The sequence below is a fragment of the Pongo abelii genome, chromosome 3 (genome assembly GCF_028885655.2).
Source record: "Pongo abelii isolate AG06213 chromosome 3, NHGRI_mPonAbe1-v2.0_pri, whole genome shotgun sequence".
Classification (NCBI taxonomy): Eukaryota; Metazoa; Chordata; class Mammalia; order Primates; family Hominidae; genus Pongo; species Pongo abelii.
The window spans coordinates 196,471,759-196,543,769 of record NC_071988.2 but is presented as its reverse complement, the minus strand read 5'-3'; the positions used below and the strand labels follow the sequence as shown (position 1 = coordinate 196,543,769).

At 35.4% G+C, this 72,011-nt stretch overlaps 1 protein-coding gene across 1 annotated transcript; it reads left to right on the top strand.

The window, feature by feature from the left end:
- Positions 1 to 11,459: 11,459 nt before the first annotated feature.
- On the top strand, positions 11,460 to 38,842 carry FBXO8 (F-box protein 8). The gene is made up of 5 exons (XM_009240468.4): positions 11,460 to 11,796; positions 15,068 to 15,194; positions 33,697 to 33,815; positions 35,729 to 35,925; positions 37,902 to 38,842. The coding sequence occupies exons 1-5, from the start codon at positions 11,468 to 11,470 to the stop codon at positions 38,087 to 38,089; spliced, it is 960 nt and encodes a 319-aa protein (XP_009238743.1). The 5' UTR covers positions 11,460 to 11,467; the 3' UTR covers positions 38,090 to 38,842.
- The last annotated feature ends 33,169 nt before the right edge of the window (positions 38,843 to 72,011 follow it).

Sequence of the window (72,011 nt, the reverse complement as noted above, 5' to 3'; positions counted from 1 at the left end):
TATTGCTTAATATTTATATTATTAAACATTATATAAATAAATGTATATGCATAATATTATGTACCAAAGGAGGGGACAGAGCCAAGAATTCATTCTAAGGCTTAAATCTCCACACACAAGAAATAATTAAAGGGATTTTTTATTCTACTTTGTTAGAATAAAAAATGTCTCTGCCCTTTAAAATAGGAAATTCTTATCAAAAATGGCAAAAATAATTCCTACTAAATATTTTGATGTTTTCTTTGATAGTAGGTTTCCTGCTACTCTTATACTATGATGCTGAGTATTTATCTCTTTAGTAATGGTCTTCAGTCTGTATTACACTGAGCCCTAAGGTAATAATTCTTAAACTGAGTACATAAACTCTAACACACATCTTTTTCAAATTTACATGCCTGGATTCCACAACTAGGAGATTTGTAGTTACAAAAAAGGTTGTTAGAGGAATAAAAATAACCCTTGAATACATTTTAGCCAGGTTTACAAATTTTTAATGTTTTGCCACTTCACCTTATTGTTCCGTCTGTGTAGACATAGACGTCACTGTTTTGCTGAACCATTTTGGAGTAGGTTGCATACATCACACCATCACACTTCAGTGTGTGTTCCCTAAGAACGAGAATATACTTCTGTATAGCTATTTCACAGCTATCAAGTTTAGGAAATTTAACATTGATACTATGATACCATATTTTTATCCAATCTTCAGCCCATATATCTAGTTTCTTATTTATCTCAATAATGTGCGACATAGCAATTTTTTTCCAATCCTGTTGACATACTGCATTTCGGTGGTATTGTTTTTAGCCTCCTTTGATCCAAAACTGTTCTTCCACCATTTTCCTTTTCTTTTTTTTTTTTTTACTTTTGTGACGTTGGTATTATTGATTTATTTTTTAGGAACAGAGTTTTGCTCCATCACTCTGGTTGAAGTGCAGTAGTATAATCTTAGTTCACTGGAACCTCCAATTCCTGGCTTCAAGTGATCATCCTGCCTCAGCCGCCTAACTAGCTAGGGCTACAGGCACATGCCATCACACTCATCTAATTTTTAATTTTTTATAGAGACAGGGTCTCGCTATGTTGCCCGGGCTGTCCTCAAGCAATCCTCTCGGCCTTGCTCTCGCAAAGCACTGAGATTAGAGGCATGAGCCACCATTCCCAGCCTGGCATTGGTGTTTTTGAAGGAAAATATTCTGTTATTTTACAGACTGCCTTTTGAGTTTCTCTGATATTCCCTATTAAATTCAGATTATGGATTTTTGGCTGGAATACTATATAATGATGTTGTGTCCTCAGGGCATCACATCTAGAGGCACGTGATGTGCATTTGCCTCTTATTTGTAAATGTTAATTTTCATCATTTGGTTAAGGTTTTGTCTTATTTCTTAATTTTTTCTTGCAATTAATGACTGATATGTGGGAAGATAATTTGGGATTCTGTAAGTATTCCATTCTTTGTCAAACTCCAGATTCAGCAACATCCATTGATAATTCTTGGCTAAATTATTTTTTCTCTGATGGTAAAATGATAATTTTTCTAACTACATTATTCTTTCTATCTTCTTTAATTAGAATTCTACTCTAAAAAAGAGCTTTTCTTCTCCTTTATATTTTTATTGATCATCATCAGTGTAGACTCACAGATTCTTTTTTTATGTAATGGATTATACAGTTGGTCTTCAGTATTTGTGGATCTGCATCCAGTGTCATCCAACCACAATTGAAACTATTTGGAAAAAAATAGAAAGTAACAATACAACAATAAATAATAATACAAATTTTAGAATACAGTATAAAAACTATTTACATAGCATTTACATCTTATCGGATGTTATAAGTAATCTAGAGATGATTTAAAGTATACAGGAGGATGTATACTATGCCATTTTATACAAGGGACTTGAGCATTCATGGATTTTTTTTTTTAATTTTTTTAATTATTATTATTATTATTATTATACTTTAGGTTTTATGTTACATGTGAGCAATGTGCAGGTAAGTTACATATGTATACATGTGCCATGCTGGTGCGCTGCACCCATTAACTCGTCATCTAGCATTAGGTATATCTCCCAATGCTATCCCTCCCCCGTCCCCCCACCCCACAACAGTCCCCGAAGTGTGATGTTCCCCTTCCTGTGTCCATGTGTTCTCATTGTTCAGTTCCCACCTATGAGTGAGAATATACGGTGTTTGGCTTTTTGTTCTTGCGATAGTTTACTGAGAATGATGATTTCCAGTTGCATTCATGTCCCTACAAAGGACATGAACTCATCATTTTTTATGGCTGCATAGTATTCCATGGTGTATATGTGCCACATTTTCTTAATCCAGTCTATCATTGTTGGACATTTGGGTTGGTTCCAAGTCTTTGCTATTGCATTCATGGATTTTGGTATCTGGGGGAGGTGACATGAGGGGGTGATCCTGGAACCAGTCTACTGCAAATACTAAGGAACAATTAATTCATTACTGTCATTTTTATTTTGATGTTCCAGGTTTGGCCAATAGGAGCCTCCTTCAAATTAGCTCCTAATGTCCTTTTGACATTATCCCATTGCTTTTGTTTTGCTATTAGTTCACTGAACACTCATAATCCAAGTTTAAGAAACACTGCCTTAGGAGTTTCTTGGTAGCCCCTAAGGGGGTCCCAAGTAAACTGGAAAGGTATAAGTTGAGAAGAAGATGCACCTTTTCACCATATTCGTGTATAGTAGAACTTTGATGAGTACCTCCTATAGGTAAATCCCCCAAATATGTAATGTATATAAGATTTTATAATTATATCTATTTAAATTAAGATTAAAATTAACTTTTATTGACCAGTTACCAGATGAAATCAGGAAAAATAAATCAAGTAATTGCTATGCAAGTGTTTCAGCCACATTTTAATGCTTGAACATTGGATCTTTGAGGCAATAAGAAGTGACTTATAGATTTGTGCACCATATTTCTTCCGTTGAGGTGATTGGTTTGACAGCCATTGTGCTGGGCCAATTGTAAATATAAGGAGGGTGGTGGCAGGGAGTTTTTCTCTAATGTCATTCAATTTCTTTAGCAAAAATGCTTCTTCATTTTGCCTGAGTGAGGGAAAGGGGTTGGGGTACATACCTAAGCATTCTAGATATGTGATGTATGTGTGTTGAGGGGAGAGGTTGTGGTCCATTGTTACATATACATATGCACATTATTTCATTTAATTCTCATAAAAATCATACAAGGGGGATATTTTTATTGTTATTGTGTAGGGAAGGAAACAGTGACCCAGAGATGTTAATATCCTGATTCTTTTGCTCATTTGACTCTGAATTTCTCTCTTCCTTATCCTATGTTTTGGACTCCCAAGCCTCTTGAGGCTTCTGCAAGGTACATAAGCTTCTGCTTCCCTCTCCATACAATTGCAGGCTATCCTCTGTCTTTCTCTACATGGCTTCGTTAGTAGCCACTCCTCCTTCTACTTTTCATGTTGCAGAAATATGTTGAAATCTCATGTTCATGAATGTCCTGTTTTCATTTTCTTTTAGTTGTAGTTTCTGCCTTTTTTTTCTCTGTCATTTTATGGGAGAGAGAGGTGATAAATATATGTGCTCCATCTTACAAGAATACAACCAAGGTTGAGGTTTTTTCCAAAAAAGTTCCTTAAAAGATTGTTTCAAAAGTGAGTTCAAAAATTGTTTCTTCTGTTTCCTGTCCAATTGATATCTTACAATTGCAAATCATGGTCATGAGATGATACCCTACCATTTATACTTATCCCAATATTAGTTTAAATCCTATTCCTGGGAGGCCGAGGCGGGCGGATCACCTGAGGTCAGGAGTTCGTAGACCATCTTGGCCAACATGGTGAAACTCCGTCTCTACTAAAAATACAAAAATTAGCCAGGCGTGGTAGCAGGCACCTGTAATCCCAGCTACTCGGGAGGCTGAGACAGGAGAATCGCTTGAACCTGGGAGGTGGAGGTTGCAGTGAGCTGAGATCACGCCATTGCACTCCAGCTGGGGAACAAGACGAGACTAAATCTCAAAAAAAAAAAAAAAAAAACTATTCCTAAGACATGAGCATGAATAAAAATGAACTTGAAGTTTAGCATATTAAATTTAAGCTATGTAATACCAAAAGAGCTTTTGTAGAAAGAAAAACACCATATATGTTTAGTAATCCTAGATATAACTTTACTGAAATGTAATCAGGTGGGAGGACAACAGATCATATAGGGGTGATAGTGGCTGTTTGCACTATAAAAGGACCTTTAGCTAAGTAGGAAACTTTATGCAGTCTTCTAGATAAATACCTCTCAAAGGCATTATTTTTAAATAATGCTGGACTCTTCCTAAAATCATGTTACTTTCCATTTATGTCTTCCCAGTTACTGTGCCACAGCAGCATAGGACTTTAGGAACAGAAAGTTAAGTTTGAAATGTGAGCTATGATAATAAACCAAAATATGAAATTCTTATACATGAGATTAATAAAATAGCTCTGTCTCGGCTAATGTGACATGTTTATACACAATACCACTGAGTGTTCAAGGTCGCACAGTTTGGTTGCCAGTCCACATTCAGTAGCCATTCAGTAGCCATTCGTGTCAGTCTTCTAAGTTTCCTGTTTACTACCATGCTCCCTGAGTATATTTGCAGGTGGTACAGAATTGAACATGAATATTTTATCCTTAAACCAAAACAGTATATAATAGCTCTGAGACACAAGGAGCATTAGTTGACTGCTGTATTAAAATAGTTATAATTAATTGATAGTCATATTTACATAATTTCAGGGAGTAGAAATTCTGGGATCATATTCATTTGCCTATTTGGCTGTTGCTTCATTTGATGCTTCATCCAATTTATAAAGGAGTTCTGATTTATTTTATTTTGTGCTAATCATTCTCTGGAAATTATCAATTTAAGTTTACTAAATAGTATCTAAATCTTCAGTTGTAAGTATTCATTTTATCACCATTCTTTTTTTTTTTTTGAGACAAGAGTCTCACTCTGTTGCCCAGGCTGGAGTGCCACATTCTCGGCTCACTGCAACCTCTGCCTCCCGGGTTCAAGTGATTCTCCTGCCTCAGCCTTCCCAGTAGCTGGGATTACGGGCATGCCACAATGCCAGGCTAATTTGTATATTTTTAGTGGAGACGAGGTTCGCCATGTTGGACAGGCCAGTCTGGAACTCCTGACCTCAAGTGATCTGCCTGCCTCGGCCTCCCAAAGTGCTGAGATTACAGGCATGAGCCACCACTCCTGGCCGCATTTTATTACCATTCTGAAAAATAAGGAGAAAATGTACAGTTGTGATTGCTTTGGGGTTTTCTTCCCCCATTTTTTTTTGTTTTTGTTTCCTTGGAAAGGAAGAGTTTCAACTTTGAGATCTTACGGAGAATTTTTTTGTAGCATAATTTCTCTCTGTGACCTAAGTAATTATGAAATTTTTGTTTACTTCTGTCAGATGATAAATAATGAAGTTATGTTTCTGTGTTTGTAGACCAAGAAAAAAATATGTTTGGTTTCATTTTGAAGCTCCTTAGAAAGAATTCTATAGATCCTCTCAACATGATAAAGAAGCTTTGAACAAAATAAATTCAAATTTGGAAGAAAAGGCATGGGACACCTTGAATTGTATTAATTACAGTTGATCTTCATTATTTATAATTTTGTATTTGTGAATTTACCTACTCACTAACATTTATTTGTATCTCCCAAAGGAGTACGCCTGGTGCTTCTGCCGCCTTTAGCAAACATGCACAAGAGCTGAAAAAAATGTGTTGTTCAAGGTGCACATTCGCAGCTGAAGTTGAAGGCAAGGCTCTGCCTTCTTATCTTAGCTGTCATTATAAACAAGTGTCCTTTTTGTGGCTTATTTAATGCCACATTTCCCACATGCTTTTTCTTGGTGATTTTAGTGTTTAAAACGGCCCCCGGCCGGGCGCGGTGGCTCACGCCTGTAATCCCAGCACTTAGAGAGGCCAAGGTGGGCGGATCACGAGGTCAGGAGATGGAGACCATCCTGGCTAACACGGTGAAACCCCGTCTCTACTAAAAATACAAAAAACTAGCCGGGCGTGGTGGTGGGCGCCTATAGTCCCAGCTACTCGGGAGGCTGAGTCAGGAGAATGGCGGGAAACTGGGAGGCGGAGCTTGCAGTGAGCCGAGATCGCGCCACTGCACTCCAGCTTGGGCGACACAGCGAGACTCCATCTCAAAAAAAAAAAAAAAAAAAGTGGCCCCCAAGCCTAGCGCAGAAGTGTTATCTAGTTTTCCTAAGTGTTGTGCCTTATGGAGAAAATACATGTTAGATAAGCCTCATTCAAGCCTGAGTTATAGTGCTGTTGGCCATGAGTTCACAGTTAATGAATTAGCAATATATATTAAATGTCTTTCAGCAGAAACACACATAAAATAAGGTTATATATTGATCAGTTAATGAAAATATTGTGAATAGAGGCTTACAGTAACCTAACTTTGTAATTCCCTAGGAACAATGGTTCAGTATTGCTAATTCAGTGTTTGCGGAAACTTTAAAGAACATAATTGCCATGAATAACAAGAAGCAACCGTGTTTCTTTTATTTCTATATGGGATAGACTAACATAGACTAATTATGCTCTTAGAAGAGTAAATATTTTTTCAAAGAAATAAGTATCTATTTTCTCCACCGATTTTGAGTGAACAAATAAAGCTGTAGTTTCATCACAAAATCCATATTCACACTAAAACTAGTGATTTCAAATACAAAAACTTCTTTTGTGTTGCATTTTTTTCAATTTGAAACTTTTTGCATATTCAGTTATTCCACATTGCAGCTGAATTTTATTTTACCTAACAATTGCTGCAAGTGACAGGACAGTAATATATCTTTTATAATATTATGTTTCAGTTTTAAAATCTTTATACCAAGATATTATTAAAACTTTTAAGACAAATCTGAAAACCTTATACTTTGAAATTAAGTTTTAATTGGTTCAGTCTAAACAACACTATTTTCAAGAGTTTGAAATCATGGAAGAACCCAGCATGAAACTGCATCATATTCTACATCTCTTTTAGAGCTAGTGTTGACAGTTTATTTTCTTTTAATTTTTAATTTTAATTTTTTTTAGAGGCAAGGTCTCACTCTGTCACTCAGGCTGGAGTGCAGTGGTGTGATCATAGCTCACTATAACCTCAAACTCCTGAGCTGAAGTGATCTTCCTGCCTCAGACTCCTGAGTGGATAGGACTACAGGTATGCACCATCGCACCTAGCTAACTTTTTTTGTATTTTGTAGAAACGGGGTCTATGTTGCCCAGTCTGGTCTTCAACTCTTGGTCTCAAGCAGTCCTTCTTCCTCAGCTTCTCGAAAAGTGCTGGGATTACAGACATGAGTCACCATACCTAGCCACATCTTGACAGATTATTAACAATAACACAAAGACCTATTTCATGACACTGCTATTGGCACTATCCTCAGGCATGCTGAGTTTTAAAATTTTCTGGGAAAGACAACACAGCCTTTTTTGTTTTCTAGAGTTTTTTGTTGTTGCTGGGTCATTGATATAAAAGAACTACATTTACAAGAAGAAAAAACATAAAAACATGGTCAAAATATGAAATAACTAAAGGAGGCAAATTGTGTGTAGAGGCCCTACAAAGCTGTGCAAGTAGCAACATGAACAAATAAGCTTATTCAACAGGCAGGACATCAGAACAGTTGAAGTATCATTAAATGAGCTTTATGAAAGTGCTTATTTTCACTTGATAAAAATATGCTTGTCAAAGTAATATCTAAGGTATTGACTGTTAGTTAACTGTTAGCCATGAAATTAACTTTATGTACATTATCTTACTTAACACAATAGCTTTTTGAGCTATAGATATTTTTATCATTATTATTTTTTGCATGGTACATGAAGAAACTAAAGCTCAGAGTAGTCAAGTAACTTTCCTAGGGTCCTGCAAGTAAGAACTAATAAAGTCAGGATTTAAACCCAGGTCTGTCTGACTTCAAAACCCATACCACTATACTCTCTCCGTGACTTGCTTTACAACTCATACAATGGATGTCATGTCATTTTGAGAGTTTTAAAGCTTTTCTGACAGATACACCCATGTTTCACATCCCTATTATGCTAAGGAAGATAGGGAATGGGGGCAGAATGCTACAGATTCCCTTTTCTTTCTCCAAATGCTAAACTCATGATGTTACTCTTTCTCAGAGTGCTTTATCATTACTGTGTTTTTACCCAGGATCAAGAACTGCTTTAAAGGGAAACGAAAGTCCCAAGGGGACAATTTTCAGTGTTGTTTAGCAGTAGGAATACAGAAAATAAGGTATAATTTTGCAGTTTTCTTTGTCTGAGCTATGTATACACGAGCCTCAACCCTCCAACCTCCCCATTATGATTATGATTATTTTTTAAAGAACCAGCTGCTGGCTTTACCTCTTTCTACCTGCCGGATGCTTTCTGAATCATATTATCCAGTGTGTTCAATTTAAGTGATCCCCATTGAAGTCCAGAGCCTAGGGAAATCACCCTGGTTCTTTGTTCCCTAGCAACAGGCCTAAGAGTAGCAACAGCTGCTTAACCATATGCCACTAGAAAGATTCTGTAAGAAAATAGACTGAAATTGTTAATAAATGTTTTAAATATTGAGACTTCAGATACTGCAGTTACCATGTTTGATAATTTACCTTTAGTGGTACAAAAACAAAAGAGAAGAATAAATTTAATTATTTAAAATAACAGCTGTGCTAGGTGAGCTCAGCAATTAATGTGATTTCTAGATATTTTCTTGCTAAGTTAAATAGAGGAATAACAATGGTGAAAATAAAATACTTTTCTTTATGATTAGTAGACTTAAAATGTTCAATTTGTGTCAAAATTAAGTTGTACTTAATGTTGTAATGTGACATGGTACATTTAAACAAATATAAAACTTGTACTTATAATTTTTTGTTGACATTCTCTATTTTTTGTACATTAATCATTTCTAGTGTCTCCATAGTTTTGCCTTTTCCAGAATGTCTTAGAATCATACAGTAAAGAACTTTTTTAGATTTGCTTCTTTTACTTAACATTAATAATAGGCACTTAAGGTTCCTCCATGTCTTTTCATTGCTTGATAGCTCATTTCTTTTTAGTGCTAAATAATTTCCCATTGTATAGATATACTGTACCACAGCTTATTTATACATTTGCATAATGAAGTACATCGTAGTTGCTTACAGGATTTGAAAATTAATTACCAAAACTGCTTTAAACATTCATGTGTAGGTTTCGGTGTGGACATAAGCTTTTAATTAGGTAAATACCTAAATAAAAAGCTTTTATTTAGGTGAATGATTCAGCTAATGCTGAATCATACAAAGTATGTTTAATTTTTAAAGAAACTACCTATCTTCCAAAGTGGTTGTATCATTTTGCATTCCTACATCCTTGCCAGCATTTGGTATTGTCACTGTTTCAGATATACTCTTTTAATGGGTGTGTAGTAGTATCTCATAGTTATGTTATTTTCACTTCCCATCATCATATCACGACATATGATGTTGAGCATCTTTTCATGTGCTTATTTGCCATTTGTATATTTTCTTTGGTGAGGTGTCTATTCAGATCTTTTGCTCATTTTTTAAAGTGGATTATTTTCTTACTGCTGAGGTTTAAGAGTTCTTCACATATTTTGGATGCACAGTCTTTTTATCATATATGTGTTTTGCAAAGATTTTCTCCTGGTCTGTGGCTTGTCTTTTTATTTTCCTGATTTTCTGTATTTTTTAAAGAATTTTATTTGTATAGCTTAACCACTGATTTAGGAAAAAATACCATGGTGTTGTGTGTAGTAGGGAGAGAAGGGTTATCTTTTGTGCCTTCTTTTCAAAAACAAATATGCCTACATTTTAAAATTATTAATATGTTTCTTCTCTTTGTACCTCCCCACCATACCTTTATAGCTTAAGCTGCTGGGATTCCAAGCAGTGCAATATAAGGTGGGGGAAGAATTAAAAATTATCCTGGGCTATTTTTTCTGTTTTAATCAACAAATGGCTGAATTTAGTGTCCATTACCCAAATAATAGCCAATGGCTTAGTAAATAAATGCGTGGATCATACCTTTTTAAATACTAAAATAAAATCCCTATGGATTCTTCAGAAGTACCTGGGAAAAGACACCAGAAGAAGGCATGCTCTAGTCTCCCCACTATTTTTTCTGTTTTAATCAACAACAATCTTTGACATTCTTTGAAGTTCCACTCAATTTTCAAATTATTTCTAATTAAAAGATTATCTAGTCACTGTTGTTGGTTTTTTTTTTTTTGTCTTTTGGGGTTTTTGCTTTTGTTTTTGTTAGTACTTATTGTAAACAGTTAATTAAAGCAACATATTTTAAGTTCAGGTCATGCTATAAAAGTTATTTGACTATTTTAATGATTTTATGGGAAAGTCAGTATTTTTTCCAAGTTTTTGAAACACACAGGTATTAGTAGTCAACTTGAGTTGATGAAACAAAAGTATTTTGTTTGAAAAAGAGATCATGAAAGTAATTATTTGTATTCATTAAGAACTCCGATTTAGTTGTTCTGAATGACTTTATTTGCTCCAGAAAAGCTATTTAAAGGCAATGCCAAATCTAGATCTAGGAATTTTCTAATACATTTGTACATGAGGAAGTCAATATATGTGACAGACAAATGTAGAATGCTCTGGTGGGAGGTCAGATGGTAGTGGGGAGACTAGAACACACCTTCTTCTGGTGTCTTTTCCCAGGTACTTCTGAAGAATCCATAGGGATTTGTGGAGAAGAATTAGAAAATTTCTCTAAATTACAATTTTTAGTTTAAGGCAACAACAAAACTAAATAGTCTACTGTTACTGAGCTATTTGTCATGGAGTTCTAGGTGTCTAATTTATAAGGTTTCTGAATTAGACTTCAGGGCCTATGTTACATTTTATTACAGTCTACAATGTAAGTGTAGACTGGCAAGAATTAAACTAAAAGCCTGTTTCCCAGCTGTTACGCATCTGGGAGTTTGGTTAAAAGGAGCTAGCTTAGCTTAGACTGAATTGTGATAAAAAGCAGGGTCTGGAGGCCTTTAACTGAAGTCTGTGCTCTGATCAGAGCTGTATTTAATACTGGCCCATAAGTCCACATAATTATAATTTGTAAGAGTATTAAGGACATCGGTAACTTTTAAATCTTACCACGTGAAAAATGATTATGTCACATATGGACTTTAAAAGTAGTTAGCAAACTGGGATAAAGGTGATGATTGAACCAAGTAATTCTGAAACTTTGTCTATCAAAATTTGCACTTATAATTTTCCAGCTATTCTTAGTAATATACTTCTGGTTTTAGTAGGTTTTAATGAGAAGTTTTAATTCTGATAAATGAATGCTTCATGTCAGATTTGTTATACCACTGGGAAAAATGGGTTACTTTTAAAATGTCACCCTTATTACATTCTGGTTTTTTCCCAGGCTTGCAGATGGGTCAAGGGTTGTGGAGAGTGGTCAGAAACCAGCAGCTACAACAAGAAGGCTACAGTGAGCAGGGCTACCTCACCAGAGAGCAGAGCAGGAGAATGGCTGCGAGCAACATTTCTAACACCAATCATCGTAAACAAGTCCAAGGAGGCATTGACATATATCATCTTTTGAAGGCAAGGAAATCAAAAGAACAGGAAGGATTCATTAATTTGGAAATGTTGCCTCCTGAGCTAAGTTTTACCATCTTGTCCTACCTGAATGCAACTGACCTTTGCTTGGCTTCATGTGTTTGGCAGGACCTTGCGAATGATGAACTTCTCTGGCAAGGGTAAGTTAAACCCACCAATGTTGAATTCAGGTATCTCTAAACATAATCATACTTAAATGTTCTTTTTATAATGTATATTACAAAATATTTTCTTTAAACTTGGGCTTGTACTTTGAGATGCTTTTTATTAAAACCTGGAAAAATAGACAGTTAGCATCACAGTCAAATTTGATCTTGTGAAAAGGAGGACAATAGAAAACAGAATAATAACTTTACAGTTAGAAGAGAGGTTACCCATCAGGCTGTCAGTTGATTATAAATCAGAAACTCTCACTTTATTCTAAAAATACTGCAAAGTTGTGGAGTGAGAATTTCTTTTCTTTTTTTTTTTTTCAAGGCATTAATTTTATTAAATTAGTAACTTAATTTACTAAAATTATTTATTAAATTAATAACTTAATTTAATAATATTAATGGTTCCTGCTTCATCAAGGATATTCTTAGGTAAAATTGACTTTTTTGTTTGGTTATCTGAGAGTTCACAATGGTAAAAATACAATAACTGTTGGTATAATTTGGTGCCACCACATGATTTAGGATAAGGTTTCAGCAGTATCTCTCATCATCAGTACTTTTGAATCTTCTTCTTTTTTTTCTTATTATTATTATACTTTAGGTTTTATGGTACATGTGAGATTTCTAATTTAAAAGTTGGAGTGTTCACATGCTGTGTAGTTTCTGCTTCCCATAGGTATCCCATCTGAAGAACAGGCAGACTTCGAAATCAATGAATAGTCCTCAAATGTTACTGTTTTTAATTTTCTTCATATAGAGCCTTACATTTTTACTCAATTCTATATTTTTTCAAAGGTGCTTGTTAGAATAAAATTTAACTGGTGAAAATTTTATCTGTTTTTTTTTTTCTAACCAGCATGTCAATGAAGTAGGCAAATATTAGAAAGCAAGGGGACAAATAGTTGTTTTTATTTACTTGCTGAACTTAAAGTAGATTATATAAATTTCCACATTGTACTAGTTTGAATTAAACCACAAATCTAAGAACATTTGCTGGAATAGAATCTGTTTTATTGAACCTAAGTTACTCCTTAAATAGCATCATATACTTTAACAAAAAGTATAGGTACATGATTTTTTGGCCTAAAAATATTACCAAACATGGAATCATTGGATCTCAGACCTTCTAGCATCCTTTACCAAAGTTTATTTGTCTTATTATCTTGAAATAGGTCTTTATAAAAATATAGAATATAACTAGAAACAAATATCTTTTTAAGACTTCATATAATTTCAAACTAGAAATCTAATTGAGAGACTTAATAAATTACAAACTTTAGTCAAAATATATTTTCAGTAATGACATTCCTAAGTTAGGCTTTCTGATGTCACACAGTTCTAGTACAAGTTATATAGGTCATTTCTCAACCTCTAAATAGATAAAAATCATCAATATCATATCTTGTTATTCTTTTATTCATTTGACATAGTGAAAGTACTATGTGAGAGGAAATTCTATTAATGAGGAGTCTTTAAAATAAATAAGTTATTAATTTTTTAATCACGTGAATAGAAGAGGAAATGAAAGTACTTTTAAACTGGCTCATTCTTTATAATCTCTTTTCTACATTTTAGTATTCCTTACTAACTTAATTTCTGTTTATTTATTTGAACTTTTTTTAAAAGTTTAATTTCTAGTCTTACCTGAAGTCAACCAGAATGTACTCTTCATTTGGGGTTTAAATCTGAATTTTTCATTTGTGAAAGAAATATTTGCCATAATTATGCCTATTTTTATAATACTTGGATTTTTTCCTTAATAATAAATTACTTCTATTTGAAATTAAAGGCTGGCTTAGTTTTAATTTCAACTTTGGATGTATTGAATACTCATTGATGTTGTGAAGTTCTCTGGTTTTCACAAAGCTTAGTAATACAACTCTAGTTTTGAGTTTTATTGGGAGTAGATTAATAAGACTGAAAAAATATTGATAATATTCTAAACAATTTTTTATACTTACAGTTTTGAGTCAGTGATTTCATTTGGTGGGTAAAAATAATGCAGCAGTATAAATCAACTACTAAGAGGGTAGTCTCATGTTAAATTAGATATTTTACCCCCTTGTCCTCACAATTTTTGATGTTATATGCTCAGACAGTAACTTTTTCTTGTTGCTCTGCACTTTGTGTGTTTATTAAAAGAAGGAAATCTGAGGCAGAAATTAATAATGAATAAAATAAAGTAAACAGTTTCGTTTGTCTCAACAAGTAGCAGGTGTTTTTGAATACACAACAAATCAGACAATTTTGAGACAAAGACTCATCACAATTGTATCAGAATATAATTTCAGTATTCTCTGTTTCTCTAGAATAATGCATTTATATTTAAGGCTTTTTGGTAGATATCCAGAATTTCCAGGCACTATAATAAGATAAAACGTTAACTTTCAAATAACCAGTAGCTATTGCCTCTGTGAAGAGTTAGAAACTATCCCAATCTGCAGTGTGTTTTGAGATATGAACTGTTAGTATTTTAGGTTTTATAGAATTTCTAAACAATCATATATCGCTCTGATAGTAAAGAACCAGTGTTTTTGAAGCAGTATCTTAAAAACAGCTATGTTTAACATCACAGCTTGATGAATGTATTCAAGTTGTGGCATTACAAACAATTTCTATATTTAATTTGTCTGTTGTAACATGTATTATTTGAAAAACAAAAGTTGTTTCCCTGCCCAGCATTCTTTTCCTCTCATTTAGTTTTATTTCACAATAGAGCACATAGGTTAGTTAATAAACCCTATTTAGATTCTTGGTTAATAATTGCAAGCTGTGGATTACTCATTGGGTTGAAATCCTGCATTTGTACATATTAGCCATATGATCTTGGGCAACTGTTTTGTCTCTGTGTTTCTTATCTGTATCACCAACGTCATAGGATTGTTGTGAAGATTAGGCAGGCTAATCCAATTAAAATACTTAAAATAGAGTCTGACATCTAGTAAGTACTCAGTAAATGTTAGCTATTATTACTATTATTATGAATAGTTTATGTTTAACTTCAGATAGTACTCATGAATATTAATCTTTATAACTCACATTTATTAGATGCTGTCAAAATTGCTAAATTTAAAGCATCTGTCATACTCTAGTAAACAAATAGAAAACAATTACAAACCTAAAAATTTTAAACTTTAGAACTATAAAATTCAATCTTATATCATTTCGTGTTACTATTTTTGCATGTATATGCATATTTAACTTACGAAATTAAATGTAGTAATGTTTTCTTGTCTCATTTTCTCTGATTTTACAGGTTGTGCAAATCCACTTGGGGTCACTGTTCCATATACAATAAGAACCCACCTTTAGGATTTTCTTTTAGAAAATTGTATATGCAGCTGGATGAAGGCAGCCTCACCTTTAATGCCAACCCAGATGAGGTTAGTGAAGAACTTGAATATTTGTATCCAGTGACCTTTATTACTATCTTGCTGCAGCTTTCCAATATCATAAGCTAGCAGGGAAAATAAAGTCATTGAACAAGCTTTTTTAATCACTGAGAAAACCAATATTTTAAACTATTGCTATGTGACATAGTCATTTTTCTTCGCCTTACCATGTCACGTTCTAACCTTTCTACCTGTTCACTTTATGTAGCAGCATCCATGATATATATTCAGTCCTCTACTGACCTGATTACAATATTAGTACATTATAAGTAGAGAGCACAAAAATTTGATAATAAGAACACAGAGTGTGTTCATCAGATTTTATCTGTAGCAGTTTCTTTCTGTTTATTGTTTTTCCTTAGTAGTGATGTTACTTTTATCAAAGATAATCATTGAGGACATTGTTCTATTTTCTGACAAATCAAAACGTTGTCTTCAAATAATGCCTTTAACAATATAATTCCATGTTGACATAGGAACTATTTATAGATTGTTATAATATTGAAGAATTTTGTATTAATTATTTAATTCTTTCTTAACATAACATGTAAGCATGATCAACATGTGAAAACAACTTTTTCACTGATTTTTTTTTCTCTATTCTTATTTTACTATGTCATGGAAAAGTTCAGATTTTCAGAAATGTTTAAATACTTACAGATTTATTCTTAGAAATCTAAGTGAAAATTATACAGCACTCAGAACTACTACTTTTGGGTCCATTATTTTTTGTGGAAAAATTTAATCTGCAGCATTATTTTAATTTACCTAATTTTCAAAACCAACTTTTTTTCATTTGTTGTCGAGGTATTAATGACAGTTCAAATCATGCAGCCAAGTATTTTCTAAAGTTATCTTAACTTTTGTTATAATTAGGGAAATGTTTCTCCTATGTAAATAAAATATTTGAGTCTTAAACAAAAATACCAATTTTATACGTATGCATATAATAATACCAATAATATCTTTTTCTAGTCAATTGATTTTTACTTATATATGGTTTATTTTTTGTTAAATTTTTATGGTACATAAATTTAAAATAAAATAAAATGCCATTGCAAAGGTTTACTGATACACTTCTTACCAGTTAAGTCATATCTCCAGAAATATAACAAGGTATATATATTGTAAAGCCAGGTATAATATTTAAATTCAGATATTTCTTTTCTTTCATCACTATTTAAAGAGGTATTACTGTCAATGAATAGCAAACTGATACCTTAATGAAATTAGAATGATTTATAAGAAGTTCAAATTACACATTTACCAATATAATATTGCTTTTTAGAATCAAATGATCATTCTTCAGAAAGGCAAATAAATGGATAAACTATTTATCATAAATTTAAATGTTGTTATTGTCCCTTTATTGCACATTTTTTCTAATGCCTTTTATTATAAAATATACTTGTTTTCACCTTGTTTTTGGTCAAATCCCAGTTATCGTCCATGTAAACATATGGCAACATAAGTATGTCACTTTTTTTATCCTGTACTGTGGCATACCTGCTCTTACAAGAGATTCTGCTGCACTTACATATTCAAATAATGGCACAGTTATAGAGACTTTATTATTCTCTATATTCTTTATTTAGACTTAAACATTATTTGTTGCTAATTAAAACAGTTCATATGATGAACTTTATAATAAAATATATATTTTTCAGGCCAGGCATAGTGGCTCACGCCTGTAATCCCAGCACTCCAGGAGTCTGAGGCAGGCGGATCACTTGAGCCCGAGAATTTGAGACCAGCCTGGACAACATAGGGAGGTCCTGTCTCCACAAAAAATTAAAAAAAAATTAGCTACGCATTGTGGTGCATTCTTGTGGTCCCAGCTACTCCGGAGGCTGAGGTAGGAGGATCACTTGAGCCCCAGAGGTCAAGGGTGCAGTAAGTTGTGAGAGTGAGACCCTGTTTCAATGATAATAATCATAATCATAATAAAGATATGTAGCCCCAGAGGTCAAGAGTGCAATAAGCTGTGAGAGTGAGACCCTGTCTCAGTGATCTGAATAATAGTCATAATAAAGATATGTATTTTGCATCAGTCTGTTGAGGTAATTGAATGATGATTGCTGGAGTAAAACTGAGGCAGAATGGTACAGTGCTGTACTGTACAGTACGTAAGAATCAGGAGAGGCAGCTGTTTTAAGCCCCAGTCTTATTATGCCCATTGAATCAAGGCATGCTGGCTCCTATCATGAATTATTCTGATGTTGAATAAAACTGTCATCTTCAATTCATATCACTTTCAAAAGTTACATTATAAGAGAAATGTAACCTGGTAAGTACTAAGTTGTAGATTGTTACAGTCAGAAAAGTTGGATGTAATTGCTGATATTGATTATGGTAAGTAGTCTTTCCTTGCTAAAGGAATGCCAATTTTTAAACAAATTATAAAGCAATCATTTTTACACAAAGATGAAAATACACATGGGTCCTCATATACTAAAATATTATATGTATAGGTTTAAATATCTAATTTGGAAAAGCTAGACATATAAATAGATTTTCATCTTTGCAGCTACCAATATCAAACTATACAGTTCTTGTTAGTACCTCCTCTAGGGTGTTTGGAGAGGGGGCAGAGAAAAGAGCTCAAATTCAAGTTCTTTTTATATCTGACATAATTTTTTAAAATTATAAGTCAAATGTTTGTTAAGAGAGGGGATTCAAGTTATTAATTAAAATAAGATTTTTAGATCTTCAGATTTTACTTATCTATCCTACCTTCCATTGTTATTGAGAGTTGGCTGTATTTTCTTTTTTTTTTTTTAACTCCCTGGCCTGATTTAAAGATACTCTGGCACATTGCAGAAGCACTGAATTTATCATTCTAAAAGGGCCATATAGTACTCCCAAGAGGCATAGAGCTGAGCCACTCAATGTGTCTTGAGGTTCCAAAATTCTGATTCTATGCTTTTATGAACATGTGATTTAGCAGATGTTACCTAATAGCCAAAGAAAATGCTATCTTTACCAGAATGCACTTAGGAAATATATAGGAAGAAAAAGACATTGCAATACACTTAATAAGGTCAGAGAAATGAGGGGAAGTAGTTTAGTGACTATATTCTGTACTTTCTTTCATTGACTAACATAAATAATGTTAACTTGGCTAATTGTTTACCAAGTCAAGTATTCAAAATTGAAATCATGTTAGTGAAAGATCTATCCTAATAAATGTTCTTATATAGCACTTATCTGTATGAGTCATACTTTAGCCAGACTTTAGAATGACTCTTGCCAAGTTTTTTGAGTGCTCAAAATTAGGCAGTACTTTTTGGAGACTGTATTTTGTTTTCTTTTTCCCCACTCACTGGAGCACTGTCATCAGATATATTATTTTGGGTTCATTTAACTCTGAGCAGTAAATTAGTTTTGATAATATGTTTAAATATGTGATGCTTTTTGCAAATACCTGAGATAAGATGTATATAATTGCTTAGTATTGTAAAAAGTCTACTTTTTCATAATTTCCAGTATTGTACTTAACATTTTGATAGCAAGCATCATTAAAATATTATAAAAATAAGAATACTTACAGCCACAGGGAACAAGATTCTCCAAAGGACACCGTTCATGTCACGGATATGGGTAACCAAGCTCCACAGCAGCTGCTGGCAGTGGCTCATGGGGTGGGGGAGAACATCTGCACAGTTTGTGGTACGATAATCTGGCACGCTGTTGTACTATGCATGACATTGTGATCTCAGCTGTATGTAACGTCTTGATCTTGTGCATGAGCTTGTGTACTTTGTGGCAGGTGGCCACATTCTAGTAAAGGAATGTGCTGAAAACCATCTATTTACATTGTTGTATTTTCCCTGCATGTACAAGTTGTGTGTGTCAATTTTATTCCACTAGCAGTAGTATAATGAAGTAATTTTATTTAACAACCAGTAAACTATATTACTTGTGCTCCAATGTATATTAAAACACTTTCTTGACGTAGTTATTTTTAAATTTAGGATCTGAAAAATTGGTAGTGAACATGGTTTAACTTTAATATAGGCTTATTTTTGTTTGTGTAATTGTGTTTTTAAACAGTTTTTTGTTTTAAATATCCTCATTGGGGTCAGATAACAAAAGTTTTTTTTTTAATGACTATGTAAGCACATTTTTCTGGTATTTATACAGAAATATCCACATGTGTATAATTTTATACATTTTACTAAATAATCTATTATAAAAATATTTTAAATTTGATCTATCCACATGTTTGAGGTAGAAATGAATATGCAACTTATTTTCAAGATAACATGTTATTTTTGTTATTGGACCAGCTAAAGTATAAACAGGAAATTTGTAGTTCTCCATTATAGAAAGCATTTCAGGAATTTATATTCAGTTCTTAAAAATAGTATCTCAGATATATGTTAATGACTTTTTGCTCCAGTATTCAACAACAAAATCGTCATTACCATTACTTCATAGTGTAGCAACAGTGGTGAAAAATAACTTTAACTTCTATTCCTAGGGAATGAAAACCCTCATGGGCATTATTAGAATGTACTGATAAACATTTCCCAAGTGCATTCCTTGGGAATACACAGTTGAAAAGGAATTCTTAAGTCTAATTTGAACGTGATAGATTATGATTAGTTGGCTTATTTACAGCCTAAGTTTTCAAAGCCGTTAATACTTTGATGTACATCATGACTGTCTAACAAGGGAGAGATTATATGCAATATATATCTAATTTTGTTTGACGTGGTGTTCTTTTTTGGGGGGAGGAAGGTAAAAACATTCCAGGGAATATATTTTGAGATAACCTAGTATAGATTATCTGTAATCTTACTGTGTGTAAATAAATATTTTAGAGTGGTTGAAATACCCTGTTCACTTGCGGTTATCTGATGTAATCTTCTCTCTTATCAAAGTCTGTGGGTCTGTAATTGTTTTCTTTCCTTTGGTCTGATAGTACTTACTACAAAACAAACAAACAAACCCTGAGAGTTGAATTGAGTCTTGACAGACTGAGAGATTCTTCCATTTTATATTTTGATTACCATCTGATTTGGAAAGGGAAGTGTTACTTTGGACAATAAGGGTAAGGCAATAAACCTGAAAGCAATATTGAATTCAAATAACTGCCTGTACATATTGATAAATGTATCTGTGTCAAATAATTTGTAACTAATAGACCATTCATCATTATTTACTTGGTGTCTCATTCTCTGTACTAACTCTTTTAAATCTTAGTACCTCCTGCAACACAGAAGTATTCCTAATGAAGGCTGACAGGCCACTAAGATACTTTTTACTTTGGAAAATATACTACCTTTTGAGGTTTTATCCTTAGTTCTATATGTCTAGAAATTTGGCTTTATCTTTCTACTGAAAGTGAATCTCTCAGGAATAAACTTCTAGGTAGTAGAATGTGAACCAAGTTGACAGTAAGACACACATACTTCAACAATGCCAGATAGCATAAAGAAAGAGAAAGATAAACTCGAAATTCTAATTCTTGGCTGTGATATAAACTAAGATCTAGCTAGGAAGAATTGAGTTCTCAGCACCCTTCGTTATGCTGCTCGACTCAGCATGTTCCACATTTTATGACTGGCTTCTTGCGTTACCCACTTCTCCCTGTGTGTATCAGCTAATATGTTTTTGGCTGCAAGGAACAGAGAACCTAAACTGTGACTTAAACCCTTTACATTTGTTTACTTCAAAAGAGTCCTGGATGCAGGTATCCCAGTTATTTTAGTGAGATGATGATCTCTTGATGGACCTGAGTGTGTTGACTTTCACCCTCTCTTGATAGCAAGATGCTACCACAACTCAAAATATCACTTGCCCCATAATAGTGTCCCCAGTACAAAGAAAGAGAGGCAGAAAAAGAAGCTTTCTCCTCATATTCCTTATACTTATTAGGGAGAAAAATCTTTTTGAGAAGCCTTTGGCGTACTTCTACTCATTTCTTATAGAACATAATTGAATCACACGAGCACCCCTAGAGCACTAGAGAATAGAATAGAAAGATTACATGATTGGCTTAGACTTATGATTCAACAACTGCAGCTAGGATGCTAGAAGAAACGAAAAACAGGGAAATGGCCTTTGTTAAGGCATCCAAGCATCTGGAATGCCATTTTAACTAGTGATGCACTTAAAACATGTGTGATTCAGCCTTCCTTATTTCTGGTCTCTGCTGGGTTAGAGGCCTTAGTATCCAAAGGAGGAACATTGGCACCTGTGGCACAACAATTTGATTGGTAGCTGACCCTACCTTCTTGCCAGTTTAGGTCTTCCTGCTACTAAGCAAACATATCAAAATTTTAAAAGGGAGGAAGAGGGGATAGGAGGGGAGGTAGTTATGCTGTGATTGAAGTGGTTAAGCCTGATAACCAGAGGGAAATAGTACTACACAATGTGGCAAAAGAAAAGGATATAGGTGGAACTCAAGAGATGTCTTGGGGTTCCTTCTAGTGGTACTATATCCTATGATAAAAGTAATTTTTTAAAAATCACACTGGGCCTACATGGCCAAGGCTTATAACTCACCATTTAGACTCCTCACTAGGGAAAGCACCTCTACCAGTTGTGTGGCTGGCTCATTCCTAGGGTCCAGAGTTGAATATGGATTCTTTATTCCAAGCTCCATTCACCTTGGAGGATGCTTTTATGGCATCCGTGTAATCTATCTCTTGACTCCTGAGGTTGGAATATATGTGTATAGAGAAAGATTTTTTAGATTTTTTATTTTTCTTGAGACAGAGGCTCACTCTTGCCCAGGCTGGAGTGCAGTGGTGCGATCTTGGCTCACTGCAATCTCTGCCTCCCGGGCTCAGGTGATTCTTGTGCCTCAGCCTCTGGAGTAGCTGGGATTACAGGTGCATGCCACCACACCCGGCTAATATTTTTTTTAGTAGAGACAGGTTTGCCTCAAGTGACCCACCTGCCTCGGCCTCCCAAAGTGCTGGAATTACAGGAATGAGTCATCATACCTAGCCTATTTTTTAGGTTTTAAAAAGAGACACAAAGAAGTAGTATTGTCTGTCTGTGTGTGTGTGTGTGTGTGCATGCATTCACACGCACAAGTACATGTGTCATGTACACCTCTAGGCATTGGTATGTGAGAATATAATGGCATGACCACGTGCAGCCATGTGGTAGCCATGAGGGGTATTAGTAACCCTACCAAGAATAGCAGACTGGAAAGAAAGAATTGGGTCTGTGATGCTATCTGTGAGCCTAACAACCTGGAGGCATATTAGTTTGGAACTTCTTGTTATACAAGGTAATTTTATTTTTGAAGTAAATGTATCCCTTTTATTTTGAACTGGGTCTCCTGTTGTTTATAACCAAAAACATCTTGATGTATTATTGCTATTATTATTATCCAAACTCAGGAGTTGGAGATGTAATCCTCAATGCAAATTTTTAAAAATAAACATTGCTAACTGGGTACAGTGGCTCACACCTGTAATCCTAGCAATTTGGGAGACCAAGGCGGGTGGATCACTTGAGCTCAGGAGTTTGAGACCAGCCCAGGCAACATGGTAAAACCCTGTCTCTACAAAAAATACAGAAATTAACCGGGTATGATAGCATGTGTCTGAAGTCGCAGCTACTTAGGAGGCTGAGGTGGGAGGATCACTTGAGTCCAGGAAGTTGAGGCTTCAGTGAGCCGTGATCATGCCACTGCACTCTAGCCTGAGTGACAAAGCAAGACCCTGTTTCATAAACAAACATTGCTAATTCTCAGTAGCAGATCAATTTATATCCAAATTTGCTGAAGGGAATTTAATCAGGGCAAAAGAAGCTAGATGACAGAGGAGTCCCTCACCAAATATGGCTTAACTAGCTTTCCCCTCTATAAGAACTGTTTACCCATAGGAGCTAAAATGCTGGAGTTTATGGCAAGCCCCTTCCCCTTGATCAGCATTAGAGTCAAAGTGAAAAATTATGCCTCTCAGACACTAAATAGCCTCTTCCTCTGTGTAGACAAGTTAATACCTTTAAACGACTAGCTACAATTAGTCAAATGGTGCTAAACTGGAAGTCATTTTCTTTTTTTGAGAGTAATGTGGTATGTGTGGATATGCGTGTGTGTATGTATGTATGTATCTCTTTTTAATCTGATCCATCAGGTGATTTTATGGTTAAGAAGGCAGCTTTACCCTTTGCCTTTTAGGACAACTTTAGTTTACACCTTACCCTAACCATACTCTATCCCAGCCACCCTCCTTTTCCCTTTTCTCCAAGAGTCACTCCAACATGTGGTGTAGAATCAGTTCCCAGAGGAGGTTTGTGTACTCAGAATAAACCTTTTAGAAACTTGAAAGAAAGACAAATTTCTGAGACCCTCTTCTAATCTTTATCTGGTTGAAAAAGAGATTCAGGCCCTAGAATATTCCATAGTTTTTTCATCAGTCAAACCACCTGATGGATTTTGCTCTTGTTTTATTCAGTGTGCTATGGAAACTACTAATTTGCTGTATCATTGAGTGTGAATTGTCTAGGGTGAAAACTGAAAATAGTGGAAAATGTTTTCATCCTAGGACACATTTTTAAATTTTTAATATTAAAATATGATATGCTATAATGAACAATTTTTTCTTTGAATTTTACTTTTGTTAGCAATTTAAGTAATTGTAACTAGAGACTTTACAGTGGTACATTGAGCTTTTAAAGTACATTTTAATGAAAAATCTGTTTGCTTTTTATTTTCTCATCATACACTACCTGACCCCCTTAATACCTCCCAAATATTTTTCCTTATCCATTGTGATCACAGTTTCAGTGAAACTTGATATTATTTCTAGATTTAAGTTCTCAGCTTTAATGTCCAAGGTGTTTGCCTCTACATGTCTTTCATCAATTTAGCAATTGTTACCAGTGTCACAGTAGATGTCACTTCAAAATATGAGTACTGTATCAGAAATCCAAAGGATAATATTTCCTCAATTCTTGGATGTCCTCAATTGTAAGACATCCATCAACTTACTTACAGCTTTTCAAATATGGGAGTATGAAGGAAACACTACCTTAAATGCATTTTTTAAAACCAGCTAACTGTAGTGTACATTTATCCATAAAACTATATAACATTTTCTTCTTTTATATCATAAAGTTTTTAGAGAGATGCCTTCTTTATAACAAAATTCCTAAGATTTCTGTAAATCTCTTTTGGTTATTAGCAGTTAAATATAGTATCAAAGTGATATGCTACTTTGGATTATTTGGATTGGTGACTCTGACCTTTGAGAATGTATAACTTGAGGTATTTCAAAGTGTGCTGGGGTTTTATCTGCCCTTAATATTTGATGCAGCTTATACATTTTTTGGAAGGGGGTGGTTTTTGTATTTTTCCCTTGGTTGAATTATATAATCCTCAGAAGTTTACAGCATCTCTTGAAAGTCAGCTGGAAGCTTTGTACACGTAGATTCAAACATTCATTCAACAAATATTTATTAAGTATCTCTACCACTTACAATTTATGTAATGTTGACTCTGAGCAAGTTATTTAACCTCTGTGCTTCCGTTTCCCCATCTGTAAAATGGGGATAGTAATAATACTTATAACAGTGTTCTTGTGAAGATTAAATGAAATAAGACATGTTAAACATGCCTCTAAGTGTTCACCAAACTGTTAACTCTATGTTTATACTAAAGGTACAACTACAACAACTTAAAATACCAAGAACCAGGCACTGTTCTAGGCCTTGGGGTTCTTCCTCTTCTTGAACTTTTGGATTCTAGTAGATAACTATATGACACCTGACGAATGGCCCTTCATGAAGTATGTATTGGTCACATCAATATCTCCTAGCTTTAAATGATACCCTTTAATTGTATTTTCTGACATGTATATGCAATCTTTTGCATATACAGTAACATTTTGTTTCAGTGGTGCTGCTGAGTTTAATCTTTTTGACATTTAAGCAATAATTAGGGGTCCAGAGTTATGTTAAAATTAAAATATGTGTCTTGGCTACAATGTTGGCGGGATGAACAGATACTTACGTTACATGATTAAGTATATACATGTGCTAGCAGTGAAACTACCATGTAAATCCCAACTTGCTTGTCTACTAGTAGACTTTTTAAAAAAATGTTGTTTACTTTAAAACTGTTTCAGAGCTGTTAAAATATATTTATAAATGTACATATTAAGATCTAGGTAATATGATAAAACTAGTATTTACGGGTTAGTCATTTAAACAGTTGTATATATGCACATTGCAAATCCAGTATTTGTATGTGATTCTTATAAAGCAAGAATTCTAAATTAGCTAGCATCATTGTTAAATGTGTCACTTTCTCATTAGTTTCAGTTATTAATCATAACCTAATAGAGATTTATCTCCATATTTTGATTAGAATGCTTTCTTTTTCTAATATAGAGACAGGTTAGAGATAGAGGGGGCTTTTCCAAGAAGCATGACTCAGCTAGCAGCAACTTTTTTGATAATAATTACAATAATGATTGTTACATTTAATTGATAGTAGTAATTTATTATTTAGGAAATACTTTCTTAGCTATCATATTGATCCATCCCAGTCACTAATGTGGTTCTTTTGGGGGATATTAGAATTCACAGATGTGGTTCTTTTTCTGTTTGAGGCTATTAGAACTAATTAATAGGGGCTTTTAATTATTTAAAACTTTAGAAAATTAGGGTCATGTTATTTTGTTTGCCATTGCTTTTTCTCTCTTGAAAAATAAGCAGGAAGACCTGTCCTATACCTCCTCTGTGTTTTCCCTGGACTCCATTGGAGGGAATTTTTATTTTTATTTAGATTTTCCTTAAACCATCACTCTTTTATGTGAGATTTTCTGTTGACATCTTCTAACTGCAGATAATTTCAGGTGTATATATCTCTGTCCTTAGCAGTTCCTCAGCATTCTGCTCTTTAATATGTTGAAAAGTCTTCCATAAATCATTCTAGCTGAAATCCTTGCCAATTCAAACAATGTTTATACATAACCTGGTTTAATATTATATGAAAGGTAAATGTAAAATTAAAACTCTTCATTATCCTCCAGACAAAATATGGTATTATGTTTCATAACTAACTGAGAAAACTGGCTACAGGATACTGGCACTCTCTCTTCACAGCTGTTAGTTCTCCCACTTCAGTGTGGACAGTGTGTGCTCTCTGTTCTTGCTCTGGAAGAAAGGAGACTGAAATCTGCTATTTAGACTTAAAACTGACATCAAAACTATCTTTACATTTCTTTCCCGGTTTTCATTGCCCCCTTTCCTCTTAGTTCTGGGTAACACAGAGTCTTCTGGTGAATAGCCTAGTTATGGGTTCCTCAGTGAGAGGAAAACTTAGTACTCTTATAATCTTTCTATCTAGGACAACTTTTAAAATCTGGGCATAGATTTTACTTTAGTCTTTGAATCTAGTGAATGTATTAGGAATAACTATTGTAATATTTATAGGCAGCTTAATAAAAGCAATGTGTGACATTTCTGTTATGTATGTGCTCAAGGTCAGCGTTAAACATAGAAGGTCATGGAAAATTACAGAAAGCAGAAAACATTACAAAATTTAGTGGGTAGAAAGAAATGAAATGTCAGGATAAAAACATAGACACCTGGTCTTAAACATACTAATTAAGAAATCTTCTGCACTTATTTCACTGCAGCCAAAAAGCAAGGTGTTGATTTTTTATTTGCATAATAAATATCCTCAGATAAATTATTCTCAATTATTCACATTCTGTGGGGCCCACCCTCCCTTAACTGTAGAGCACATGTTCTCTGATTAAATAGGGAGAATGAGAACTTCTGGACTGATAAAAATTAATAGACTTTACATTTACCTTAGCAATTCTTCAAACACTGTAGAAAAGAAGAAATAGTATCAGAGTAGTCATCTTAACCATTGCTGCTGCTATTTGCAAACAAAACAATGGGGATGTTCCCATTTGACCTGCAGATGTGTCAATTATTTTTTACTATTAATAACGTATATTGTGTCACTTAGTTTTTACATTATCTTCAGTCTGAAAATGTTACATTTCAGTTTAAGTTTCATTGTGGTCAAATGTATACTTGAAAAATAATATATTCAGTTAATTTCACTGTGGTTAAAATGTATACTTGAAAAATAATATATTGGTTATCATGTTGAAAGAAAGTTAGAAATCTAGATTGAGCTATATTGTTCAAGTATTACTATTTTTAAAGTCTTCAAAATGTTTTTTTTTAAACAAAATTAAATGCAGTATCCAGTTGGCTTTCTACTATATAATGATCTAAGGACAGTTTGATTACCTGAAAAGTAGTGGCCATTGTACTAGATTTTACATTGTATACAAGGACAAAATTGAACAAAACTTGCTAAATTAAATTTTTTTCTAAATTTCTTTACTAAGTTGTTCTTTAGGAAAAAAATTAAGGGTACTCCCTAGTATGTGACAGTTTTGTTTTATTAGTGACACCAATAAAACAAAACAAAACATCGTGTAACTTTTATTGATACCAACTGTTACACAATGTGTGTGCCAGGTGTCTGTGCCAGTAGACAGTACTTTCAGTACCAATAGCCAGTACTTTTTCATTTGGCTTTGCATGTCTAATTTTCTAGAATTCACTCTGTTCCCAAATATATATTTACTGATTCTGAACATATGTATGGTAGATTTTGCTTAACCTTAACAAGAGATGGGCTGAATTCACATTAACTTCACCTAGATTCTCACTGCTGCTTGGCACTCCTTTAGTTTATTCCTAGTGAATTCCCAGTCATATCCAGTCATATCCTGCATCGTTGTTGATAGAAATCTTCACCACTTTGCCCAAGAATCCAAATCAGCCCTGTCTTTTCCAATGCTCCCCAGATAGACCTCTCTAAGAAAGAAACCAACATGTTCTTTGTTTTCTGCTTTTCACTTTCTTACTGTAGCTGTCTCTGAGCCAGTGCTACTGTGCTGTCCCCCAGGATAATCATTATAAACTCCAGCAGTATTTTCAGACCTTTCCCCTGCTCTCTTTTTATCGGCTTTGGTGCCCCTGCAGCAAAATCTCCCGCCCGTCAGTCTTTTCCTGTCTGCATTGACCTCTCTTTTTGTCTTCTAACATGAGTAGGTCATAATTATCTCGAAAAAAAATTCTTTCTCTTTTTTCCCTTTAATTTTGCCATTTTTTCCTCCTTTGTACTAATACATTTTTCAAGTGAGTGGACAATACTCAGTTTCCTTACCTTGAGCTCATTCTTTTGTTTTCTTCTTGGATTTCAGCCTCTGCTACAGTGTGGAAAGAGACCTCTTGAAAGTCACTTCTTTCCTCCCAGTCACCAAACTCAGTGCCCTCTTCCTATTCTAGTATCCTTCAGCTATTTGAAAGAAAAAGAAAACTAGCTGTGTTCGTTTTGCTATGCACTTAGCCCACTAAGATTTTTACCGTTTAGGAAACTGAGGCTCAGGAAGATTGTGTAGATTGTTTATGTTCATATCATCATTAAGTTGCAGAACCATGACTTGGTCCCTGTCCTAAAAATGATGCTCTTTCCATCATACTGCATAATTGCACTAGACACCCTGTTCTTTAACTCGAAGGCTCTTGGCCTCTGGAACATTATTCTATCCTTCTCTTCATTACTCTCTTACTGATCCTTCTTATCCAAGATCCTGAATCTATATCTTCAACCCTCACTTTTAAAATATATCCTATTACATTACCAACTGCCTACTATGCCTTTCTAGTTATATCTGTCATCACCTAAAATTCAACATTTCTAAAAGCTAACTCATCACTGTTTTCTTCAAATCAACACCCTCTTTGACTTTTTTTTGACCTGTCCATCATTTTTCTGTCAGTCATTTCCCTCTTCGTCTAAGCCAGAACCATCAGCTGTCTTTCACTTTTCACTGTCACATGGCTTGATAGCCAGCATATTTATCAAGTTATTTTCATATATGAAACATATTTCTAGTGCTTTTTCATATGTTCAAAGCTGGACAGTTGTACAGCCTGCTATCTATTTATTTTTATTTTTTAAGTGAGTGCTCCGCTGAGTAGCCCACTATCTAATTTTTCTTTCGTTATTTATCTTTATATTGCTGCCGAATTCACATTGTAGCATTGTAACCCATTGCTTCATCAGGTTTAAAAGCCTTCGGAGGCTTCCAGTTAGATTTAGGATAGAGAATAAACTTCTTACCCTAAAATTCAGCACTATTTCTGTCACTGTCATAGTCTGGTTGTAGACTTACTCTCCAACCCAAAATATTTCCCCTTCCTTCCTAAAAATAGTCTTTAAAAATTATATATTACTTTTGCTCATATAATACAGTATTAACTGAAACATTCTTCTCCAGTGTTCCCTTCATTCAGAGCTGTCTAAACCCCTTACATTCCTTGTCTAAACCCCTTACAATACTTCAGTCTAATCTCTAGCAGGAAACCTTATCCAAATGTCCTATCCCATAGTGACTTTTCCTTTCATTGAACTCTGAAACACTTACTTTTCATAAGCATTCATTTAGGTTTTCTTCTACTGCCATGTACTATTGATGTACCTTGGCACATGTGTGTATTCTAGATGTTTATGTATGTGTCTCATTGCCACAGATAAACTTTAAATTTTCTTAGGGCAAAACTCTGTGTTACACTACTCAGTGTCTATCACTGAATACCTTGCATGTCACACCTTGTGTTTAATATATTTCAAAAATAAAATGTGGACAATTTTAATGTATTGCTTCATGTTTTAAAAAATATTTTAAAGCCGATGCATATATGTAAATATGCACAGATATACATATATCTATTTTACAAGCTAGTCTTATAGGTATTCATCTTTCTATCTAAATGTAAAGTGAATTGGATACTTTTTTTAAAAAAATCAAATGACTAGGAAATTTATAATTAGTAGCATGAACATTATTTACCAGTTTATTTTCCCAAGAAATGTGAGGCCTAATATCTATTTTAATAAGAGGAATTTTATTTACCCCACTGTAACTATCCTTTAAAACTATTTTTTAAAAATATATTTTGGCCAGTAGTTTCCTTTCACCTGACAAGAGCTGATCTCTATGCTTGGAGATAACTGAGATTAATCATGATGGTTTCAGCCCATGATAGTACTGACACCATCATGATTCATCTCAGAGTTATCTGACAAAACTGTCTTAGAATTCTCCCCACATGCAAATAAAAAGGAACTACATTATGACTGCAACAATTTAGATAATTCTAAAAGTTGAACAGGGTTGCAAATGGGAGTTAAAATGTGTATAGATTAAATGGTCAAATTTAAGTAGTTCTGAGTTTGAAGCTTAATCTTATTTTGAAAATGTAAAAACAACAACAACAACAAAATTGAATCAAGCAAAGACAAATGATTGGTCTTTGAACAGCTCAACTGAAGTTACAAGCATTCCCTTCATTATGTGGTACTAATCTGTCTGCCTATGTGTCTGCCTAGATTTCCTGACTTTACATCTATACTCATCTAGGATAGGGATTTGTAACCTGCAGTCCTTAGATGGAACTCAATTTCTGTTTTAAAAAATGTGTATGTGCATTATTCTGGGAAGAAGTTCTGTGACTTTCCTAGTACTCAAAAGGGTCCATAGCCCCCCAAAAGAGCTTAATATCTTCACTACAACCACACACATCTTTTCCTTTTTCCTTGTGACACAGCCTTTTAGATATCCTAAAGTCTTAATCTTTCTTCTTTCCTAAGTGTATCTTCTTCTCTGGCCTAATACTCCTACATCCCTCAGCTCTTTCTTACATAACATGACTTCTACAGCCTTCAACGATCTCACCAGGTCTTGATGTCCTTTATCCAGATAAGGCCTAATTTGTCAGTATGCCTTATAAAATGTGACACCCAAAATTGGAAACTTTTATAGTCAATTATGTAGACTATACTGACCTACAACCTTCCTTCTTTAGAATACTATATATATATGTATCTAGACTAATGATTTCCTTTGCATGTGAAACACTGCACAGATGTCCATGCACATACACACTGCTCAGAGTTCTAGTCCTGACTAATCACTGATATGCTATGTGGTCTAGGAGTTTCTCTGTACTATTCTTCTAAAATTTTATTTTTAAAAACGTTTATACCACTTACTAAACAAATATATAGTTATTCAACAGACCTCATGCTGTGGTATTTTTTTGTATTTAATTGTAGTTTGGTGCGAAAGTGATTGCGGTTTTTTGACATTACTTTTAATGGCAAAAACCGCAATCACTTTCGCACCAACCTAATATATAAGAAGATAAGAATTTGGATGACTTACAGCTTGCTTATTGGAGACAGTTATAATCTGTTCTCATGTCTTTTTGTATTTGTTATTCCTTTACCATTCACTTTGGTAGCCCTTCTAAAGTAACCTTCCTCTCCAAAGGAATCCCAAGCTTGAAGCTGATGCCTCTTTTCCTCATAAAACCAGTAGAGTTGGCTTATTTCAAACTGTGTTCCCAGTTTTCAGGATTGAATTTAAAATTCTTTGTGCTCATGCCTGTTTCTATGTATTTGATTGATTTGGGAGAACTCAGGTTAGATTAGATATAAAATTCTCAAAATGTGTTTTTTATAAAACAGAATATGGCTAACTGTATTTTTATGATGTTTACATGAGGCAAATACCAGTGTTAATTTATAACTAAGTATCACCAAATGATATTAAAGTGGCATAGATTACGTAACTAGATAATTAGATATCATTAATGTATACTATTAGTAGGTTTGTTTATTTTGCACAATTTTTAAAAAGTAGCTTAGCATTAGTTCTACATCTCAGATACTGATTTAGGTATGAATAAAGAATCTATTAAATAATGCTTAATTGACGTTGTTTTTAAATCATTTCAATTAAAATTAAATACTGGAAATAATTCTAAAATATTGTTATCCTTTTACACTGAGGAATTTTGGAAACAAACCTGACTTTTGCTAAGCAGATTGAGTATACAGTCAACTCTCGATTATTCAAACTAATGGAGGAAAGGATAGAACAAGCATTAATGGTTTTCTAGTTGCTGCCCCCTCAGACAGTTGATGAAAGCCTTATTCCAAAGAAGTATTTTGGCTTTCCATTTTATCATATTACATTTTCTAGCCCTTGTATTCAGGATTTAGTCTGAAATACAGGTTACAACAGAGTTGACAAGAAAGTTTCACATTATCACATTCTTTTCTTCATGTACATTTTTAAAATCAGTGCCTTAGCATTGCTTTTGTATTATTAAAATTCACATGAAAATTTGATCGAATTGCTAGTAGGCTATTATGTTGATGGCTCATAAAGTTAGTTTTATATAAAAAGTCTGATCTTTGAATTACAACTTATAGATAATTATAACCTTTCAAAAGCATTACCTCGTGGTACCTAATTACTTAAAAAAAATTTTTACCATAAAAGTTTTATGAGAAAGTTTTTATCTTGAAAAGGTTTTTATAGATATTCTTCCAACTTTTAAAATTCTTAATGTGTATAATATTTCTGAGTACTATGTAAGTGTTTGTAAAGTGAAGAAATGCCAAAGGAATTTATGTGTGAAAACATTATGTTGTGTGTATATAATACGTCATTTTCTCTGCCAATTAACTGCACATAGTGTGCTAGTATCCAGACATAAGTATTCATGGGAATGCATGTATCTGGATAACCACGAGTTGAAATAAACCCACCTGCCTTTTATTTCAATAACTGCACATTCAAATCCAGCTAAGACATTTATTTGAATGTGACCTCTGTATATGTGAGAGAATACTGTTTTCAGCATTTGATTTTTTTGTTGTTGGTGGTGTTTTGTTGGTGGTGGTTTAAATCTAAAGTAGGTAAAAACTTATGGGTAATGCTTCTCTGGAAAACTTTGCATGCAGAGAAAAGGAAATTCAAAGATAAATTCTATGAAAAACATTGAATTGTTTTGTCTTACTATGTTTTCCCTCAGTGTGTATTGTAGCTAGGTTCTTGTAGAACGTAGCAATGTTTAAAGCCAAAGTAGTACAACCTATACATTGGCTTGGAGTTGGGCTTCCTTTACTTTAAGTTAAATAATTTAATATTTTTCTCCCAGAATAAAATTGCTAGTCTTTCATTTGGAGCATTTTTTTAATCAAGAAGCTATTTCCTTGAAAGGCATACTACAATATATATGTGAGCTTTAAGAAATCATGTTTTCTGTTAGACAGCAGAAGTGTTTGTTAAAAGGCTTGTTTTAACATCTGTATTGTGGTTTCATCTGCAGCCCCCTTCCCCATATTAGGCCATATTTCTGTATAGTTAGTTTTACCTGACATGAGCCAGAAAATTAAATAAGATTTCTTTAACAGTCTTAACTTTGAATTTCCTGCTTTTCATTGCATGTAAACTATCAATCCCAAACAATAGTTTCAGTTCAAGTTCTAGCTTGTATTTTGCATGATAAAGCTACAAAAAGTCTATTAATGCTGGAAAGAATTTATAGCTACTGTTGTGCTATTGCTTAATTGTTAAAATGCATAAATAAAGAGCAATTTTATTTATGTAGACTTGTCTTTCTGCCTTAGGGAGTGAACTACTTTATGTCCAAGGGTATCCTAGATGATTCACCAAAGGAAATAGCAAAGTTTATCTTCTGTACAAGAACACTAAATTGGAAAAAACTGAGAATCTATCTTGATGAAAGGTAAAAATGAAAATTAACTTTTCATCCAAAATGAGTTAAGTAATGTTTTTGATGAGTTAAGTTTTACTTTAAAACTAATACTGCATAGTAATCATCTGGTTGCAAAATTGAATAAAGACAGGGAAGAGATTCCTATATCTCACACATCATTTCTTTTGTGAGCTTTCACTTATTGATGAGGAAGTTACCATTTTAAAAGACAGTAAAAGTCCACATGCACACAAAATGGAAGCCCAACGTCTTTGTAGTAGCAAACCAAAACAAAATATTTTTCAGGAATCTGCAACCCTGATTTTTTAAGAGAAGTAGCCATAATCTAAGTGTTTATAGTGGTAAAAGTTCTCAATTACGAAATTATCCATATAAAAAAACCTAGTACAAAGACAGATTATAGTCATAAACCCCAAATCCTAGGGATATAAGGTATATATATTTGCATGTAGACACTATATAGAAATGTCATGTTCAAGTGTGAAAATTATGAAAATGTAACATTTAGCAGTGTTTTACACAGATGATGGTTAGTACGCTGTTCTGATTTGATAGTTATTCATTTGTACACTTTACTTTTGGTTATTAAAGAACATAAATTTGGGGACAACATTTTGATGCCACGTAACTGAACTACCATTTTTAAAATTATAGTTCTCGTACTAATCTAATGTCTGGCTTAAAAATGTTTACCTTCATTGTAATTCTCAAACTTTTGTATATATCAGTATTTTTCAACAACAATCTGTAAATATTCATTTTATTCCAGAAACTTTGCTAGAGTAGTAGTACATGGATGATTAAGATATAATCCCTGTGTTTGAGAAGTTCAGAGTCCAGCATCCTGGTCATTGAAAGATGTAAAGATGGCATCATTAAGTTTTTTTGTCCTTAAGTGCCAAGTACCTAGGGATAGGCAGGGGTTTTTTTCTTTCTTTTCTTTTTCTTTCTTTCTTCTTTTTTTTTTTTTTTTGTAAATAATTTAGGTTTTGTGGGTCATATGATCTTTGTCACAGCTACTTAAAACTCTGCCATTCTGTGGTGAAAGCAGATATAGACAATACATATACTAGTGTGGATGTGTTCTAATAAGCTGTATTTACAAAAGCAGGCAGCAGGCCAGATTTGGCCCAGTAGCTGTACTTCGCCTGTTCCTGTTATATACAGTTGGTAGAAGTTGAAGATTTGATCATAAAATCATGATTGAGTTCAATAAGAATTGAAGGACATTGTAACAAAGTGTGACTCTATATTGAAATGCTAGTGATTTTTAAAAAAATTATATATACACACACAAATATTTATATTATAGCAAATAAGCTAAATGTATATCAATAGGATTGTTGCATCCATTAGATAGGATACTGTGCAGCCATTAAAAATAAATTAAGTGGATCTAGGTATAAAGATACACAAAGCTGTCTACAATATACTATGTGAAAAAAGCAAAAACAAATTATAAAACAATATATAGCATATGTAGGCATTCTTAAAAGTCTATGTAAATAGTATTTACCTCTGAAGATGTGAATTGGTATAGGTGGAGACTGTCATTACTTTCATAATTTGAAAAATAAACAATTCTATTGCTATTTGGATTTGGCCAAGAGGGCACTTAAAAAGAAATTATTCATTTTAATACTACAGAATTCCTTTTTTCTTCATTTTAGAAGTAAAATTACTAGGTTTTACCTTGTTTCATTTTGTTGTAAACTACCCATGAGAGATTTCAAAGTTAACTTCTTAAATAATCATACTTAGATTTTTTTAATGTTGGGAATTATATATACTTTTATAGGATTAGCTGATCTAGTAATCAGTAATAAGGTATTTTATCCAAAAAATGGAAATTTGTTATTTTTCTTACCATTTTTTTAATGAACAAAAGTTAACTAAAGCTGTGCCTTTTTTTCTTTCTGTAGGAGAGATGTCTTGGATGACCTTGTAACATTGCATAATTTTAGAAATCAGTTCTTGCCAAATGCACTGAGAGAATTTTTTCGTCATATCCATGCCCCTGAAGAGCGTGGAGAGTATCTTGAAACTCTTATAACAAAGTTCTCACATAGATTCTGTGCTTGCAACCCTGATTTAATGCGAGAACTTGGCCTTAGTCCTGGTAAGAATATATATATAAATAGTACATCAGCCGCTGCCCACCTTCAGGTAAAAACAGGGATGTATGAGACTTGTCTCACTGTGGGGAAAATATTCTCAGTAATTACAAATACTTGTTTCACTGTTTGTAGCAGTGACTACTTCATCATTTATGTGAGCTTAGAAAAAACAGTTTGTCATAGCTATGGTGTGCGTGTGTGTGTGTGTATATATACACATAGCTATATATATATAGCCATTTATATTTTTTATATATTACCTACAAATTTATATATAAATATATATATTACAACTTTATACAAATGTCTATGTCTATATACACATATAGACATACACACAGACATATATACACATATAGACATTTGCATATATATAAAGTTGTTATATATGTCCGTCTTATAGGTATATATAGATATTTGTATATATAAATTTATAATATATATTTGTACATATGTATATAGACATTTGTATATATATAAATTTGTAAATATATATTATATACATTTGTATATATGTTTATACATATATACATAGACATAGCTATCATGTGCATGTATGTATATGTGTATATATGTATATATACATAGAATTTTTTAGAATACCTATAATACACATATTACATAGAATACATATAAATAAAATATATATGTAATATAAGCAGTCTTTTTCCTTCCAGATGTTATCTACTATGCTATTCTTTGATTCTACTTTCCATTAAAACAGTATATGTGTGTGTATATATGAGTGTATGTGTGTATATATGCACACAACTATACACACATATATACATACATGTACATATATATTCACACACACACATACTGTTTCAAGAAGAAAGTTAGACTTAGCTACATAAGTTCTTTAAGAAACTATTCTTGTTTGGGTTTTAGATATTTTTACTAGTCTAATTGAAAACTTGAGAAATTATTTTTAAAGCTTTTAATAATCTGCATATTATATAGGGAGCACCATTTTTCACTAAAATTTGTTTTTAATACAACCAGTTTTCATTGTGTGTACTTCTATCTATATGTGTATGTTTGTGTGCATATGATATAGCCTGAATCTCCTACATACTGTTTCAATTGGTATAACTTATCTTTTCATATCAAAAATTTTATTGTGCTTATCTGATTAAGCAGAAATTGCAAAACTGTTCCTGTCATGTGAAATTTGTTGAGCATGCCTTACAAGACATAATGTTCAACTTGGCTTTCTTAAGACTGCAGGATTCCGAAATATTAGCACTATAGTAGTAGAACTATTATGACGTTTGTTACTATTTTAATATTAAACATCAAATATTACCCTAGGCATATATAAAATTTTGTTGCATGGTGCTCAGGTGTAGCAGTCTTTTCCCTAAAGATTTGCTTTCAAAATTAATATATAAGTTCCACAGGCCTTTATAACATCTTAAATGAGAATATTAATAATCTTTTGAGTTATTTACATTTTATTTTCTAGTACCAGATTAATATGTTTTCTCGTCATTAAAGATGCTCTCAAATTAAATTAGGTTTTTGTAAAAGCATTCTATATAAATTTTTTTTTAGAAAGAGGAAATAAATACTGACAGTACAAATGTATTTTGTGGATGTTTGAATAGAAATATCACATTTGAAAGCAAAGATGAAAATAAAGCCAATCCTAAATTTTTTAAATCTAGAATGAATTTTTACTATACACTCCTAAATTGTTCTAAAGTTCTTTTGAAATGAAGGAAATGCATGCTTAATTAGTATTAAGATAGGATGATAACCATCCTGGTTTGCTCGGGACTGAGTTTCCCAGGATGACAGGACTTTCAATACAAAACTGGGAAGAGTCTAGACAAACTGGGATGGATTGGTCACTCTATATTTATGAGCTCATCTTGATATCTTGAAATTATGAACATTTTTGCCTTATGTAATGCCATTGGAATCATATTTTGTAAACCAACTAATAATTTGAACTGTTTCTTTTTCCTTCCAGATGCTGTCTATGTACTGTGCTACTCTTTGATTCTACTTTCCATTGACCTCACTAGCCCTCATGTGAAGAATAAAATGTCAAAAAGAGAATTTATTCGAAATACCCGTCGCGCTGCTCAAAATATTAGTGAAGATTTTGTAGGGCATCTTTATGACAATATCTACCTTATTGGCCATGTGGCTGCATAAAAGCACAATTGCTAGGACTTCAGTTTTTACTTCAGACTAAAGCTACCCAAGGACTTAGCAGATATGGGGGTTACATCAGTGCTGGTCATTGTGGCCTGAGTATACAATCAAGCTTCAGTGTGCAACCTTTTTTTCTTTTGCCATTTTCTATTTTAGTAATTTCCTTGGGGAACTAAATAATTTTGCAGAATTTTTCCTAATTTTGTTTATCATGTTTTGCACAAAGCAGAGCCACTGTCTAACACAGCTGTTAACGAATGATAAACTGACATTATACTCTAAAAGATGGTGTATTTGTGCATTAGATTTGCCTGAAAAACTTTATCCATTTCCATTCTTTATACAAATACCATGTAATGTGTACATATTTAACTAAAGAGATTTATAGTCATAATTATTTTATTGTAAAGATTTTAACTAAAGTTTTTCCTTTTCTCTCAAACTGAGTTCTGAAGTTTATTTGATTCTGATCTGAAACTATTGTCTTCGTAAAAGTTAGATCTGACTTCAGATAGAAACCAATACCAGCTTCCTTTTCCTTTAAACTTTGAAGAATGTTGATTTGTTACTATATTACTATGCAAAACTGGCAGTTATTTTTATAATATAAATTTATAGTTTGATTTTTTATTTTAAAAACTGGGTTAATCAAGTCTCGGTAAGTCCTTTAAACCATTTAGGATTTTTAAAACATCAAAATTTATGATTTACATTCATAGGAATAAAATAAAATATTATTAGAACTCTGGTAAATGTTTGCTTGCTTATATGTGGTGTGATTATGCAAACTTTACTGTTTTTCTAATCTTGATAATCCCTGTTCAGAGTCCATTGAGAAAGACATATTGTGAGGAACAGTAAACACTCTTTACTCATTGGTTCAGTGAATATCTATCCAGGGCTTTACATGTGTTAACATTGTGCGAGGTACTAGACGTGGGCCCTGCTCTCACAGATAATACTTACTGGGTACTGAGAAGAAAAAATCTGCTTAATGGAGAGCAACTATGTGAAGTATATCTTAATTAACAATTATTTAATAGTTAAAATATGCAGCATTAGAATGATAGAGACCAGTGTATTTATATGGTAAGTTAAAAGTAACCTCCAAGTAAAAAGCATAACCTTAGGAATGAAATAGTATGTGATGAGTTGAGCTACTAGTTTAGAGGAGGAAGTTGAGGGAGGTAAAAACTCCTTACTAGAGGTATTGAATCCTGGCTTCCTTCCAGATCTGACCCTTAGTCAAAAGTGGTTGTCAGTATTACAACTGGAATGTTGTACTACAGATTTTTCAAGGACAAGACATACGATAATCAAATTTTGAATATCTAAGGGACTTTTAGACTGATAGTAAATAATTTCTAAGATTCTGAAGCAAATATCCAAATCATTTTTACATGTGCATAATTTTGAATTCCATGACAATTCTAATTTTTAACTTCAAAACTGCTTGATTACATTTCAAAAGACAAAGGGTGGTGATAACTATTATTTACTATCATGCCTAGTTTCTGGTGATTAACACTTTGCCCTCTCCTTCTGTCTACCTCCTTCTATCTTTCCTTCTTTGTTTTTCTTCATACCTCTTACCATCCAGTTCTCTCTGCTTCTGTTTTAGCTTATATCTTTTCCTTTTTTTGTATCCTCAATTTCCTAACTTTTTTTCTTTTTCCTATTTTATTTTTCTACCCTGACCTGATTATAAATGTGGATTGGCAATATTTGCTTTTCCAACATTTTCTTAGGAATATTTCAAACACATAGAAAAGTGGGGCCAGGCACAGTGGCTCATGCCTGTAATCCCAGCACTTTGGGAGGCCAAGGTGGGAGGTTTGCTTGAGCCCAGGAGTTTCAGACCAGCCTGGGCAACATAGCAAGACCACATTTCTACTTAAAATTAAAAAATTAGCCAGGCGTGGTGGTACATACCTGTCTGTAGTCCTAGTTACTCAGGAGGCTGAGGCAGGAGGATGACCTGAGCCCAGGAGTTCGAGGTTGCAGTGAGCTGTGATTGCCACTGCACTCCAGCCTAGGCAACAGTGAGACCCTGTGTCAATAAAATTTAAAAATAAAATAAATTTTAAAATAGAAAAGTGGAATTATTTTGCAGAGAATGCCTACTCACCACCTGGATTCTACAATTAAAATTTTACTGTATTCACTAAATCATGTTTATCTATTCCTCTATCCATCAATTATTTTGATACAGCTAAAAATAAGTTTGAGACATAACTTCCTTCCTAAAGACTTAAACTTGCGTATCATTAGCTACAGATCATTTTTTTAGCTTTTTTTTTTTTTGAGACAGAGTCTCCCTCTGCTGCCCAGGCTGGAGTCCAGTGGTGCGATCTCGGCTCACTGCAACCTCCGCTTCCCAGGTTCAAGCGATTCTCCTGCCTCAGCCTCCCAAGCAGCTGGGACTACAGACACGTGCCACCACACCCAGCTAATTTTTTGTATTATTAATAGAGATGGGGTTTTACCCTGTTAACCAGGCCAGGCACAGTGGCTCAAGCCTGTAATCCCAGCACTTTGGGAGGCCAAAGTGGGAGACTTGCTTGAGCCCAGGAATTTCAGACCAGCCTGGGCAACATAGTAAGACCACATTTCTTGCTTAACCAGGACAGTCTCGATCTCCTGACCTTATGGACCACCCATCTCGGCCTCCCAAAGTGCTGGGATTACAGGCGTGAGCCACCGTGCCAGGCCAGCTTTTTCGTTTGTGGTAAAATTTATGTGTACTAATCAATGAGTCTCCGCAAATGCATGTATGCCTGGGCAAACCAAACCCAGTTCAAAATATACAACTTTACAGCCTATTTACAGATAATATTGTACTATATAACATGAAGCATAGAAAACTTACAACCATGTAAGCCTCTTTACCCTATCACCCCATCCAGTATCTTATTAAATGTATTACGTATAGTATATGTTATAAACTCCACAATATAGTGTTATCATTTTCTTTGAACAGACATATATATTTTAAATTTAAAAAAATGCTCTTTTATATTTACCCAAATTATCATTTCTGATGCTCCTATTTCTTCCTGAAAAATCCAAGTTTCCTTGTAGCATCTTTCCTTTCAAACTGAAAAACTTTTAACATCTATAGTTCAGATCTGCTGGAAATTAAGTATGACAAACTTTAAAATCTGAAAATGTCTTTATTTTGTTTTCCTTCCTGAGGAATATTTTTGCTGAATACATAATTCTAGATTAACTTCACCCCCCCCCACGTTTGGCGTTTTAAGGATATTCCAGTTTCCTGACCTCCATTGTTTCCAATGAGAAGAGTAGTGTTCAAATAGTTTTTCCCCTGTGAACAAATGTAATTTTCCTCTGAGTGCTTTATTTCATCAAATATTTTTTTTTCAATCTCATTTTCTCTTCTCCTCCTGGGACTGCATTTATGAATATGCTAGACCTTTTGATTTTGTCTCACAAAATCACTTGATTTGTATAGTCCAACTCACTGACTCTTCTGTACTCATTTTCTTTTAAGCCCATTCAATGAAGTTTTATTCTAATTATTGTATGTTTTAGTTCTAGAAATTCTATTTAGTTTTTATAATTTAAATTTCTGTGCTGAGATTATCTTTTAATTCATGACAAGTGTATTTTTCCTTACACCCTTTAGCATAGTTGTAATAGCTAAGATACTTGATGGCTCATTTCAATATTCTATTTCAATATTAAATACTTGTTTATTTTAATATTTAGTATTTTAATATTCAATATTTCAGTATTGGATATTTCAATATTCAATTTTCAAAATTCTTATTTTAATGTATGAATATATTCAATATTCATTTCAATATTCTAGATCATTTCATTGTCAGTCTTCTCTAATTTTCTTTCAAGAATGGGTTACATTTTCTTGTTTCTTCATGTGTTAAGTAATTTAGGTTGTGTCTGGGACATGGTAAGTAAAATGTTGCAGAAACCCTGGATTTTTATTTGTTTCTCTAAAGGCTTCTTTTTTTTTTTTTTTTTTTTTTAAAGCAGCTAGTTAACTTGGCCAAACTCCCAGCTGCAAACTCTGGTTCCCCTAGAGTTCGTGGCAGCTCAAATTTTAGTTCAGCTTTTTAACCTGGCTATTGTACTTGAAATCTCTTCTGCACATGCATGCTTGAGAGACCAGCCAGTTTTGGCAGAGTCATACACAGAATTTAGGGCTCTCTCTGTGGTTCTTTCCTTATCAGGATTTCCCTCTGCATTTTCCAGCAGTTGCCATTACCCCAAACGTGTCCTAGTGTTCTTCAAGTCAATACAACTGTAGTCTCCACATGATGCAGAGTGAGGAGTTCCCTCAGGCTAAGAGCTATAAAAATAAGAAACTCACCCAATGCTATTTCTTCTAAGTATTCACTCCTCTGTAGGATCAGCCTGCTTTTGGTTGTTTTCTATTACTTTCAATTGGTTAATTTTTAAATATTTTGTCCAGAGTTTGTAATTGCATATGTTGGCAGGTTGGTCTGAAAGAACTTCTTGACCATCACTTGAAGTGGAACCCTCTCCAATTGGGTAGTATTCTTTTTACTATTTCCTATGATTACTGAGTAGGGATTTGTTCCTGATTATTTTTAAAACTAGGTGAGTAGAAATTTTTAACATGTTCTATCCATGAAAAACCTTAATTATAAACATTTAGTAAATGTTTACCAAATTAGCAATTCAGTGTTTCCTAGTCGGTGTCCTACTAGGAAGGAAAAAGAAAATGAAAAGAAGGAAGAAGAGAGGAACAAAAATGCTTAACAACTTTTAGAATTCCCTCCAAATTTGTCATCAATAGGGTTTTTACTGAATACATTCTTTTAAAATTAGCACTCTCTAATCTTGATGAATTTGTATTTTCATAAAAATCTGTATTTTCATACTTCCATTCATTTGCACTGTGTTTCTCTTCTGGAAAGCTGTTAACCTTTCTTCATATTTGCCTGTTGAATGTTACTTGTCCTTCCAAGTCCTGTTAGATTCTTTCCCCTCCAGGACAACTTTCTTAATTCTTGCAGATGGAAATTTTGTTCTTGTATCTCACTCAGTGCCTAACACAGATGTTAGCCCGGAGTAGTTTCTCAATAAATCCAGTTGAATCATTTTTGCTCTGGTTTAGATTCTATATAATGACATAGAAAGATGGCTTTACTATTTCCATTTTTAAAAAATACATCCAGATCTTTCACAATTTACAAATCAGAGTATATTAGCTAACTTTTTAAAAATATTAAGATTCAACTATGTATTATTCTAGACATAAATTCACCTCTCCAGAAGTAATTTGAACTATCTGAATGAGTTATTGCTACTTTTAGATTGCCTACCTACTTTTTTTTGTGCAGACTCTGTGTTGGTGACCTTTTTTAAAAATAAGAAAAACATCAAGAGTTTGTCATTGATCTTGTTACTTCTTTTAACTGGTCTAAGTTTTTGACAATATTATGAATATTGTGCTCAATGAGAGTAAGCTTATTCATAAGCTTTAATATTTAAAACAACATCTTGTTATTCAAATTAAAAACTATTTTCCTGTGTCAAAAGTGAACTTTTTCCTAAATATCACTATTAATAACACTATTGCCTACAGTTTCTTGTCAAGCATTCATAAGTGAATGTGTCTTCTTCTAGGAAGTCTCTTAAGGAAATAATTCCAAATTGGGAAAAGGCAACATGCACAACTTTAATTACATCATTGTTTTTAAAAGAAAAAAGAGATGAAAACACTGAAATTCTAGCAAGTACCCAACAAATATTTGAGTACATTCTGTGTACCAGACACTATGCTAAGCACTGGTTGAGAAGACCAAAATACATCCTCATGATGTATTACTATGATGCAATGATATTTATCAATAATATGGGAAAATACTTATAGATATTATAAAGTATATAAAATAGTACATGTGTGTATATTGTACATATACACAAATTACAATTACTGTATAAAACAATGCAAAAACCTGTGAATACAAAGAAGAGACTGGCATAAAATATACCAAAATATTATAGATAGTGGATTTTTTGTCTATTTCCTCTTTAAAATCTTATTAAGGATCATATATTTTAGATAGAACAATGTAAATTCATCAAACTATTCAGAACATAAACAATGTTCCTAATTTACCTAGTAGGGTTTCCCTTCAGAATATTTCCATGTATTGTTATTCAAAATTTATTTTAAAAAGACGCTTAGTTGATCTGTTAAATCATTATCTGGACAAATGTTTTGTTTTCAAGCTTAAAAAAGTACGTTGTTTTATTTTATTTTTGTCTCATCGAATTAAAGACCAACAAGAGAAAGATACCAAATCTTTACTGAGGAAATTTTTATTTGTTAAAAAAAAATTAAAGGCTTTCTTCCTGGCATGGTTGGACAGGAAGGTTGGATTTAATTTAAAATGATTAATGAGATTTTGTCAGACTCCTTGACTTTGCCACCACTGCAGTTTGTCAGTGCAACAACCTGGGAAGCCGGACGCCACTCTGTCGCCCAAAACCATTCTCCAAGGAAAAAATTAACTGGAAGGACTAGTGCCAGGTCCCCATCAGTGGCGTTGTCTCTCTGGTATTGACAGTTTAAAAGTCTAAATCAGAAATATGTATGTTTGGGGACCCACATACTTAAGATATTGTTTTTAGTCTCTTTGCAAGTAGTTAATCACTTTTTAAATATTTAAGTTGTTGACATTTTCTAAAGGAAACTTTGAAGACAAAATCTGTACTAATGTCCCCCTCCTCTTAATTTGTTTTAAAAATTAAAATAAACAAACAAGGAATTTTAGGATCTCAGGTTACATTCTGTTTTTTTAACTTAAAGAATTAAAGTGAAGCATTTTTTTAAAAGCAAAATCATTTTTCATTTTCGAAAATACTTTAAAAAAACATAAGCATGACTAATTTTGTAATCAAGTTTCTAAATTAAGGTATAAGATTACAATATGACTTCAAACACGCTTATTTATGTATGTATTGTTTAAAAATGATGACATTAGCTAAACTCAAATTGCTGAATATACCTAATTACTAGGTGGCAAATGAAATATATATTTTTGCTTCAATACTGATATTGTATTTTTAGTATTGTACAAATTATTGTATTTGACATTTGTGTTTAACTGAAAGTTAGGTAAATGTTAATACCAACTAAACACCAAAGGACAATTGCTAATTCCAAAAACAATGCCAATACCAAATTACAATAACAATTGTACAAATTGTTATTTGTATTTGTAGCAATTACCAATACCAGCGTTTATCATTTTATTTCAAAACCTGTCCAAAAGAATTCAAGCTAGAGAAAATTCTTCCAAAAAAATCCTCATAGAAAAGGTCTTGAAATAACAGACATCCAACGGCTCCTTTTACAGAAACTTAATGTATATTTGCCAGTTTTTATCTAAACAAAAAAATGAACAAAGAGTGCCCTCATCTTGAACAATTTGGGGGTAGTTGTCTCCTCTGAGATGCATGAATATATGTTCCCAAAGGGAAATTACCTTTTGCCAGGGCCAGAGTTCCAGTGAATATCTGCCTGCGCTCCTGTAGTAGGCAGTCTGAGAAAAGTGGGGTGGCCCAGAAAAGTTTATCAAAGCTGCTGCCCTTTTAGAGAGGACAATAAAAGGAGCTAAATAAAGTAGTTCTGTATGTATACTAGCACAGTGACACCCATCACATTGCCCTCCAGTGAGTGTCTTCCAAAGCCCATGTCATTTTCAATCTTGCAGCCGTTGAATAGTTTATTGTATCTCTATAATTCTCAACAATTATATATTTTATTTTCTCAATGTTTGTGAAATTAAGGGAAGGAGAGAAATACATATTTTTTCCCTAAAAACGGATTGCAAAGTCTAATTTAGGCAATTGTGTTTGCAAAGGAGTTCATAGTTATTCATTTTCTTTCCCTTTGGAGATTTTTGTTCTTACAGCATAAATTCTAAAAATATGTATTACTCTCCTTCCTTTAATTAATCTTGGTACTATAATATATAGTATTTTCCTGGATGCCATCCAAAAAAGATTATGACTATTGTCAATAATAAGCCAGAGAAATGAAAAACTTGAATGAAACCAAGCTTATATTGGATTAGGTGAAATTCAATGCCTTGTAACAGCTCTTCCAGAGTGGCATTTATTACCATGATGGATTTGTATTGGTTCCGGGTCTGGTTCTTAACCTCAGAAATCTGGTTTTGTCAGCAACCCTCAAGCACGTGTATTTTTCATGACATGATTTTAAATCCAGAACTAAAGGAAATGTTACAGTGATAACCTACTAAATGTGATCAGCACCTTCTCTCTCTCTGTTTACCAGCCTACGGTAAATTGATTGACGGGCATGGAGTCCGATCAAGGGGAGTTACCTGAATCAAATGCTTTATGTTTTGCATCAGACTTAAATGCCAAATGCACTCCTCAATAGAGATCATTTTGCACATTTAAAATTTGATAGCTGAAATCACTTTATACTAGAAACTGCCAACAATTGCTCCCATATTGCTTTTAATTTTATACTAAGTAGCATGCTGTTTTGCCCTTTCTTTCATCAGTTTCCCGTTTCTTTGACTCAGAATGTTTCTAATACTTCCACTTATTATTATATCAATTTATTAAAGCCTTAATGTAGCCAATCACATTACAGGCAAGACCTGTTGTTCCAGCATCATTCTGATGTACTTTGTGCTTTTCTCACTGTTTAAGGGAAATATCATTTCTCACATATTCAAGTTCAAATTTACCATAACCCCTAAGTACCTATGATACAATGATAAATTTAGAACATTATTTTATATTACAATGACATTTTAATTTTTAGTAGTTAAATAAGCATTTAAAGATGGCTCATTTTGTGCAAGAAAGGAACTTACTAGGTGCTGTGAAAGAGACAAAAATGAAGAAAACTACCCCTCATTATTAAGGCCTTCAGTGGGAAGAAGGCAACCATAATACATCACACACGTTCTGTAATACTTCATATATAATATCACCACAATTTTTCAGAGGTCTGGAGGAGTTATGTGACTTTTGGAGGATCACATGACCATTAATAGGGACCAAGACAAACACTGACTCCCATGTACCTTTTGTTTATTACTAACCTTAATGAATAGAAGAAGAAACGATGTTAAAAGATCTTTTTAAAAAACGACTAGTATTTTAGAAAGAGAAGAAGAAGCAGTTAATACCAACTGGCTGAATGTGAAAGAATGAATGCTATTTCAGTAGGTATATTACCGACTGAGTTAATAACATGATCAAAGGCATGGAACCAAAAGCATATAAGCGTCATGAAATAGTGAATAATTTGCTAGAGTTGGAGGGTAAAGTGGGAGTGATGTGGAAGAAAAGCCTGGAAAATATAGTTTGAACAGACAGTAAGCTAAAATAGAGAGTCAGTACTTTATTGTGTAGGGAATTGGATATTTTTCAAAAAGAAAGATATCATTTCTGATCTGTGTTTCAGAAAGATCTCTCTAATGCCAATCTAATATATGAAGTAGAAGTGCAATAGACTGTAGTCTAAGGAAATTAGTGAAGAGGCTACTATAATTACGCAAGTGAAATACAATGGAAATCTGAACTTTAGCACTGTCATTGGGAGTAGAAGTGATAGAAGCAAGATTTGAGATAAACTTTTGAAGTAAACCATCTTGGTGAACTACTGGCTGTTGGACATGAAGATGAAGAAGTTAAAAATTACTCCAAATACTCTGAAAAAGGAGTTCTATTCTGGATGGAGGGAATGTAAGTGAAGGACACGTCTTCTTGGTTTGGGAGGAAGGTAGTGATGATGGGGAGGATGTAAGCAGGCGAGAATGAGTTCATTGTGGTCAATTTGAAGTATTCATAAGACAATTACGTGAAGTTATTCAGCTGTTAGTTGTACAGTGTTAAGATGGGAGATAAAGGCTAAGATAATGTTTTGGGAGAGTCCTCAGCATAGACATAGTAGAAGAAACTAGAGGAGCTGATATGCATTGTGACATTGTCATGAGCACTTAGCATAGTGCATGGCAAGCTGTAGGATCTAAATAAGTGTATGAACAAATTGATTTTGACAAGTGCTCTCGAATCAAGCATCCAAAAATCTCAAAGTACTTTAATAACATTCCTTGTATATAAAAAGTTACCATCTGTCTCAATTTAAACGATCTTCCGGAATAAAAATTTTAAACTAAATAACCAAGGTGCACTCTGTTCAGAAAGGTTTCCTCCTGCCAGGACATGAAGTATTCTACTTAACAAATATTATTTTTTAGCTGACAGACTATCTGACCCTTTAATTGGAAGTACTGAAAACTAAAACTTTAGCATGAAACCAAACCAAATTATATCTTACACTGGTGATTAAGATGCATGCAAGCCCAATCCTCAGCCAACCCCAAATGTTTCTTCGAGTCCTCAGAAACCCAGGGTCAGTTGTTTTCACACTTCACTGAGGTTTAGGATTGCAAGGCATCTTCTGAGTTTTGTCTCATTGCCCTTGGTTCCTTGTTGTCTTATAATACAACTACAAGCCTCAAAAGAACCAAAACGAAGCTGTTCTCTTCCATCCTCACTGCCTTAGAATGTGTTGTGTTCTTAGCAGAAATGAGAAGAGGAGCCCTCTTCTTATAGAGTTTCAGTGTAGTCTTGGAGGCCCTCCTTACTCTCCTCCACTGATTCTGCCTTTGGCCCTCGGTGCCTAAGTTTCTCCTCAACGCCCTTCTCTACATGCAAAACAACCAGACATCTCTGGGTCACCAGCATCACCAATTTCTCAAACAGGCCCACACTTAGCTTAGGACCACCCCAGTGCTCCTCAGCCTCTGCAGCCAGGCACCTGCCTCATAATTGGGGGACTATAGAGTTTATTGTCTAAACCAGGACACTTTTGAGAGTGCTAAAATGCTAAACCAGATGGTACTTCAGGACAAAAGGCATAAACTTAGGATGTGTGGTTACCCTACCCATGACTATAATACAATGTGATTAATGCAATAATAAAAGTTTAAACACTTTGCAATGGAGACATTTTGAATGTAACGCACCATGGGGTCAAAATTTGTTTCCAATCAAAAACATCACTAAATTATGTTCTAATCAGCATCCATGATAAAAACCATGGCGTTAAGCTCGGGATATTTGTATTATGCTGCACAGCAGAGCCCTGGCTCTGGGAGGAAATACTTTTCCAGCTTCTTGGGAATGTATTTTGTAGCTCAAAATTCCTGCAGGGGAGCTCATTTTGCAGTTTGGTCAATGCCATAAGGAAGCAAGTCTCAGAAATCTCTGAAAAAGTTGTAGAAATATTTCTTTACAAAAATGATAATAAAAATCCAAATTATAGATCATATTTATCTTACATTTATTGTGCTAAGGGCTTTGTATTATTTAAGTTATTTAGCCTTCAGAAGTATGCTCTGAGGAGATAAACATGACCGTTTATAGAGGTCACAGGCTAGCGAGTCCTGGATCTACTGATTAATCTCACTCTGTCTTTGCAGCCCTGAGAAGATAAGTGCTTTCCAAAGCAGAGGAGCAGTAAAGGCTGAGCCCGGGAAGCAGATACAACACTGGTCCATGCGCCATAAAATGTAAGCGCCATGAAAGAAGACACTGTTATATTCACTTCTCCATTCCCAGCACCTAAAAAAGCCACTAAAACATGATAAACATCAGGAAATATGTGAGGAAGGAAGGAACTCATAGAGGGAGATGGGTTTGGAAAAAAAAAAAAAAAGGCAGAAGCCGTATCTGGCAGGGCCTGGTAGGTAGTAGCAAAGAATCTGAATTCTATTTCAAGGGCAATAAAACATTACAGAAATATTCTAAAAGAGGAGTCGTGTGATGTGATGTATGTTTTTAAAATAATCATTCCTGACTGCTGTGTGAAGAGCGGGTAATAGGCCGGAGCAAGAGGGAAAGCCCGGAGTCCAGTTAGCAGGCATCTGAGGCTGTTCAGATGGAAGGTCGTGAAGGCTTAGAACTGGGTGGCGTCAGTGGAGATACAGAGAACTGAGATGGTGCCGTGGCTCATGCCTGTAATCCCAAGCCTTTGGGAGGCCGAGATGGGAGAATTGCTTGAGCCCAGGAGTTCAAGACCAGCCTGGGCAACATAGTGAGACCCCCATCTCTACAAAAAATAAAAATATAAAAATGAGCTGGTTGTGGTAGTGCACACCTGTGGTCCCAGCTACTCGGGAGGTTGAGGCGGGAGGATTGCTTGAGCCCGGGAGATTGAGGGTTCAGCGAGATGAGATCACGCTACTGCACCCCAGCCTGGGCGACAAAGGAAGACTGTGTCTCAAAAAAAAAAAAAAAAAATAGAGAGAGAGAGAGAGAAAGAGAAAAAAGAGGGGAGGGGACGGGAGGGGAGGGGAGGGGATAAAAGAGGAGAGGGGAGGGGAGGGGAGGGGAAGGGAGAGGAGGGGAAGGGAGAGGAGGAGAGGAGAGAGGAGGGACTGAGAACTCCTGGATTTTTGGCTTTAAAAACCGGACAGCTGCTAGTGCCCTTTACTGAAATGAGGAACACTGGGAAGGATAATGTTTAGAAAGAAATGCAAGGGAGTTTAGCCATTAATCTAGATGAATATAAAAACTAGTTAAGGATAAGATAACTGTTTATAATAACATATGAAGTAAAAACCCTAAATAAAATGTATCCAATAATTATAATGATGAAGAAAATGTATATTGAAAATTTTGAGTAGAAAATATGGTTACATGAAAACTTTGATGTATTGAGGAGTTATTGAGAAATTTGTGGTTTTAAAAAATTTTATTGAGTTCTGTTCTGCCTGTTATACTATTGTGAACTAAAAAGTAAAATTCTCGTAAAAGACAGTAAGTCTGTGAGAAAAGCCTAAAATGATAGTAATCCAGAATAGAATTTCATCATAATAAAGTCATTAAAAAGTTGACATATTTTGTAATGGGAATTAAAAATAAAAACACTAAAAGCTCTATTTCCAGGTCCTGAAACCCAAAGCAGAATTATTGCAGCGAGGGTTGGGGGGAGGGTGGGTGAGATTTATTCTTTTGTTTGGACTAACTGAAGGTAAAATCCCTTTACATTTAAAATTGTATTAAGAATGGATTTTTTTTTACTAGTAATACCTTGGCTTGATTACATTATGATCTATAAATACATTTTATATGAATGACTTCTCCATGAAGCAAATTATAGTTATCAATCAGTAAATTTGTTAATTGAACTATGTGGAGGGCCCTGAGCTAAGCAGAACAGATATAAATTGGTGCTTGATTGTGTATTGAGAGGAATTGAGCCTGACTTAAATGTTTTTCCCTAACTTCAAAAAATAGCTTCCCTACAACTCTGATAAATGGAAAACAACCACATCTATCAGAAACAACCCACATTTCCAATTTATGTATAAAATAATATTTCATTTGCTTATTCACAACTGTTATCAAAACTCATGGCCAAATGTATAAACTCTGCTATGAGGCACACATTTTGAACGTGTTGAGAATTATCACAGCCAAAGTGAATATATAAGGAGAAAAATTTCAGCTATTCACATTAAAATGTTAATGTTTTACTAATAATTATGTCCTTAGACACACAGTCTTGTTGGGGAGAACATTTTCACAAAGAAAAATATTTATCTCTAAAATCTCACTTTATTTATGTATTTTTAGAGAGTGGGGTCTTGCTATGCTTCCCAGGCTGCTCTTGACCTCCAGGGCTCAAGCAGTCCTCCTACCTTGGCCTCTCAAGTAGCTGGGACTACTGGTGAGTGCCACCATGCCTAGCTAATATCTCACTTTTGGATTAGAGGCTACTCATCTGAAAACAAAGATACAGATTTCATATGTTAGACAAGCACAGAAAAATCTCAAACTGTATATTTAAACAACTCTACAAGTGTTCTACATCTTGTATAAACCATTTTTCAAAGAAGGAAAGTTTTTTTTCTTTAATCTCTTTGGGAGATCTAAAGATGCATAAAGATCCAATTTCATTGAGAAAAAGAACACAATTCTTTACCAAAGAAAAGGTGTGATTAAATGAAGTAATTTTATTTCTTTGCTATAAATGTGAGATCTCACTTAAATGGTCTCTGAAAACAAAATACATGCATAAAGGCCCGATTTCACTGAGAAAAATATCACAATTCTTTTCCAAAGAAGAGGTCTGATTAAATGAAATAATTTTATTTCTTTGCTATAAATGTGAGATCTCACTTAAGTGGTCTCTGAAAACAAAATATATTCATGATTGCATGTATGTACATATGGGCATATGTGTTTGACTACTTATCAGCATGGGTGTTATTGTAAGATGTTAGTGTTTTGGACACTAACCCCCTAAATCAGCAGATCAAAGTGCGATATCTAAACTGATCTAGGTAAATTTGAATAAAATTGAACCAAAGCTTTGTGGTCCTTCTGCAAAGCCAGATGTTCAGATCCTTAGGCAGATTTCATAATCCACACATCTGGGGGCACAGAGAAATATAGGGAGGAAAAGAGAAAAATTTCTTAAGGTAAGCTTGGGGATCTTGTAGACGGGCCACTAGGGAACACAGCTGGCTCTCGAAGAGATGAGCCCCAAGCAAAGAATGCTTTGTAAAACTGAACACAAAGTGTATCCTGACCGTTAGCTATTAACTGTAGAGCTCAAAAAGGGACTTTACAAATATCATTACAAACAAAATATGGTGGAAATTTTCATAGAAAGCCACATTCTTTGTACCAAATTTTGCTCCACAGTAAGCAGTCAATTTTGCACACCTTGCCACCTAGTGGATAACCTGAAACCTACAGAATTTTTCCCCTTAATTTCCATGCTCTGCAGAAAAGTTCCCCAACTCTACCAAGGGTAGGTTATTTTGTTTGTTTTAGTCATTGGTGCTCTGAGAATTGCAGTAAACAGTCAATAAATAGTTGTTACATTAATAATAAACATTAAGTTGAGGCATACTTCATTTAAAAACTATTGTTATGGGGAATGTAGTGGAAAAGATAGACAATATGATGTTGGCAAAATGTGTTTCCTAACTGAAATGAAAGTTTTGAATTATTTCAAAAGCAAATGCTGGGGGATCTATAGTTTCCTGTTAGAGATGTATCTACATAGCACATTAGGAAGAGGAGCCGGGCGCGGTGGCTCAGGCTTCTAATCCCTGCATTTTGGGAGGCCGAGGCAGGCGGATCACTTGAAGTCAGGAGTTCAAGACCAGCCTGGCCAAAATGGTGAAACCCGTGTCTCTACTAAAAACACAAAAATTAGCTGGCGTGGTGGTGGGCACCTTTAATCCCAGCTACTCAGAAGGCTGAGGCAGGAGAATCTCTTGAACCCGTGAGGTGGAGGCTGCAGTGAGCCGAGATCACGCCACTGCACTACAGCCCGGGAAACTCCAGTCTGGTCGACAGAGTGAGACTCTGTCTCCAAACAAACAAACAAACAAAAAACAAAACAAAATGAAACAACAACAAAAAGAGATGTCATTATTGCTCTGTGTAGACAAATCATCCAGATAATTTAATTTAGCTATTGAGAGCCTACCCTTCTTTCTTGCAAGTTGTCCCAAATAAAACTAACTCTAAAAGCAAATATCCTTGCTCCTTTGTCTAGACACCATTGCTAGTTTCATGCTTGCTTTGGGCTGTGATGCCTGCTACTCCCTTTTTCTGCTGTCCCCAATTATGAAGCCCTTTTATTCATTTAAAAAGAATACCTATGCATATGTATAAATATATATATATTTTTCCTTTTTCTAAATAACATTTTATTCATTTTGAACATGTGACTCACTCATATGGTCAATGAGCCCAAGGTGTTGATGACTCTTAAACATGTTTCTCCTAGCATAAATATTGGTGGTAAAAAGCAGAATAATGATCATAGTTTTGAAATAGGGAATACCACTAATGTCTTTGATTTTTGAAAATGATATTTTAAAAAACAAACATGACTATGTCTTGATACCTTAAAATTCAGGCTGAAAACAATTTATTAGGTAATCCACTTCAGATTTCTTTTGCAGCAGGATTATTTTCCATTTTGTTATGGATTATTTTCCATTTTCTTGCTAAAATCAGCAAAACATATATACATATAACAATATACCACTAGTTCATTAAAAGAACTTATTCTTTTTGTTTTCAAATCAAGCTCATTCTAGATTGACAATATCTTAATGCATTTTAGGAATATATTGTCAAGATTAAAATCTTACTTTTTATTAGCTGAAGTTGTATATATTCATTATATAAAACTGACTTATGTTGCATAGAATTAAAACCCTCCCCAGAGTTCATAGTTTTAAATAAATACGCATACATATCCAAATACATATTAAATCCAAAGCAAACAATGACTTTATGTTGACAGTGAAAAATACAACCTTACATACATAGTCTACAAAACAACTGAAAAATTTTAAATGCCAGATTTGAGGAAGCCAAAAAATTTTAACAATGAGAAATATGTTATGAATTAAAATATTCAATCTTGAAAGCCTTTAAAAGTGAAAGTTGCACTGTAACTGCTTTCTAAGGTAATTTTTGCCACTTTTAGGAAAAAAGATGTTTATGTAACATTTTTAAAAGTACAATCATTTCTTACATAGCTTTATGATTGAGGATAACATTAGTATGCACATACAACATAACACACAAAAGCAAAGCTTAGAATAACATTTTAATTATGTTTTAGTGTATGTGAAATAATTTGTTTTTCTCAATTATATTCCTGGGTCAAGGTCTAAAGCATTTATTTGAACCAGCTATATATCTTATTTTCATAAGGGTCTCAGGAGGCAGTAGTTATATGTTGTTACTTCAGCCCTCCACAAAGGCAATACAGTACAGATCTCTGTACTATAAACGACAACAAGGATCAATCACAATTTCAGTTCTTGTTACATTGATAAGACTCCTTCAGGTAAGAGATTAAAACATGCCTTTATTATTATAAGGTTAGTGACTATTTTAATGGAATAAAAAGATTATTCCTGTTGCATTGGAGATAGGAAATTTGGGATGTGAATGTGTGAGGTAGGTGTCTTTTCTCTCCTATGCCTGTGTTGTTCAAAAGCTCTTTGACATTAGAAAAAATTTAGCTCTATAATCTTAATATTTAGTATAAAATCTATGGAGAACACACATTATATAGGGAGCCAAAAAGTTCAACTCTTTTTTTAATGGAGAGAAGGTAAGTAGGTGATCTTCACAAACTAAGAGGTTTTGCCTTTTAACACCAACAACATAATACTCTTTATATTTGCTCTATCATTGTGAGCAAAAAACACGCTTAGCTTACTCACCTAACAGTAATGAATGACATATATCATTTTAAAAACAAAGAAGAGTTTCAAAATTAATTTTTTATACCTAATGTGCGTGACCGATGTTGAAAAGTTAGTGAGGGTTACCCATATATTCACACATGTAAATTGTGGAAATAAGAGAGAGAAAAAACTCAACAGATATAATCTGTAAAGCTGTCAAAAGACTTTCAAATAGCTAATTCCTTCAGATCCTATATTTCAATATAAGTTGCTGTTTAAATAGGGGTCTCTCATTTGGTGAGAGGAGCTTTTAAAAGAAAAAATACATGAAGGTAAGTAATATTACCTTTGCCATTTGTTATGAAATAAATATATCATGAGGAGTTATGTTTCATTAAAATGTAATACTTATAGATGACAGTTTCATATGGTCAGATATAAAATGTATATAAGTTATGTTTTACTAAGAAGATTATACAGTATTTTTAATCTTGCTTTTTCATGACTTCTTGCAAATATGCATTTATTGCTTTCCAAACCATGTCTGGGAATGAAGGAGAAAAAATTGTTTTATCTGAAGAGTTAGCTGTTCTTCCTTGGTTCAATCAGGAGTAAGTTCTGATATCATAGAGGGAAATGTATTAAGATAATTCCTAAAATATAACTGTGCTTTTACTGTTTTGCATATGCTGCCAGGAAGTTAAAAACATTTTGTTTCAAATAACTGTGTATGTTTAAAAGTCAAACCTATTACTTGCTATGTTATTTGTCATGTGCTATAGTTTGACAGAGGAGCAATGTTTTTCCAAAAAGTAAAATTTTATAACCAAAGGCCAATTGTACAAACGACTAAGAGAATTAAATTTTATTAAGTTAGAAATGTAATTTATTCATTGTAACTGTTTTAAGAGAAATTAAGTGAGCACTTTGTATGTAGTTATCTTAAATGTTATGTGTATTCTTTTAGAAACTCTTTTACTTGTTCTCCTTCTTTTCACCTTCAGTGTCCTGGCACGCGACTAGCACAAATCATACCTTATCTGTCATAATAAAGTATAGCATTGGAAATTCTAAAGAGCATAAAAATTACTTAACGTCTTTAACATATTTGAAGTAATATTTATGAATAAGGGAGGGCTGTCCATTTTTGAGTTTCGTCGCGCCAATGGTTGAGGGATTTTCTCATTATCTTCTCCTGATTCCCAGAGAAGGAAGCCAGTCGCGTGGCCTTAGGACCCCTGGCCACCGGGAGTGGAAGAGCGGAGGGTCTGCCCCAGCTACCCCTGAGGCCACCGCCTCTCCCTCCAGGTGTGTGTGGGGAGGGGGCTGACAGAAGCAGGAGGCGACTTGCTGAAGTAGGGAGGCCAGACTGAATTTTTCCAGGATTCCGGGACCTTATCTTTAGGAAGCACTTAAGGACTTACTATCGCATTCTTTATCTCACTGTCTTCCTACTGCCAGGCTGGGTGCCCAGACTTTGGCGGCTTTTTCACAGTTTCAGCGGCAAGGGTGGGAGTGGGGCTCGGGAGCTGGAGAGGAATGGTACGTTACGCCCCGTTCGGTTTCAAGGCCATGATCGCATCGCTCTCTGGAACGAAGATGGCCAGGAATTCGGGCAGGGAGAGGAACCACTCAGTGACAAAGTTGGTAGTAACGTCGTGAATTGTAAAGAGGGATAGCCCTCTCCTGCAGTCTCCAAGCAAAACCTTTTTCGCAACATGGGTGCCTGTCCAGTTTAATTCTTTGCTATTTTTCTTACTCGTGTTTTTGTTAGGGGACCGTTATAAAGTGAATTTTTGAACTGCTGGGTTGAGAAATAAACAGGGAAGGAATTGGGAAGATTCAAATCAGCTTCCACCGACCCTATTAGAGGTCCCTGAGCAGGAACCCCCCTAGCCACAAAATGCCCCGCAGGAGGTCTGCCTGGCGGAGGCGCTGTCTGGCGGAGGCGTGGGCTCAACCGAGTGAGGGCTACCACAGATGGCTTCGGAGAAGCAGCCTGCGGAGAGCGGTAAACCGCAAGGGAAGCGCTTCAGGATCTGACTGCTTTTTAATAAAAAGATATGTTTGTAACCAGATGGAACCATTCTGGCTCCTTTATCGAGAGCGCAGCTTGGCCACTTGCCTGGCGCTGGGGCTTTGGCCACAGCCTCTGCTGGATTCTGGAGGAATTCAGATCTAAAAATAAATGATCGGGGATAATTCTTCCCCGAGACGAACGGCTCGAACTCCCCTCCTCCACCCGCCACTGTCACAGCAATTCACCTTGAACTCTAAGGCTGATCGTTTCCACCTCCGCTCAAGGGGCCTGGACGCGGCGGCGCTGGCTTTGCAGCCTCCTGCACCCGGAGCTCTGCTGGGCATGCTGCAGCCAGGACCCGCACCAGACTGCTCCAGGCGCCCTTAGGGTCCTGCGGGCCGGGTGGAAGTGAACACACTTTCAGTTAACCGAGGGGATTGAAATTGGATCCAATGAGGGAGGAAAAGCTGAAATCCCTGCGCTCTGGAGCTGTAGAGCACCAGGTTGGGAGACCTTGCAGGTCAGAGGATAAGTCCTCTGCATTAACTGCGGCTCAGTTCCCTGTACGTCTAGCAAACTAGGTTTATGGTCTACGTGGGTCAGAAGCGCATAAATCATTGTCAGATCCGACAGTAGGTGCAGAGCTCTCTACCTCGCTCTGGCCACACCAGCCTTTAGGCAGGCTAACTGCAGAGGGCTTGGCGCGAAATTTCCCAGCCTAGATTATTTGCCTCGAATCTTTCCGTCCAAGTCTCCGAGACAGCTCCAGAATATGCACTTGCTCTTTTAATAGACCTGCAAAGGGCGCTGGGTCTGGCAACCAAGCGCATCTCTTCACTGTGGCCTAACGATTGTCCTGCAGTCAGAGAATCCAAGAGGGCATCATCTGATCTTATTTTATGCGTGAGGAAACCTGGCCCTATCCAGGTTAAAGTGACATTGCACGAGGTCACACAAACCTCCGGTAAAACTCCTTGATCCTAGGTCTCTTGATTCTTGCTCTCACACCTGGCCCCATCCATCGTCCTGCCTCAAATATCCACTGTGTTGTAGAGATACCAGGATCTGAGAATGCCTGTAAAGAAGGACTCATTATTTGTTGCCATTGCAATTTACTAGTATAATTTTCAATATGACCATTTCCAAAGTCCCAGGAATGTACTTCAGATCTTCTTCCTCATTCTACCTCACAATTCACATAGGAGGAACCCCAGTGGCAGCCAGATATCAGGGTTTTAGACACCCAGCTGCTTCAGCCGCTGAGCCCTGGGTTACCAGCACTTAACGAAGTGAAGAAAAGGAATTCCTTGCTGAGCCAGGAGGACTGGGAGAGATGGGGGCTCGGACTTAGAGAAACGCTGGAGAGAGCCGAGTGGTCAGGCAATCAACTTTCACCTTCTCACAAGCTATTAGTAAAGGGACTGTTTTTTGTCCAGCAAACTCTCCCCTCAGGCATGCAGGGCTTGATGTTATCGTGATTACTTTTCACTATTCACATTAATTATTTTAAGACAACACACACACACACACGCACACACACCTTCTGACTTAGCGTCAATGCCAACTTGAGCCATTTCAAATTGTTAGTCCTCTTTGTGAATGTGTTTGCATTTTTAAATCTGGATTAGAAATTTGGTAGTCCCTCAATTACTTCGGAAGTGAAAAGGCCACAAAGTGGTCTCTTCCCTCCTTTTTTTTCATTCAACTCTCTCTCTCTCTTTCTCTCTTTCTCTCTCTCTGTCCAAGAGTTGAAAAGAGAAACTCCAACCTTCAACTGTCAACTGTTTTCCAAACATCAGATTAATGTTCCCCAGGACTCGGTAGTAACGTGACCTTTCTGTTTTCAGATGTGTTTTTCAACATGTAATCGTTTGTTTGTTATGTCTCTCAGTATGGAATAAAGAAAGCTGGGGGAAGGAGTGTGTGCTGCCAGAGGCAGGAAAAAAAAAAAAAAATGGATGTGGAGGCTGTTTTTGTTCCTTCTTCAAAATGCTCGAATCATTTTATTTTGAAGAAAGTAGTCCCCAAGGGGGGGAAATCTACAATACTGGTCCTGAAAAGAAATCCAAGCACTTGATGAGCAATTATTTAAACATAAACATCCCCAAAACAAAAATCTAATAAATTGATTTTAAAAAACATCTTGCAGGAGAGGAATTTCTGGGATGCAGGTAACGTTCTTTATCTTGGAAATTCCATAAGAAGGTTTTAAAAAATAATTTATCAAACTTTTCATTTATGACTTATGCCCGTTTTTGGACGGTTACACTTAAATTAAGTTTTTTTTTTAATTTGAGAAAGGAAACCTCTAATGTGTGTATACTACTATATTCTACATCTTAGTCCTAATAAATTTCCAAACCAATATATTTATGAAACTATTAAGAACTTTGCCACTAACTTGTTTTCTGAGTGATAGGTTCTGAATCAAAGTGAAAACAGTATACTTGAATTAGTTATTCGAAAACCAGCATAATTATTTCACCACTGTTTCTAATATAGTAAAATGTCAAATATGCAATGAGTTTAAAATTTGTTTTAAGAAACCCCAAAGAAACCAAATAGCTATTTTGTTAAAAACAAAAGCTTTATACTTGAAAAAGAGAAAGTATTAGTTTGGTGCAAAAGTAAATACGGTTTGTGCCATTTGAAAGTAATGGCAGCAACCGCAATTACTTTTGCACCAACCTAATATTAACTTTTTTTGAGACTAATTCTTATTAGAAAATGTTATATTCTAAAGAGGAATTTTAAAAAGCCATACTCAAAGGTGAATTTCTGCTACTAGAAAGATGCCAGTTTTAAACTGCTCCCCACACCCATAAAATATTATTAGGCCGCTTTCATGGTTAGTGACTAAGCATTTTACCAAGAAACCAAAGACTAAATTGCTCCCCTCATTTAATCAACAGCTTTTATCTCCGGCATCAACCTCACTAATGACCTCACTGCGGCCCTCCAATCCTTATTCTGTGCTTTCCCTTATCACCCTCTTCCAAATCACCCCAATATTTCTCCTGCCCCGTTCAAGTCAGAGGCATCATGATCCCCATCTAGAAAACAATTTCCTGACGACTCGCTTAATTATCGCCCGCTCCCCCGCCCCCACCTTCCTAGCTCTGCTTCCCTAATCGACCCTTTATCGCCCGGGAACAATCGCTAAGCCTGAGCTGCCCACATGGAGGCTTCGCTGCTGCTTTACTTTACAGGCCCTTCCGCGGTTTTATGATTGGTTGCTGTGGTTGGAATGTTTATAGATAATAAACAACTAATCCATTTCTTGCCTAATGAATTGCCCCACCCGCGTACCAGTTTAACACCCGTAACTAGCTCCAGGATCAATCTGCGCCAGCGACCGAGGGGATGAGGGGGGCGAAACCACCCAGCCTCACTGCCGCTTAAAATCAAAGCCGAAGAACCCTAGGTCAGCAGACACCTATTTCCCATTTTCCAGTTCCTCTCCTCCGCGACCCCCCACCCTCAGCTAGGGCTCTGCGCCCACCTGCTCCTCTGCCCACGGTCGAAGGAGTGAGTTTCAAAAGTGCTTTTCTTGGCTTCTAAAAATGTGAGAGGGCGATCCGCGAGCTTGGGCGCGCTGCCTGCGAGACTGGCGCGCCCACAGGAACCGGCACTCCGGTGACGGGCTGAAACTGGTGTCTGCAGCGACCGCTAATTTGGCCCAACCAGCCTCTTCAGGCTTCGGCGGTACACGCCCCGGGGGTAGTTACAGTGCTGCTGGCTCTGATGAGTCTCCGCCCGCGGAAGATCAAAAAGGCTGAGGTTGGCAAGGGCGTTCGCTCCCGCACCCGACGGCTGAGAAGGAAGATAGGCAGGATAGGTGGTGGGGAGGGCACAATCTAGTTAACACTTCGGAATCCTGTCTGAAATAAAGGAAAATGCATGTTCAGACTCCCAAGAGACCCGGAAAACGCGGAGGATCTGCCAAAAGCATTCCAAGAAGAGAAGAAACCAACGCCAGGGAGAGACTCTTTTATACACATTATGGCAGCTGCACATGGTCTCCGTCAGTAACTGGGGCCAGGGGGTGTGAGGACGGTGACTGGGAGCCAAGGAGAGGGCCACGGGAACCGAACACCGGAGTCCCTATGGTGTTGCGCTGTGGGAGTCCAATGTCTAGTCCTGGAGCCTCCGAGAGCGCGCTGGTGGTCCTTTGGGACCTTCCCTTTCGGTAAGGACCCAGAGGAGGGAAGTCGAATAAGAATGGAAACCCGAAAGTTCCAGATAGGTTCGCTTACTAGAGCTGTTTCTAAAATCCACTTAACAGCCAGCTGAGCTTTCAGTGGAGGGACTTCCTTTACTTACACAGTAGTTTGAAAGTTCTGCAGTTTTGTGTTTATAGATTTAATTTTAGAAAGCTAATGTGTATGCCACCTTCCAACTGAGCCCCCTGTTCCAGGATATCTTCTTTCCAAGATCCCAGAGAAGGACCCTCAGAAGCACTCTCCGCGGCAACGTCCCCATCTCATTTGCCTGTGATTTTACTTCCCTTTATTGTAAAGAGTAGGCGAAGATGTCGTTGGGTCAGTATTTATTTTACCAGATGGCCAGTTCTTCCCAAAACTCTGGTAAAGAGCACTTTAATCCCTGTCTTTTCCTTCGTTCACTAATCTTGGCTGGGAAATTCCATTTTTCACCGGGGTGGGTGGGTGGGGTGCAGTGGGGATGGTAGTGTTGCTTCTAATGTTCTGTCACTCAATTCACAAATATTTACTTAATGCCTACTGTTTTAGACATTGGGGACACAGTTTAAAGACACACATGCACACAACAGTTTAAAGACACACATGTGCGCATACACGCACACACACACACACAGAGACCCTCTCCTAGAGCTTCCACTCTAGAAGGAGGCTCAGGTTAACATTAGGACTCACTTAGGGCTGGGAGCTGAGAGGATGGGATTTTTAACAGAAACGTAAGGAACAACGCCCGCTATCTGGTCAAAACTTTTCTCTGTGTCACCTAAGAGGTGTCTTCATTATGTGTAGTTTAAGTCATAGCCTTTCCACAATGTAATTGATGTGCTTAATAGCAGATAGCACTCTCCACCCCTTTGTGCTCACAGAGGCTATTTTCATTGCTGGGGTGGGGGGTAAGGTGAAGGGCACTCCAGGCCACTCTCAACCGGTGTTGGTCATTGTTCAACCTAAGAAGTCAACAATTTCAGATTTTTAGTGTCCTGAAAAGAATCTTGGCCCCCACATCTTCAGTAACACAAAGCCAACTTCAAGACAAAAAGCAGGTTCTGTCCCTCACTGAGAGAGGGATTTTTCTCACTCCATCAGCACTGAGCTTGGTTTACCTGAGGTCTCATTCTCCTCCGCCTCTCTAGGGGAGTAGGAGTTGCCTGGGAAAGAATTAGCAGCTCCTGAATGGCAGGTTTCCCCATGCGTTGACTGATTTTGCTGGAAAGTTTTTCCATTTCTCTTTCTCCACTGAAAGTCTCCTCCTCAGTGGGAAGGGAAGCTGCCCATTGAACACTGGGGCAAGGAAGCTCTCTAGGCCTTCTTAACGACCCGGGCCACTCTTGCTGAGCACAAAGATACAGATTTAACTACCCCTTAACAAAGAAGAGAATTAAAAATGACCCGCAAAAGAAAACTAGAATAAAAACAAAGGCAAAGCGGCCACCGCGAGCTGTTTGATTATTTTCTCTGACTTTGCTGTTTGATTGGAACCTGCCTCATCAGAAATAAAAATAAATAAGAACACAAAACGTTGATTGGTTCTTCATCAGTGAATATGTCCATGGCTGATACAGAGAGAAAAGAAAATAAATCCTGATTGCTTAATGAAAGGAAGAAAAAAGTAATTTGTATAAATAGAGCTTTAGAAAAAGGAACTGAAGAACCGCTCAGGAAAAGGCTGCCTGGACCAGCGGGACCTCGCTGACGCGAGGGAGCTGGGGATTCTGGAGTGAGTCTTCGCGGACCCCGCGGCAGCCCTTAGAGAAACTGAGCCACAGATCAAACAGCGGGGAGCTGGCCTTAATTTTATTTTATTATCAAGGGATTGGATAACTCAGCAAGGCGTCCATGTCTGCATCTTAGGAAGCACTGAAAACTTAAGAAAGGTGTTTGCACTTCGGAGTGGCTTCTTCTGAACGTGATGCACAAAAGAAAAGCCTCTTACCCGCAGGAAAGTACGGCTGTTCCTGTGTCTTGACCGTGCCAGATCCGGCAGACACCGTGTGAGCCCTATTGACTGTCCAGCGACTTGCGGAGCTGAGAGAGTAGTGGTGGTCAGTTCCCTGAGAGGTGGTGCCTACTGAGTTGGGGACCCAGAACGCTACTCTTCAGCCTCAGGTAGCATCCTGGAAGTCTCTCTGACAAGGCTGAGAGTATTCAGGGATCACAGCCTGCAGAAAAGGGAGAAAATGCATATGAAAGCACTTTGTTAACCGTAGAGGATTAGATGGCAAGATTACCATGCACTTCTGAAAATTTCATATATAAATGCAGGGACAATTGGTAAGAAAATAGTAGGTAGAGTTCTGGTTTCGTTTCATTGTCTCTGTCCCCTGTCCTTTAGCTCCCACTGTCATCTGAAGTTGACGTTTGCTGAAACTTTACTTATAAAATCCAGTGTTTCTGCTTCCTTTTTCTTTTGTAAAGTTAAGCTGCTCATAAACTTGGCTTCAGAATTAACCAGGAATCACCCTCTATTCAGAAGCACAAAATTACCATTTGTACAGAGGTATGTTTAAAGGAAACTTCCTCTAGTGCAGGCATGGAAATGTGGAATAATAATTCACACATAGTGAGTCACAGCTATGACTCAAGTTTACTTCTCACGTTAATATAACGTAAAAACTAGCCACAGTAGCCTTTTTTCTCATTTCATTTAAAAAATTGCAAAAGTTAAATAAATACTCTGCCCATATCTTGCTGCGGGGAGAATATAATTTGAGAAATTATGGCACATTTCACTTTAGCACCTTAGATGATCATTTATCAATAATTTTCTATGCAAAAATAGAGGCACTAAACATCAATGTGTATAACAAATTTTGTGCAGACCTTTGAAAACTTTCTTGCGTGGATTTGGGGCAGATTATAATACTTTATAAAACAGACAACTCGGGATGAATATGTTAGAAATTATTATTGGCGTTGGTGACAACAGAAGGCTTTTAGAGTAAGATTCAGTTAAAATGAAAAGATAGTTGAAAGGATCAGAAAAATAAAATACTTATAACAGAAAAGAAAAATCTATGTTGATCTGGAAGTAGAAGCTTAGCTGACCAAGGGGAGGGGTGGAGGAGAGCCTTCCCCTTTACTAGGGATCAGCCCTCCACTCTCTTGGTGGCAAGCCTCAACTGTCAGAGCCTGGGTTTCCTATCACTGCCCTCTACTGCTCAGGGTTGCATTCCTTTTCTTCACCCTTCCACTGCCCTGAGCCTCAGAGTACTTTACAGTTCCCTAAAGTGATGACCTAGGGAGCATTTTTTTTTTTTATGCCTTGACCCACCAAAACTTACTAGATTTTCTCCAGGCCTCTCGAGGTCCCAAGAGCTAATAGATAAACTTATTCATATGGAGGTGCTAATGGATGGTTTAATGTGTTCTCTGGTCCAATCTGTTATAGCTGCCCTAAAACTAATGTTTTCAATACCTTTAAAAAGATGGGACTAGAAGTAGAAATTGTAGGCAGCATTGCTACAAGGGGAATACTCAGGGGAAGGTTGCTTGAAAGGGACCTTTTCACTGCAATAATATCTTATTTACCTATGTTGAACTGGCCAGGCCATCTCTAGTAATGAGTGAATTCACTCATCCTCTAAATTAGTAGTGAAATCTTTTCTTCACACGGAATGTTACCTGGAAGTCTAATATATGAAATCAATTCAAAATAACTACCTTGGTTGAAAGGAGACTGATGGACATATTACTTTGAAAACTAGGATAATATTAATAGCAGCCAATTACTCCCATCTTTTTCACTTCTTCCCCGGGACTCCTGGAAATACAGTTTTAACATTATTATCTTTCATGGGGTCAGCATGGAAGATATAGACATCATTTATAAAAATAAGAAACAATTAATCGGAGGCAGAAAGAAATTGTATAATTAGAAGCATTTTCAGCGGCCATGATGAGAATAACTATATATGTATAAAATATGTGTACAATTAATAGATCCCATAGTCACAGATTCATAAATATGTTTATAAACAATGATTACTGGAAAGCATTCACTTTTACATCTTCTTTAAACCAAGTGTCTAGTCACCATCTGTGTTGTCACCATCTGTGTTGAGGAATGTACACTAGAAAAATCACAATTCAAGGTCTGGGAAGAGAGCCACGGGAATGAAATGCAGAGAACATTGTGGAGATATATTTTCTGTTATCCCCATTCGAAATAGATCAGGCTGCACTGATAACAGCTGCAAAAACAATTGGGGACCTTATTCATAAAATCAAAGGTAAACTGCCAGATGGCAACCAACCAGAGGAACTGAGGATGAAGAGGATTGCAAAATGCTGGTGACATAGAGAACAAATCCTTTGGACAATAAACATGTCTGTATCTTTGTTAAAATATAGAAATCAGAATTTTCCCCAAACTTGCAAGTAATAGAGAATAAAATAAAAACAATAAGTGTTTGTTAACTAGAAAGTTTACCTATGGAGAAAAACAATTTTCTTAGTTGAAAATGTGACGGGCTGTTCAGGCTTCTCTGTCATTCTTCTTGTCTCTCTTCATAATCTCTACGTAATCCAGAAACAGCCAGTAAAAGAAGAGAATCTCTGCATCTTTAATTACTTCCTGTAAGTTTGACAAGCACTACCACAGCCTCATTGGCTATGCTATGTCTAAATAAGCCACTGTTTCAAAGACAACATAATTATTTGCATACACTTGCTACCCTAGCTATATATCATGCCTATCAAAACTAAGTGCTTCCAACCTACCTTAACAGTGTCTTAGCATTTATCTCACTTGTTACTAAATTCTGTGTTGGTAAATATTCAAACCATTTATGATAATATATACTCATAATCTGAACTAAAACCCAGAACAGAACTTATTAAAATTGAGGACAAAAATAAACTCAATCTTTATGACAAATCAGAATTATTGATTCCTACTTAATCTCACTCACACCTGAATATTTTGTAACATAAATTTTATATTTATGAAACTTTTTCGTGAGTAAGCTTGTGAGTGAGCTTGTGAAAATGCGTGTGTGTGTTTAGTTGGGAAGGAAATAGTCATCAAGAAAAATCAAGTAAAATGGAACATTTTTTACTATCTTGGTGATTTAATAGCTACGAAAATTGTAAGCCTAAAATACTGATATTTTCCATGTAGTTCTGATAAAAAATATTTTCAAGTTTTTAAAAGCATCAGTGCTGGTATAGATAAAAATAGTCTACATTGATTTTGAAAAACTAGGCCAAGTGTGGTGGCTTATACCTGTAATCCCAGCACAATGAGAGGTCCAGGTAGGAGTACTGATTGAGGCCAGGCATTCAAGACCAGCATGGGCAACACAGTGAGGTCCCATCTCACTGTGTATGTAAATACATACATACATACTAAAATTGTATTTATTGGTTCAAGATACATTTTTCTAAGAAAAATTGTGTCTTTGTAGAGGATATTTAAGCCTTGGGCATTGATTTAAATACAAGATTAATAAAAAAGAAATAATTTCAATTCAAGGTACATGTGTGGGATATACATTGAGGTTCTATTTTGTGAAATCAAGGGAATATCTGGCACATGCCTAGTTAGTTTGATGCATTAAAAGCAGCCAATTTAAAAAAAAAAAAAAAAAGCAGCCAATTTGATAGTTAAAGGCTCTTTTAACTAGTAGGTTTTGAGGCATTCTAGCTTGTGTGGTTTGGTTCTCTGTTGGTCAAATAAACCATTTTATTCCAAATATCTATTATATTCTGTATGATACTTTAAATTAGTAATGCCAGGTACAATGTTTAACTATGAATGAAGCTGACTTTGCTTCCAGTGCTTGACTTAGGCATTATTTCTTTATATAAAACATCACTTTGGGGTTTATCATTTCACAAATTGATATATATGTTTAAAATAAGAAGAAGCTGTAGGGTATTTAGGAAGCAGCAACAAGGTGGGTGGGCTGTCCTGTCATTTCTAATAGGTGCAATGTGAAATGGAGATAGACGTAATTATGAAAAAAAGTTTCAATGCAAACACACCTTTAGTGAACTTGGAATGCTGCAGGGATGGGAGAGTTCTAAAATGAAACAAAATCATCCATTACAAATCAGCAATTTTTCTAATCTTTGTATCAGCATATGTATCAGAACCAAAGGAAACATGGCAATGTGTGCTTGTATCTGGAACATATTAAACTATCGCAGTAAAACAATGCACATCTGCATATGTGATTAGTCATGTTTCAGTTTCCTCTTAAGGACTGTGTATGGGGAGGAAGTGTTTGAAAAAAACTGACTGCTTACTTTATTATCCTTCTTAATTGAGGAGGAAGGGGGTAGAGAGTCAATCTTACCATGAAATAGTCTATCCCAAACTTGAAAAAAAGAATTGCACAATCAATCAATGAATATTTATTTGACAAACATTAATATAAAGAAGCCAAGGCACATAGACTCCGTAAATGGGAGGATAACTTGTAGTACATAAAATGTTAAATATTTGTAGAAAAAATAAATAGATACATATTTGCTTGGTACAAAGTGCTAAACGTATGAAAAGACAGTAACTTTTATTTGTTTCTAATGAATTATCCCTGGAAAGATACACAAGAAGCTGGTGATATTGGTTGCTTCCAGGAGGGAACCTTGCTGGCTGAAGGACAAGGTTGTGGGGAAGACAGTTAAACACTTTTGTACACCTTGAAATTTAAACACTGAGAATGTATTACACAACTATTATAAAACTAACAAAATAAAATCATTAAGCACATGGTTGGCTTCCAGAATAATAGTTCAAATGGACACCAAGATACCTTGGAAATTTGTGCTGGCCTTAATGAAGAAACAGCAGTCTGGACTGAATATTAAAAGATGGATAAGGCTGGGTGCGATGGCTCACACCTGTAATTCCAGCACTTTGGGAGGCGGAGGCAGGAAGATTCCTCAAGCCCAGGAGTTTGAGAACAGCCTGGGCAACACAGTGAGACCCTGTCTCTACAAAAAAATTAGCCTGGTGTGGTGGTGTATGCCTGTAGTCCCAGCTAGTCTGGAGGCTGAAGTGGGAGGATCACTTGAGCCCAGAAGTTTGAGGCTGCCATCAGCTATGATCATGCCACTGCACTCCAGCCAGGGAGATACCTTGTCTCAAAATAATAATAATAACAAAAGAAAGAAAAGATGAAGAATATTTGTATACACTGATAGTAGCCGGAAGCATTCTAGTCAGGACAACTGACATTAAGCAAAAGTATGAAGTCGGAAAATAAGACATTTGTGGTTTCAATAAGTAGAGGGGACTGGGTGTAAGTAATTTTGGGGATATGGCTGGAGAGATTAGGGTACAGATTATGAAGGGAGTCTTGAATGTCAGGATAAGGAGCTTAGACTTTAAATAATACAGGCAGTGAGAAACTTTTGAGATTTTTGAATAGGAGGGAATTAGTCTCCTATTAATACTCAGTGTGAATTGGAGTGGGAGAGATTGGAGTCTAATACAGTAGGCTAAGCAAGCAGGCTGGGCGTTAGGTGGTGGGGTTAGTTTGTAAAGGTTGGAGGGATGAACTGAGACAAAGTGATAGGAGGGGTGAGGAGAACCAGTATATACGTAAAGATAGGGTCAACATCAGTGTCAGATTTTTAACGGTCAAAAGGAGTAGAAACTGAGAACACGTTATTTTATTTATCGATTTGTAAGTAACTGTGTTGAGAAAAATAATATAGCATATGTTTTTGGTGAATGTACATTTCCTTGAGAGTGGACGGGGTAGAAACCAGATTTTCAGGAGTTATAGTGGAGGTGATGAGAAACAACAACAAAAAAAAGTAGCATTGTTAAGATTATATAATCCAGGCCAGGCACGGTGGCTCATGCCTGTAATCTCAGCACTTTGGGAGGCTGAGGTGGGCGGATCAGTTGAGGTCAGGAGTTCGAGACCAGCCTGGCCAACATGATGAAACCTCATTTCTATAAAAAAAAAAAAAAACAAAAACCAAAGATTAGCTGGGTGTGCTGGCAGGCTCCTGTAATTCCAGCTCCTCGGGAGGCTGAGGCAGAAGAATCGCTTGAACCTGGGAGGCAGAGGTTGCAGTGAGCCCAGATTTCGTGCCACTGCGCTCCAGCCTGGGTGACAGAGCGAGACTCCATCTCAAAAAAAAAAAAAAAAAAAAGATTAGATAATCCAGTATAATCAATACTTTTTGAATGTCTAACATGTTCTACAAACTGCATTAGGCACTTGTATGAACTGGAACAAGACAGACTTAATCCTTGTTTTTATGGAGTTGATGTTATGAGAAGACAGACATTAAATAAGTAATTAATAATGAATGGATTATGTTCCATCATATGAGAAGAAAAATAGGTGCTCATGAAGTTTATAGCAATGAAAAGAAGGATAGAAATGGAAAAATAGTTGTAGGAATGCGATGGGGACACATGAAATAATTTTTTTCCCAATTAGAGACAAGTCTTTGAAGGCACATTGGAAGGAGTTTATGGCAAAGACAAGAACAAATAATTAATGATGCAAACTCCTTGGGGAGGTGGGAGGAGATGAAATTAAGCACAGGTGCAGAGGCTTACATGTGGAAAAGAAGACACTGATTTTTTTGAGTCAGAAAGGAAGAAAAGAAAACTACAGTATAAAGGTAATGCTGTTCAGAGTTTGAAAGAAGGAAAGCTGAGAATATTCAAGCCAGGGCACTTTACCCTAAGTGTAAAGTTGAGGCTTGAGGAATATGGGTTTGGCGTAGCCAGTGGGGCTGTATGCTGAAACTGGTTGGCTTCTTTCTGTTTCAGGGTTATAGACTGCACCTTTAATGCCAGGTTAACTCAAGGCAGTGGTGTGGCAAACGCATGGGGTATGGTTACATAGAGCCTGAAGTGCTGAAATAGAACTCGCTACGTATCAACAAAAATCCATCACTGCTAATTTGAAAACTCTCATAATGCAAGACACAAACAGAAATCTTTAAAACTAGTAGGATTATGTAAAAATGTAAAAGGCATTTTAATATTTTTGCTTACTATATGAAAATAAGATATATTCTTTACTTACATATATAATGATCTCACATAGTAAGTATCCCCTATGTGGTAAAAGATATTAATTTTAAGAAGGATCAATTGAAACAGTAGAGATTTTCAGCTAGTTTGGGAATCTCCCTGAAACTGTGTGAAATAATCATCAGATTTGGGTGGCCATGGACCTTCTGATGAAAAGATACGGTTGAGAGTTCATTCCGTGGCTTTGGTCCAAGATGTTTTGGAAGGATAAGAACTGACGGGATTGAGTCCGCAGGTTTCTTTTCCCAATGCTGCTTTCAGATGAAAAGCAACTGGAAATGGGAGCAAGTCTCTTTGTGACTGATCTTCCTCTGTGGTAGACAAGATTGATGCATCTGGAAGGCCAGCACTAATGTCTGCTCTGGGGCGGCCACAGAGGGAAAAGGAAGAACAAATTGCCAACTATGGGGTGTCTGATGACCGTGGGGCCTCATTCACAGCTACTCTCTCCTGACCAGGGGGAGCCCGCCTTCTTCTTTACTTCAGCTAAATGAGAAAGCCTACCTCTCAGTAGGCCTGGGAGGATGAAGGATAAGAATCCAAAGTTGTGTAGATGATAATCAGGATTTATCCTGGTACATTTAATGCATTTAATAGCTTGGGGAGTGTAATCCAAAGTTGAATATTCAGGAAAAGAATAACTTCTGGCTGGAGACTGAACAGGATTAAATCAAGCCCTTAGCTGGAAACACAGTGTTGATAGGGCCGTTGTAATTCAGGAATAGATATTTTAATGAGAAAAGCTGCATATTATGTTGCATACACTCCCTGCAGACATATCTTTGTCATTTAGTTGGATATGCATTTCTATTTTCTTAAACAGCATTGCCTATCATTTTAGATCATGTAATAAATTGCAGTTAAATATAAAGAGTTATTGCAATTTAAAAATAAATATAATTCTGTTATTGCCACATTTTGCGGGACATTAGAAGTCAGTCTGTCCTCATTATTATTTTTTAAAATTAAATCTGTTTGTCAGATAACCTAACCCTTTAAAGCCATATATCCTATTTTAATTAAATAAATTCTGGTTGTGATCATTGTATAGAATTAAAATCTCATGTAAAATATGGGAAGAAGGGAGGCAAAAGAAGGTCATATAGTGTTACCTGATAAAAGGAGACAGTAATATTTAAAATGAGGTAAGTGTTGCACCGATTTATGATGTATTTTATCTGTAGGAGAAACCATAGTTTATCGTGGTGTCATTCAGCTTGAATCGTCAGCTGTATATCTTTGACTTTTTGAATGTAACTGTTGAAAGGAAAAGACTTTCAGAGACGTGAGCTATGAGATAGATCAAAAGCTTAAAGCAATTTTTTTTTGCTAGTTCAAATATATTTTTATTGAAACATATTTTTTTGTCATGCTTGCATAAATATTATATAGTATCAGTCAAAGAGAGTGAGTGTGCAAGAGTTTCTGG

Coding starts and splice junctions, on each gene's coding strand:
- FBXO8 (XM_009240468.4), top strand. CDS start 11,468: ATGGGTCAAGGGTTGTGGAGAGTGGTCAGAAACCAGCAGCTACAACAA. Junction 15,195..33,696: donor TTAATGCCAACCCAGATGAG/GTTAGTGAAGAA, acceptor TTTCTGCCTTAG/GGAGTGAACTACTTTATGTC. Junction 33,816..35,728: donor AGAATCTATCTTGATGAAAG/GTAAAAATGAAA, acceptor TTCTTTCTGTAG/GAGAGATGTCTTGGATGACC.